The following is a 63,060-nucleotide window of genomic DNA, read 5'->3' on the forward strand; positions in this document are numbered from 1 at the left end:
TGGCAAGAACTATGTCACATACTACGGATCGAGCGGAAGCTCACTTCTCCTTACCATCCGCAGACCAACGGACAGACTGAAAGAGTCAACCAATGCATCGAGCAATATTTACGTTGTTACACTTCTTACCAACAGGATGATTGGGTGGATCTTCTCCCTCTGGCAGAATTTGCCTACAACAACGCAACCCACAGTACGACCAAGCAGAGTCCGTTCTACTTGAACTATGAGTTTCATCCCTCTATTCTTCCACCACGCATCCTTCCTTCAAATAACCCAGTAGCCTCAGACTATCTTACCCAAATAAAGGACTCTCTGGGTTTGCTTAATACTACCATTGCACACGCTCATAGTCAACAAAAGAAGTACTATGATCTTCGCAGAAGACCTTCTCCTCAGTACGCTATCGGGGACCTCGTTTGGCTCTCAACAAAAAATTTAAGACTGAAAATCCCTAGCAAAAAGCTTGGACCTCTGTTCTTGGGACCTTTCCCAATCAAGAAACTTATTGGAAAAGCTGCAGTACAGCTTACATTGCCAATAGACCTCAAAATACATCCCATTTTCCATGTGTCGCTACTGAAGCCCCATGTTCCTGACCAAGGAATAAGGCCTACTATCCCACCTCCTCCTCCTGTACAAGTTGAAGGTGGAGAAGAATATGAGATAAAAGAGATTCTGGATTCTCGTATCCACAGAGGAAGACTTCAGTACTTGGTTCGATGGAAGAACTATGGGCCCCAAGACGACACCTGGCTAAACACCTCTGACATACATGCCCCTAGATTAATCCGCAATTTTCATGCGAAGTACCCAGACAAACCAGCTCCAGAGTGTAATGTTCTGGTACCTTTGGGTACCCTAATTACTCTTTCATAAGTGTATGCGCCCACCATTCTCTTTTGGTAAGGTGCGCATACACCTTTAAGACTGATGCTGTCATCACTGAGCGCCGGACTGGATGGCTATTTAGATCGCCGGCTCTCACTCACATGTGTTCGTTCAAACTGCTTTGTGCCTTGATGCTAACCTGTCTTGAAGCTCTCATGCTTGCAAGCATACCTCGCTGTCGGAACCACGCTGCGCTGATCCCTGTATCCCGCTACCGGATCATCCGCTCTTGCCGAACCTCTCCTCTGCTACATTGCTATTAGTGATAAGTACCCCACAGGGGAAACCTCTATAACCTTTATACTAAAGCTTACACTATCTAGCTCTGCATACTAAGGACTATTACTACATCTGCATTATCTACGATTGCTAGCTCTTGAGCCTACTACCACCTGTTCTTGCACTGGGTTGATCTCTCTTGTATGTCCACCTGCTACTCTGTCATCTATTACCATACATGATTGCTAAACCTATCTGCATCCCATCTGCTACTATCTTACTTTCAAGAACATTTCCTTTCAAGTGTCTGTCATCTACCATCTCTACCCAACCTGTCTCTTCAGCCTATCATCACTGTGTTACTATATACATAAGTCACTCTAGGAAACATCTTATTGAGTGTGTGTATTTACTTGCTGAATTGAGATCATCCACACATGATGAGTCATTGAGAGTTGGGAATGGTGTCTCAGCGTTTCTCTACATGACTACTGAAGTGGAATATTTCTGCAGCTGAAAATCCACATCATACGTAAAACGCAGGAGCGTTACAGTCAGCACCTTTCTTACGTGTCCTTGGTGAATTTCTAAAGACGGGGAAAAGATCAAAATGTCGTCCAGGTAGACGATGACAAAGAGATCCAGAAAGTCCCTAAAAATGTCAATGACAAAATGCTGGAATGTGGCAGGGGCATTACATAGGCCAAAAGGCATCACCAGGTACTCAAAATGCCCGAATCGGGTACGAAATGCCGTCTTCCACTCATCCCCAGCTCGTATGCGGACCAGATTTTATGCCCCTCGGAGATCCAGCTTTGTAAAGATTGTGGCTGACCTGAGTCTTTGAAAAAGTTTGGGTACCAAAGGTAGGGGGTACCTGTTCTTGACCGTGACTTTGTTAAGTTTACGATAGTCGACACAAGGTCTGAGAGAATGATCCTTTTTTTCCACAAAAAAGATGCCTGCTCCAGCTGGAGAGGTTGATGGGCGAATGAACCCTTTCTTTAGGCTCTCATCAATGTAGTCCTTGAGAGCTACGAGTTCCAGTTCAGATAAGGGGAAGATTCGTCCGAAAGGCACCTCGGCCCCTGGGAGTAGCTCAATGGGGCAATCATAGGATCTATGAGGAGGGAGAGTTTCTGCTCCTTTTTTACTGAAAACGTCTGAAAAGTCCAGGTACGTGGTAGGGACAGATTTGCAAACCTCAGGGTCAGTATTCATATATAACAAGGCTGATGGGGAACATGGTGGTCCTGGCATGCAATGTTGTTTGCAGTAGGGTGATTTAAACTGGATCTCCTGTGTAACCCAATCAATGTGAGGGTTGTGTGCCTGCAGCCAAAGCATGCCAAGGATAATTGGGAACAAAGGTGAGGCTATGACATCCAAACGTAAAAGTTCCTGGTGGTTGGAAGTGGAGGTGACAGGTAAAGGGCTGGTCTCTTGGGAAACAAGTCCAGATTTGATGGTGGACCCATCTGCCAGATGAACAGAAAGCTTCCGGGCCTTGGACTGTAAGGGTATCCGGTGTACAGCGGCAAGGGATAAGTCTATGAAGCAGCTGCAGGCCCCGGAATCAATTATAGCCGGTACTTGAATAGTTCCTCCTGGAAGCTGTAACAGAACAGAGAGAACCAGATGAGAAGAACTGTTTGGCAGGGCTGAGGACCTGGGAGAAGAGATAGACAACCACTTACGGAGTTTGGCTGGGCAATTTCTCACATAGTGGCCTGGTTCCCCGCAGTAAAGGCACAGATTGTTCTGTCGCCTGCGTTGTCGTTCCTCGTTGGTAAGCGAAGGACGGAGTAGGCCAAGCTGCATGGGTTCAGGCACATCCTGAGCAGGTGCTGAGGGTTCAAAAGAAGCCGGGCCTGGTGAGTTAGCTACACGAGGCAACATCCACACAGGACGATATGGTCCGGCAGATCTCTCCGCCCTGCGTTCTCTCAATCTCCGATCAATCTGGATGGATAACTTTATGAGATCCTCCAGCAACTATGGGACCCCAACTCGGGCTAGCTCATCCTTTAGGGCTTCTGAAAGGCCCATGCGGAACTGGTAGCGGAGTGCCGCATCATTCCAATTTGTGTCTGTACTCCAACGCCTGAAATCGGAAACATATTCCTCGACCGCTCTGTGGCCTTGCTGGAGGGAATGGGGTGCGGCTCCTGCAGTGGTATTTCGCTGAGGGTCTTCATAGATCTGAGCCATGTTGCTGAAGAAAGAGGACAGGGTGTCCAGTGAAGAGGCTTTCTGCTCTAGAAGACGATGAGCCCATGCTTGGGGTTCCCCCTGGAGCAGGGAGATGACAAACCCAACTTTTGTGGTCTCCAAAGAGAAGGGGCGGGGCTGTAAGGCAAAATAAAGTTCGCAAGCGGTGCAGAAAGCCCTGAACTTGCTGCGATCACCCGAGAATCTTTCGGGGGTAGGTACTCTGGGTTCCGGGGGGAGCATCACAACTGTGGATGGTGCAGAGTTCCCAGCAAAAGGTGAGGACACAGCATTAGAAGCTGTGGATGCTGTTGACAGCGTCTGAACACGTTCCTCCAACCGTGTATAACCTTCCTGCAGGCTCTTGATGGCCTGTGTGAGGCCGGCCAGGTGTAGGCATAATTCATCCAGGGGAGAGGTTCCTCGCTCAGGCTCAGACAGGGCTGTCTCGTACTGTCACGTACCTGGTAGGTAGAGCCTGAATGTGCGGAGGAAGGCCTCTCTTACACCTCTGACTCAGAGCCCCTGATAGAGTGAACAGGAAGCGCAGAGTGCAGAGTCGCACGAGTGCCGGTGGACGTGCAGGCTGCAGGACTGCTGGTGGCGTAGAGTTCCAGATGGAGGCAGGTGTCCTGGAAGTAGTTGGATCAATGCAGCAGCTAGGGAGCCTCGAGGAATACTGGAAGGTAAGCAGAGTCAGACAAGCCGGGTCATACACAGAGAGATCAGATCAGGTACAAGTGGAAAGACTGGAGAATGGTCAAAGAACAAGCTGGGGTCGGTGCAGGCAGAGAACTAGAGTAGTCAAAGGCAAGCCGGGTCAAGATCTCAGGAGCAACACAGGTAACAGGAAGCAGGACTGGCACGGAACGCTGTAGACGAGACAGCACTAATCCTGGGAGCAGATCTAGCTTAAATAGGCCTCTTGATGCTTAACTGTCATCAGGTGCAAAGCACACTCAATTCACATGCTGGGGCTTTCACATTTGCAAAGGAAGTAGTGGAACCGCACTCAGGTAGATGAAAGCAATGGAAATACTTTTATTCTTCAAATCATAAGTAGACAGGCAGTGCAAGGAACAGGTAATCCAAGGTTAACGCGTTTCACGGCACATACAGCCGCTTACTCATAACCGTTATGAGTAAGCGGCTGTATGTGCCGTGAAACGCGTTAACCTTGGATTACCTGTTCCTTGCACTGCCTGTCTACTTATGATTTGAAGAATAAAAGTATTTCCATTGCTTTCATCTACCTGAGTGCGGTTCCACTACTTCCTTTGCATTTATCCGGATGACGGGTCTCACCAGCACCAGGTTGGACTGATACACCTGAGCGGCTCCTTTCTCCAATTATCCCGGGGCTTTCACATTTGTCAATTAGCTTTGGGAAATTCAAGGAGCAGGGCCTTGCCTGCGATTGCCAACTTGTCTCCTGGCAGGACCTTCCTGACAATGTCACTCAAGTAAGCTCCAAACAGGTGATCCCCCACAAGAGGGAGATCAGATAAGGCCTTCTTAGATGTCTAGTTTGCAGACCAGCATTTCAGGTAGACAATATGCCGAAGGACCACTGCTCATACAGACAGCCTAGAAATCAAAGGTGCCACATCCAAAGAGGCATCACAGACAAACTCTGCAAAGACAGGAGGCAGCTGTTTCCCCACCAGGTCCCAGCTTAAAAGCTTAGCCCACTCGGTCAGAGTATGCAACACCAGGGCAATAGTAATTACCGGCCTAATTGCCGAACCAGGCACAGTGCACATATGGCGGGCCAGAGCATCTGCCCTCCTATTAGCTGGACCTATAAAGGTCGGGGACTCCTCAACCGGGATGAAGGTAACCCAATTTGACCTGTTAACTGGCACCACTACAGGTGGGACCGTCCACCTTTAACACGGTAAATCCTCATAAGGATACCAGAAGCAAAAAACGCCTAGCAACCACTGCGTTTTGGACAACCCCATTGTTTTGTGACAAGTTGTCAAGGTAAGCAGAAAGAGGAAAACCTTTGCCACATTGGGCCTGTGGGTGCCAAAAAAAAAACGGTGCCTCCGAAGTGGCATCTGCCGCAACCTCCATTTTTTAAATTTCTCGCACTGACACAAACAGTGCATCCACCAGTGCCTATTTAAGCGCGACTAGAGGAGCAGAGGAATCATCCTCATTTTTTAAGCACTCAGGGTGCGTGGACTCCAGTAGGGTTGCTATATACTGAGCTCACCCCAAAAAGATAATAATCAGGGGAGGCCGCCAACTACAATCTGCAAGGGGATTCCGGCCAAGGGTCCACCTATGGACCACCTATTGGACCCCGCAAAAAAGTGGTCGCCCTCCATAGGGGACATAATAGGACATAGCCCCCTTAAAATGCGGACGCACAGGCAGGGTAAAGAAACTAAAAAAGCTGCGCTGAGTGATGGTGATAAATAAAGTGACTATCAAAGTATCAAAATATTAAATCATGAATTGACATAACAAATTAGGTGAAAAACATATGTGCATAAATTAAGTCCTTATAATGAAATAAAAAAGTCCCATTAAAGTGATGAGAAGTAGAAAAATGTATATATATAACGAATATAAACATGTTGTCCTCCACCGCAGTCCACCAATCACCCCAACATGCGATTAGGCTTACCAGATGGCAAATGGTATTGAGCCAAAAACAGCCACTAAATGTGGATCAATAAAATCGATTCCAATGGGATATCCACCCCAGGGAGGGACACAAGGACCAAGTAAGTCAAACAGGATACCAACAGACCATACAGAGCAGCGGGCACGACTCAAGGCAGTAATCCACTCACAGTCCCAAGGGTCCAAATGGCTCAAGTTTTCCACCATAAAGGAAAGGATAATACCCCATAGTGTGAATCAATAAAACAATTTATTCAAATAAAGGAACAACACTTACAATCTGAATGAAAATATGTGCTAAAATCAACGAAGCCGGCCAGCTTCTGACTCAGCCCGTCCTTTCGGGTTACGTTGGTGACGTCAGCACGCCGGACCTGACGCGTTTCGTCAGAGGTGACGAAACGCCTACCAAAAATACAAACTAAAAACAAAAAATATAAAACTATATAAAAACAAAAAGAGAATGTATGTCAACGGAGTTCACAAAAATCAATCATATGTACCAAAACATTTTTATTAGTAATAAATAAAAATTAAAAGTTATAAAATTGGCCAAAATTAATTCAAGAGTTGTCAATAAAGGTGTTGACATCAACATCTACATTCAAACCGAAGGGTGTGAATGTCTTAACCCTATGGATCCAAGACATCTCAAGCCTAGACAATCCTCTAACTACAGGGGTGTCAAACTCAACTTTATCCCGGGCCGCATTAGCATTATGGTTGCCCGCAAAGGGCCTGTTATATCTGTAAGATTAGATGTCCAGAGCACCTCACGCCCCCTTACACCCTTACACGGGATATCAAGAACCCCACCACCATCAGAAGTCAAGAGTCACCCACCCTTCCTTACATCAGTGCACCCCCTTACCTTGTGCTGCTGCCAGGAAGAAGATGCTGGTGGATCTGGGAAGAAGTGCAGGGTCTGGAGGAAGAACCAGAAGAGGGCTGGAGTCAGTTTCCAGAGTCTGCTGAATGCTGAGACCAGGGGAGGCAAAGGCAAGATGGTGTTGCAGCTGCACAGAGAAGTGAAGGATCTGCAGGAGGAGTTCTGCGCTCCTCTCTGCTGCAGACTGCTGAGAAGGGGGGGGGGGTGGGCAAAGATGAGCCTTTCTGCAGCTGCACAGAGGAGTGCTGGATCTGGCAAAGGAGTTCTGTCCTCTCTGCTGCCAACTACAGATGTCACAAGTTAGCCTGTAGTTTGTTTGTATCTCTTACCTCCTTGCTGCTATCTTCACATGTGGTGTTTGGCTGCCCTGTTCTCCTATGGGTGTCGCCTGCTCCACTGTGGGTTATATCATGTTCCTGTCTATTACTTCCTGGGTCACCTCCATGTGTGCTTCCCTATATATACACATGCTCAGTGCTCTGCTCCTTGCTTGAGCAACATCGCTGTTCCCTGAGCTCCCATCCCTGTAACCTTGGCTATTGTATCTGATCTCCTGTGTACCGACCCGGCTTAGTTTCTCTGTCTATGTACGTCTGCTGCCTGTCCTGACCTCAGCTTGTCTCTTGGATATCCTTGTAGTCTCCTGTTTACACTGCACACGCCAGCGGTCTCCACATCTTCAGCTGGGCCTACCTGGGGACCGCGACCTGGTTCCAGTCTGCTGCAAGTCCATCCCCACCACCAGGGGCCCTGGTGAAGAAGCAGGCTGGGACTTAGACTCCGCGCCCTGGGGAATCCTGAGCTGGGGAACTATAAGGGCTCACTACCACAGACCCATTGACAACAGAGACAAGGTGGGGGCAGAGACAAGGGGGTGGTGCAGCTGCAGGAAAGGTGCAAGGGCCACATGAAATGGTTTGGGGGGCCGCATTCGGCCCGCGGGCCTTGTGTTTGACACCTGTGAACTAGAGGTTCACCTCGCCAATGGGTACTAAGTTTATCAATACCCAACAGGCAGAGTACCCTCGCTAAAACAAGGCAGGCGCCCCACACAATAATGGCGGACAAACTGTCATTAAAAATGAAGCGACCCCACAGCGCCACCTGGTCCAAGGGAGTTGATGCCCCCCCCCCCCCGACGACGACCTCTGACTCAGTCGCATAGCCGCGGTCTAAATTTTTGAGGGTGCCCAGCCACCAGGACGCGAGCCCCAGCGGAGCCGACCACCCAGGAGCAGCAAAGGGGAAGGCAGATGCCCAAATGGGAGGCAGTGGCTTCAGCCATGCTCACAGGGGCCGCATCACGTAGTTTCTGAGTAGTAGGCCACAAAGCCATGGCCTAAATGATCTGGTCGCGTGAGGCACGTGAATACTAAACTATCCACTCCACCAGCCCAACAATCACTGCAGGGAGCCCAGAGGACATCCCTGCCCTAGTAACCAACCCCCAGGATGGCAGGGAACCCTGCTCACCCCTCCTGTTAAGCACCAGGAAAACCAAGTCAGCAGCCCGGTCAGCAGCAACTCCAACCAGCCCCCTTTATGAGCATGTGGCAACAGCCAGCTCATAACCTCAACCAGGGAGGAGGGGCCAAAAGACCCAAAGTGACCAAATTTAGAGTGGGGAAAGGAGGGGAACCAGGGGTCCGACCATCCCAGGGAGGGGCCCACGTCTACCCCAAAACCCTCCAGGGGTAGTGGGGGGACAGCTACTTACCATACCAGGAAAAGGGTGGGCACCGCTCCGGACAGTACACTGCTCTATTGTAATGTGGGTGCTTTGGCCAGGAGGAAACCCTGCAACTCAGGCTGAAGCCAGTTTGTATGCGTCCTTGCGAGACGTTTAACTCGCAGGCCAGCCCCTGTCCAGTGGGGCTATGTCGCGGCCGACATAGCGCGGAGCTGCGGCCTGCACGCACTCACTGGCTGGACTGGGGGAACCCTAAGGATCTATATTATTCAGTTCATCGCCCAGTCCGGCACTTGATTGTAGTTCTCACAGGAACAAAATTAGAAAAGAGGAAAAAAATGTCATTTAAAATGAAAAAATTGCCAGGACCAGAGATCCCAGCAAGGAACTAGGTTCTTACTCCTAACTAGGCAGAAATAAACTGAGTGCCTATAGCTGAGAGTGGGAGTATACCCCCCTGGGACTGCTACTTACCATACCGGGAACAGGGTGGGCACCGCTCCGGACAGACCACCTCTCCATCAGAATGGGGGAGGCTGTCAACCGGGAGGAACGCTGCGACTCAGGCAGAGGCCAGGTTGTATGCGCCCTTGTGAGACGTTTAATTTGCAGGCCAGCCCCCGTCCAGTGGAGCGATGTCGCGGCTGACGTAGCGTGGAGCTGCGGTCTGCACGCGCTCACTGGCCAGACTGGGGGGGACCCTCCGGATCTAGATTACCCAGTCTGTCGCCCAGTCCGGCAGTTAATTGGTATTTTGTTCCTGTGAAAATCTACAAAGAAAGGAAACAATTCCATTTAAAAGGAAACAAATTGCCAGGACCAGAGATCCCATCAAGGAACTAGGCCCTTACTCCTGACTAGGCAGAAAAAAAGTGCCTATAGGTGAAAGTGGGTGTATATTAGGGATCGACCGATTATTGGCACCACCAATATACCGGGGGCTGATATGCCATTTCCCCGATATATCGGAATTGGCCCCTGAGGTTACCGATATTGCGGGAAAGTGCCGTACCGGAGTGATGCCTGCAGCTAGAGGCATCACCCCGGTACTGGCGTCCATAGCCGACGGTCGGCTGTCCTGTAATGACAACCGATGCGGCTTAGAAGCCGTTCAGCTGTAATTACAAGGAGCGGGAGGGGACGTTCCCCCCCCCCCAAGGCTCACCCGGGTCTTCCGTCCCACTGGGAGACCCGGACATCCTACCTGTACCACCGCCGAAGAGAAGACCCGATCAAAGCCGCATTCGGCTCTGATCGGGTCTCCATGTAAAAAACCCGGAAGTGATGTCATGACATCACTTCCGGGGACTCTGCGCCAGATCAAAAAAACTGACAGCATTCAAAACTGCTTTTCAGTGCCGAGGAGGGGTTTGCGGCCCTTTAGACCCTCAGATCCCACCACTAGGAAAATGTTTTTACATGTCCGAAAATATCGGCAGATATCGTCCGATACCGATATCCAAAATATCGGTATCGGCATTCAGGGCCGCTTATAGGGGGGGACCACCAGCCCTCTTGTAGGGGGCCCGAGCACACAGGGGACCCACACAGAGAGGGGAATTAGCATAGGCGTGCGCACAGGGTGTGCCGGGTGTGCCTGGGCACACCCTAATCACCCTGTGTCTGTTAGTGTAGGGATGGCTGCCTCCCGAGATCTCCATCTTTGGCACTGAGGGTAGTGAAATACTTGGTGGAGAGGCAGCTGTGCTGTTGGCTCCAGCAGACAGTGAGGCTTGCCATGTGTGTGACACTGTCAGGTAATGTTACTGCTTGCAGGGAGAAAGACGAGCTGTCAAAACTCAGCGGTGATGTCGGGGATGGGCAGGACCAAACAGCTATCAAACACCAGCCAATGGGATGGGGTCTGGGCGGCTGCTTCATTTATGTGGCTCCGCCCCTTTCTTAAGCAGCCCAATCATTGGCTGGTGTTTGACAGCTGCCTGATCCCGCCCACCCCCGACATCACCGCTAAGTTTTGACAGCTGGTCTTTCTCCCTGCAAGCAGCTACATGACAGTGACTGTGTCACACACACAGTGGGGTACCAATAGGGGGGCGCACTGGGGGGTATCAGCCAGCGTCCTCGCGCTGAGAGATCCTGTATGGCAGTGTGAAGGCAGCTGCAGTGGCAGCTCCTTCAATCCATGCTGCAAGCGGGGGGCGGAGACGCGGCGGGATGAAGGGGGCGGAGCTGCGGCGGGAAGAAAGGGGCGGAGCCTCGGCGGGAAGGAGGGGGCGGAGCCTCGACGGGAAGAAGGGGGCGGAGCCTCGATGGGAAGAAGGTGAGTGCCCATTGCCCAAGTGTGTGTGCTCTGTGTTGGAGAGGAGGAGGATAGGGAAGCTGCATATAGAGGAATTCATCCTTCCCTATCCTTCCTGCAGCTGCTGAATAACTGATTGTCCTCCTCTCCCTCCTGCAGGAAAAATGGTGAAAGATCAATTCCTCTATATGCAGCTGCCCCATCCTTCTCCTATACAACTTCCTTTGCTGGCCCCCCAGTGCTCTCTTAACCCCCCCTCCAGTGTTCTTATCCCCCCCTCAGTGCTCTTAACCCCCCCCAGTGCACTAGACCCCCTGCTCTTTAGCCCCCCCCCCATGCTCTTCAGCTCTTCACAGTGCTTTTTATCTCCCTCCCCCTATGCTCCCTGTCCCCCCCCCCAGTGCTCTCCACCCCCCTGGTTTTCCCTGCCCGCCCCCCAAGTGCTCTCCACCCCCTGCACCTTCCAACCCCCCTACAATGCTTTGCAAACCCCCTCTTAATTCTCTCCTTTCCCCCCCGCCCACCTGCCCTTCACCTCCTCCAGTGCTCTCTGCTTCCCCTGTGCTCTCCGGCCCCCCTAGTGCTCTTCTATCTTCTATCATGTCCTCAGTCTCTGAGCATCTTCTGTATCATGTCTGCAGTCTCTGACCATCTCCTGTATCATGTCTGCAGTCTCTGACCATCTCCTGTATCATGTCTGCAGTCTCTTACCATCTCCTGTATCATGTCTGCGGTCTCTGACCATCTCCTGTATCATGTCTGCAGTCTCTGACCATCTCCTGTATCATGTCTGCAGTCTCTGACCATCTCCTGTATCACGTCTGCAGTCTCTGACCATCTATTGTATCACGTCTGCAGTCTCTGACCATCTATTGTATCATGTCTGCAGTCTCTGACCATCTACTGTATCATGTCTGCAGTCTCTGACCATCTCTTATATCATGTCTGCAGTCTCTGACCATCTCCTGTATCATGTCTGCAGTCTCTGACCATCTCCTGTATCATGTCTGCAGTCTCTGACCGTCTCATGCCAAGGTTCGCCATCACTGCTCTATATATATATATATATATATATATATACACGCACGTGTGTTTGAGCTTTGGGGTGCACACCCTAATGCAATAGGCTGCGCACGCCTATGGGAATTAGTGATGGACAACAAATACAGAAATCTTCCTCCAGCACCTGAATCTGATCTGTCCCTCTCCCTGCTATCAGCTTTTATCTGCTGAGAAAGAGACAGTCTCCTCTCACTAATCCCCCTCCCTTGTGTGCCCCCCTCCCAGCACTTATCTCTGCTCAGGAGTTTATTTGTAAATTGTAACTTTGTTTCTCTTTCTCTGATCACTGAGCTCCAACTGCCCAGCCTGTATATTTTTCTCATCTCATCTTCTTTTTTAGTTAACATTGTTTTTTTTTTTAGATTTAGCAGGAATTATGCGAGTTATGTTATATTTGTGTCTGATAATAGTGATTTTGTTGTAATTTTAGCTAAATATATCTTTAATATTTTCTTGGGGGGGGGCTGCCAGGTAGTCTGTACGGGGCCCTGTGATTTCTAACAGCAGCCCTGACGGTATTAAAAAAACGATATTGGTCGATCACTATAATTTTTTCCTGCGTAGTGTATTACTCCTGTAGGGGGCAGTATAACCCAATGGTTAAGAAGAATCAGAAGCTTTCCGTCAATGAATGAAAGAGCAGAAAATGGCCTGGCCATGATGGGGGTAAAACCTACTGGAGCTCAGGTGGTTAAGAGCCATTTAAAAGGTCGCAGCGGGCAGGCACAAAGGGGTTAACTACCTATAAAACCACCAATAACTGTATTGATTACACAGGCAGCCCACCCAGGTGTAACCATATAGGGTGACAGTGTCAGCTTCTAGCAGAAGTGTCCTTTTTCCACACACAGGTCATTTTGAAGTTCATGGAAAGTTTTGGTCACCCTGCAGAGAAGGGGGTCGGTGCTGTGACTGTATATGGGGGGGTCAGGGGAGAGCAGAACATGTGCAATGAGTGCTGTCAGCTGACTAGGGGGAGTAGTATCCGGAATGAGGCGGCAGGGGGCGGTGTGTAGACACGTGAGAGATACGATACGAGGTGACAATGAACGTGATGAATCTCACAAAGTCTCACCCCGCCCCCTGTCAGGGAACAGCTGCACACAAGGACAGCTCTCCAGCATGCTGGTGTCCCTCCTCCTCTCCAATCAGATGACGGCACACTCCTCCCGCCCCCATTCCCCGTCCAATGAGAAGAAGACAGACACCTGACGTGCCCCTGCATGACTCCAGCCGTTCCCTGTTCCCGCTTTCCATTCCCAGAGACAGACCGAGCTGTGCCGCTCTCCCGCACCATGGAGGCTTCTTCTTCCACTAGTTGACGTTTAGTTCCCCTCCTTCTGCTCTCCGCGTTCTTCTAGGTCTCCATCTCACCGTCCCGCAGCCGCCGGACCTCCTCCGTTACTTTCTATTCGGACAAATCACCGGACCGGACATGAAGATCGTTGTGGGCATTGGCGGGTAAGGAGGCCACGTGGGCGGACTACAGGGCTCAGCGGTGCGGGGGAGGGGTGAAGTTTAGTGTGAGAGACACACCAGCGGAATCCTCACCCGGGACATGTGCGCCCCATGTCTCCTGCCTTCCGCCATATGTCACCTCCCAGCCAATCACATCTCCGCTCCCATACACTCCGCTCCCATACACTCCGCTGTATTCCCAGATCACTGATCATAGATCCGTCCTCATAGACTTCATGGCTTCTTACTTGTCTGGATGTCTCCCAAATATTCCGTGTTTGGGGGGAACTAAAACTTCTCAGGAGTTCTCTGACAGGTGGAGGAGGTGACCTATAGAGCCCAACGGGGGGGGGGGGGGATCTGTTCTACATGTCAGACCTGGGGGGGGGGGGGATCTGTTCTACATGTCAGACCTGGGGGGGGGGGGGGATCTGTTCTACATGTCAGACCTGGGGGGGGGGGGGGATCTGTTCTACATGTCAGACCTGGGGGGGGGGGATCTGTTCTACATGTCAGACCTGGGGGGGGGGGGATCTGTTCTACATGTCAGACCTGGGGGGGGGGGGGATCTGTTCTACATGTCAGACCTGGGGGGGGGGGGGATCTGTTCTACATGTCAGACCTGGGGGGGGGGGGGGGTCTGTTCTACATGTCAGACCTGGGGGGGGGGGGTCTGTTCTACATGTCAGACCTGGGGGGGGGGGGGGTCTGTTCTACATGTCAGACCTGGGGGGGGGGGGGTCTGTTCTACATGTCAGACCTGGGGGGGGGGGGTCTGTTCTACATGTCAGACCTGGGGGGGGGGGTCTGTTCTACATGTCAGACCTGGGGGGGGGATCTGTTCTACATGTCGGACCTGGGGGGGGGGGGATCTGTTCTACATGTCGGACCTGGGGGGGGGGGGATCTGTTCTACATGTCAGGTCCATCCATCCAGGTAATGAATGGATTGTAACAACGTACGAATAGAAGTCTTATTTATTTCAGTAATGTTATACAAACATTGTACACTTGTCATATTTCATACAGTTACTATGTTATTATTAATACAAAGCGCATGCAATGCAAGCTCGGAGGGACGACCTTCTGCTGAACAACAGAAGCTGAATTGCCTCCTGCAATGTCTGGAGTTTTTGGATTACATTTGTATTAATTTGGGAACATTTTATTTTTTTCACAATACACAACAAATACCTTTTAAAAAAAAAAAAAAAAAATAGTAAGATTTGTTGTATAATTTTATTATAAAAAAAAGGCATGTTTGCACAATATTTTGCATAACCATATTTTTAAATATATAATTTATTAAAATTATTATTTAGCAAACAAATGTGTATAGTAAGAGATTCAGTTTAATAATTTGCTGAGATGAAGTCTTTTTTATCTATAAAATTCAAATTTTTTTTTTTTTTTTTTTTATATTCACAAAAAATATTAAAAAAACAATTTGCTAACATAAAATCTATTTTAAATCAGTCAAATGCATGGTTTAATAATAATAATTTATTTTATATATTACAAATACAGTATATTGTAATCCAAACTATGAGTGTATAACATTGCCTAATTTGTATATTTAAAATATTATAGTAATTGTTTTTGTAGTTATAATATAAAAATAAAATATAGGTAATGTTTTATATTAAAATAATTATAAAAATACAATATTTAAAAAAAAAAAGTATGTGTGTGTGTGTATATATATGTATATATGTATATATGTATATATGTATATATGTATATATGTATATATGTATATATGTATATATGTATATATGTATATATGTATATATATATATATATATATATATATATATATATATATATATATATATATATATATATATATATATGCATACATGCATACATGCATACATGCATGCATGCATGCATGCATGCATACATGCATGCATACATACATACATACATACATACAGAAAAGTGTATTCAAGTGAATGTCTAATCGTATCACTTGTATAATAAGCTGCCCGATCCTCCAATTCTTGGTGATACAATAAGAGGAAATGTCTTTTCTCAGAAAGTTTTTTTAAACAGAAAAATGGAGGGAATAGTATGTGACAAGGGACACACCTACTTGGCCAGAAAATTAATCAGAAATGTTTTCTCATCCGTATAAGGTCTTTAGATAAGAGCGAGAAGGGGGGGATTAACAAAGGGAAACATATCATATTTAGTGTAAATAATGTATTTTCCATGTGCCAAATCAAACATCATTACACAAGTTCTGTGTTGTACCAAATTACTTTAACTGCAGCGGCACGACTCTGTACTACTACGGGGGCGACTTGTGAAGTCCCGTGCACCGCGACTTTCGGCGCGACTTGCATGGACTTCATATAATGAATGTCTATGCAGGTCGCCCCGAAATAGTACAGGACCCTTTTTCTAAGTCGGAGCGACTTGTGTCGCTCCTATTAGAACGGCTCCTGTAGCAGTCAATGGACCGCGAGGGAGCGCGACTTGTCAGGCTGATAAGTCGCTGTAGTGTGAATGGAGCCTAAGAGTGATATGTGATCATTTATAATATTGTCCCATAACATGCTCAAAATTCAGCAAGTCCTTGCACCAAGGTTCTAAGTCAAAATCTGTCCTAAAGTGTACAAAATGACAAATACTGCAGTGAAGTGCGGTGGATGTACTCAGCACTACACTGATAGAAATGGACTTGTGTGACATTTGACAAACAGCCGTAAAGAAATTGGCGCATTTTTCCATGAGAGCCAATCAACCCCCCCCCCCCCCCAATAGATTTATATTTTACACAAATCTAGAAAAGCAACAGAAAATCTATATATATATTTTCTGCTGTTTTCTAGATCTGTGTAAAATATAAATCTATTGGGGGTGGGGGTGGGGGGGGGGATTGGCTCTCGTGGAAAAATGCGCCAATTTCTTTACCTACAGCTGTTTGTCAATTGTCAAATGTCACACAAGTCCATTTCTATCAGTGTAGTGCTGAGTACATCCACCGCACTTCACTGCAGTATTTGTCATTTTGTACACTTGAGGACAGATTTTGACTTAGAACCTTGGTGAAGGACTTGCTGAATTTTGAGCATGTTATGGAACAATATTATAAATGATCACAGATCACTCTTAAAGTAATTTTGGTACAACACCGAACTTGTGTAATGACGTTTGTTTGATTTGGCACATGGAAAATGCATTGATATTTACACTAAAGATATAGTTCCCTTAATTAACCCCCCCCCCCCTCTATTTATCTAAAGACCTTTATAGTGGTGAGAGAACATTTCAGTTTGATTTTCTGGCCAAGTAGGTGTGTCCCTTGTCACATACTATTCACATGTTTTCTATTCCCTCCATTTTCTTGTGGCTTCCCTCCATTTTTCTGTTTAAAATTTTCTGAGCAAAGCCATTTCCTCTTATTGTATCGCCAGGAAATGGAGGATCGGGCAGTTTATTATACAAGTGATGATATGATTGGTACAATGCACAATGTCATTCACCTGAATACGCTTTTCCTTTTCTGTTACCAAAATAGTGTCTGGTTGTTGTAGGACAGACGCTGAGGTCTGTGGTGGAACCGATCACAATATTGACATTGTAACTAAGTTACTCTTTGGCTTTGATTCTGAAATTGTGTTCTGTATCTGAGTGGAAGCAGGCTGCCACCGCATTCATGGCTTTCTTTTGCCTCTCTGGGTTTCTTGTATTGATAAGACCGATACATTTATAAAACACAACCAATATGTAAAGGCCAAATAAACATAAGTATGTCTGTATGGAAAGCGCCAACATAGTTTTTCAGATATTTGTCCCTAGCATGTTTGAAACCACTTAGGCTGGACTGACATTTCTGGGCTGTAGAAACGTGCATCCAGCAACACACACAATGTCCATGCCTTTTGCAGGTGTGTGATGGTGCCATTCATTTTTAATGACACCCCAACGCACTTTGCTAATGCGCTCCCAAATTGCATGGTAACCAAGTACTATACGTTTTTTTTTTTTTTTTTTTTGGTGTGACATGATTTAAAAAATAAAAATCTTTCTGTGCAATTTAATTTTTTGTGCATAGGGCAGCCCATTGAAATGAATGATTTGCTCTAAACGGGAAGCGTGATATAGTACACAAACCCGTAAAACGCACACCATGTGACCAGAGACTGACTTACTACATGCTGGAAGTCTGTTCCAAACATCAGCTACTTTGTCAGTAAAATAATACTTTCTAAGATTAATTTTGAACTTTCCTCCTGCAAGTTTGGGGTCGTGGCCTCATGTTTTTGACCTTGGCTTCATATTAAAACTACTGCCATACCGACTCTAAAACTATCAAACCGCGCAGCCACTGTTCGCATGTTCAGGCAGTCGTGGGCTTTGCTTGAATACAATAGCCAGCAGAGGAGATTTTCCCAACATTGTTTAGCCTGGATAGGGACATCAGTGTTTCCCTGTGCGCACAAGTGTGGCGTATTCTGTGTGTGCGCACAAGTGTGGCGTATTCTGTGTGTGCGCACAAGTGTGGCGTATTCTGTGTGTGCGCACAAGTGTGGCGTATTCTGTGTGTGCGCACAAGTGTGGCGTATTCTGTGTGTGCGCACAAGTGTGGCGTATTCTGTGTGTGCGCACAAGTGTGGCGTATTCTGTGTGCGCGCACAAGTGTGGCGTATTCCCTGCGCAGGAAACTCCCAGGTTTGGGGGAATACGTCTGCATGTGTGTGTAAATGGCAGTACAAAAAAAGCAGAAGTATAAGCACATGGAGCCATTCATCACCATGGGTGGCTTTATTCCCCACCTGCTGCTGTGCAGCCATAGGAAACTACAGCTTGCACCTTCAAACATTTGTGTGTGAAGATTTTATTAATATAAAAAAAAAGAATAGATTTTTTTAACTTTTCATTACGTGTAAGGCCACGTATTCCTTTTAGTTTAGTTGCCTCCCTTTGGACCCTCCCATTGCAGTGCTGAATACAGGGGGCAGTACTGTACTTGTATCGCGTATTTTTATCTCTCGTTTGATTTCCATTTGCAGCTGCTATTTGGCATTGAGAGCCTCTGCTTGGCTTACTGTAAATCGGTTTCCACGTGTTGTCAGACATTTTAAGCTAAATAGGTTTACCAGAGGCTCCCGACAATATTCTTTGCTGGAATTGCTTGTGTAAGAAAATGTATTTCTGCCCAGCAGCAAAAGGTCATTTCATCCATATACTGTATGTGTAAAACTCATCCAAGTATATTTGAGCTAGACTGCAGACATGTGAAGCGTTCAAAGGAAGACGGATTCCTCAACTGTGCCCAGCTTTATGTATTCTGGTATTTCAGAAAGTGTAATACAGTTAGTCGGGGTATTTTTCAGCCAGAATGCAGTTCTAGCACCCCCAGTATGTAATGGAAAGGTGTGCTGGAGGGTCTATTGATGCAGGCTGCTGGGTGCTCTGTTACTGCGGCGGATCTGTTTTACTGTTTTTCCTATCAAATTCCATACAAGTTACTTGGCACCACAAAATTATACTTTGTTCTGTATTGGTATTCTCTAAAAGGGGAAGTACTGGGAGGTGGGTAGGAGGTAGGGACACTGCTTGAGGGTGACTCCGAAGAGGAGTACCTGCACTTATTCTGGGGGGGGGGCTGCGTTAATGCTAATATGCACATAGCAGGGGGCCTGTCCTGTATCCTAGTAATATAGTCCAATTTGTTCAAAGGAGACATTTGGGGTAGTTATGAAAAAAAACATACATAGGTTTTTTGCCTTGATTCTGCTCGAGGAGTGATCACATGACCACTGATCGCTTAAAGTGACTCCGTTATGACTTTTACCTACATGTAAGTCTATAATAAGGCCTATAATGAGGCTTACCTGTAGGTACAATTAATATCTCCTAAACCTGCACGGTTTAGGAGATATTCAACCTGCATGCAGCCGCTGACGTCTGCGGCGCATGCACTCTGAAGGTCTGGCGGACCCTCAGTTCCTTGACGGAAAGTGAAGCGCATGCGCGGGAGTGACGTCATCCCGGCTCCGGCCACTCACAGCGCCGGAGCCGCCGAACCAGGAAGAGACCCTGATGGAGCATGTCGGCTCCCTCAGCGTTGTCCAGACGACCGTGCCGGAGCTTCGTTCTAAGGTAAGTATTTCATAATGAGCTAGTATGCGATGGTTTTTTTATTTTCTATTGACCACCATTGCCTCCCCCACTGATGCTTGGCTTTGTGTACTCTACTGGCCACAGAACAGCCCCCCCCCTAAAGTCTGAAGGTCTGTAAACTGGCCCTTTGTTTATAAAGTTTGGAACCCCCTATCTGTCATTGGAAAAAGCTTGTTTGGCACAATGAACCATGGTTCAAGATGGACTTGCCATAATGGTAACCTTGCTGAATAGTTTAATGTTTGGGATCACCTGGTAATCAGCAGGGCTGCGAAATGAAAATGTTATTTATGAAATGTGGTGAGCTCTTGTGTGACATTCAATTCCCACTTTCATGGTTTTGAACTGTAGTGTGTTTAGAATTTTGCCAAAATGATGATCTGTCATTCTTACAAGTAAAGAGTGATATGTTTGGTAAAAGTTTGTTGCAGTCACTGTCATGAAAGCCATGCTGGACAGATTCCTGAAGAGTCAACAGATGGATGTGTCTGATATATTGCTGGACAGATGGCCGAATTGGGTTACATGCACATGGGCGTTTTTGATGTATGCATGTTGCTGTTTACTGTACTGAACTTTGAGCCTTAGTTTAAAGGGTTAAGGATTTTTACCTTAAAGCATTCTCTACATGAAGGTAAAAAGCCTTCTATGCTGCAGGTTTCCCCACCTGCCTCTTATACTTGCCGGAGCCCCATCTTGATCCAGAGATGTGCATGAGAGCCATTGGCTCCCTCTATCAATCGCAGCCATTGAGGAGAGGGTGGGGGATGAGCCCTGTTCTGTATGTCAGTGGAGACAGTGCGGCTCAAGAGTGAGCCCCGCACAAGTGCCCCCTGATTACCAGGTAATCCCAAACATTAAACTATTCAGCAAGGTTACCATTATGGCAAGTCCATCTTGAACCATGGTTCATCGTTGTCGGGGGACCCAAGAAGAGGATTGCACAGTGCAGGTAAATTAGACCTTTTTGTTAAGGCAAAAACATTTTTTAAGGTTTAGTCACTTTAATACAGCATTAAGAGGTGTGTGTGTGTGTGTGTGTGTGTGTGTGTGTGTGTGTGTTTTGCAGCTTAAACATTCCCTTCCATGTTCTATGGCCTCATGTGCGTGCACACAGGCTTTTAGGAGCTGTAAATGGCATATGCATCTTAACTTCTTAAGGACAACCACCCGCAGCAGGCATCCCCTCCTGCGCGAACCGGCGTAGCTCTACGTCAATCGTGCAAATGCAGCTAGGGGGTGAGCGCGCAACGGCACACTCCCGCCCCCACTTGGCAGCGGGGACTCCGATACACGGGGCTGGCAGCTCTGATTACCGCCAGGCACCTGCGATCGCTCCCCGCTGAGAGAACGGTCAGATGTTTTAAACAGCTGTTCTTCTTTCTGGAATGATCACAGAGCGCCTGTGATCCTTCTATATAGGATCACAGGTCTTTATAATTTCAAAAGCCAAACCCCCATACAGTTAGAAACACTCCCCTAGGCTTACATTTAACCCCTTGATCAGTGTTAACCCCTTCCCTGCCAGTGTCATTATTACAGTAACTGCATATTTTTAGCACTCATTACTGTAGTAATGTCACTGGTTCCCCCCCCCCCCCCCCAAAAGTGTCAAATGTCAGTTAGGGGTCTGATCTGGCCGCAGCAATGTTGCAGTCCCACTAAAAATCGCAGATCGCCGCCATTACTAGTAAAAATAAATAAAAATGACAAATCTTTCCCGTAGTTAGTAGACGTGATAACTTTTGCGCAAACCAATCAAAATGCACTTCTTGGGATTTTTATTTTATTGTGAAGCAAACTACAAATAGGACAAAATAACAGAAAAAGTCAATGTGCATAACTATTCACCCCCTAAAGTCAATACTTTGTAGAGCCGCCTTTTGCATCCAAGTCGCTTTGGATAAGTCTCTATGAGCTTGCCACGTCTTTCCACTGGGGTTTTTGCCCATTCCTCCTTGCTAAACTGCTCCGGATCCTTCAAGTTGGATGGTTTGCGTTTTGTGAACAGAAATCTTTAAGTCTGACCACAGATTTTCTATTGGATTGAGGTCTGGGCTTTGACTAGGCCATTCCAACACATTTACATGTTTCCCCTTAAACCACTCAGTGTTGCTTTAGCAGTGTGTTTGGGGTCATTGCCCTGCTGGAAGGTGAACCTCCGTCCTAGTCTCAAATCACGCACAGAGTGGTACAGGTTTTGCTCAAGAAAATCCCTGTATTTAGCACCATCCATCTTTCCCTCAACTCTGACCAGTTTCCCAGTCCTGGCCGCTAAACAACATCCCCACCGCAAAATGCTGCCACCATGTTTCACTGTGGGGGTGGTGTTCTTTGTGTGATGTGTTGGGTTTGCTCCAGACATAGCGTTTTCTTTGCCCGAAAAGTTCAATTTTATTCTCATCAGACCAGAGCTCCTTCCTCCATACATTTTGGGAGTCTCCCACATGCCTTTTCACAAACTCGCAATGTGCCATTTTGTTTTTTTGCTGAAAGTAATGGCTTTCTTCTGGCCGCTCTGCCATAAAGCCCCCAACTCTATGGAGCGTACAGCTTATTGTCATCCTATATACAGATGCTCCAGTCTCTGCTGTGGAACTCTGCAGCTCCTCCAGGGTTACCTTGGGTCTCTGTGCTGCCTCTCTGATTAATGCCCTCCTTGCCCGGTCTGTGAGTTTTGGTGGGTGGCCGTCTCTTGGCAGGTTTGCTGTTGTGCCATCCTCTTTCCATTTGGTTATAATAGATTTGATGGCGCTCCTGGGGATCATCAAAGATTTGGATATTTTTTTTATAACCTAACCCTGACTTGTACTTCCCCCAACATCATTGTCCCTTACTTGTATGGAGACTTCCTTGGTCTTCATGGCAGTGTTTGGTTAGTGGTGCCTCTTGCTTAGGTGTTGCAGCCTCTGGGGCCTTTCAAAAAAAAGGTGTGTGTATATGTATATGCAATGGCAGATCATGTGACACTTAGATAGCACACAGGTGGACATCATTTCACTATTTATATGATTTCTGAAGGTAATTGGTTGCACCAGAGCTTTTTATGGGCTTCATAACAAAGGGGGTGAATACATACGCACATGCCAATTCTGTTTTCTATATCTAAATGGTTTTATGTATACATTTTTCTCATTTCACTTAGACTATTGTGTTCTGATCCATCACATAAAATTCAGATAAAAAAAATTTGAAATGAAGGCTGTAATGTAATAAAATGTCAAGGGGGGGGGGGGGTGAATACTTTTTTTCAATACACTTTAAATGTAGTAGCAATCTGTTTTTTTAAAAGAATATTTGCAGTATTGTTTTTTTAAGTGTTGACCTGTCTCTGCTTGATTTTAGTGTTACCAACGGTGGCAAGACCACTCTGACAAACCGATTGATAAAAACCCTTCCCAATTGCTGTGTCGTACATCAGGATGACTTTTTTAAGGTAATTTTTGTTTGTGTTTTTTGTTTTTTTTTTTCCTTTTAATATTCCTTAATACTTTGAGATGCTGTCTTGCTAGACCTCATATCATGGGGTAATATATTATCTTATTGACCCTTGCTGCTTTTGTGTGGTGTGTGTTTTTTTTTTTTTTTTTTTTTTTTTTTTTTTTTTAATCCGTCATGCTTAAGTCTTCCAGTAATGCTTACATGTGGGATTGGCCAATGTTTGCATATTTAATAGTTTTGGCTCGGTTCACACTTGTGCTATGTGGGAAGGCTGCGAATTTGCAGCCTGTTCCTGCATTGCAAACGCACCTCTGGCAGTTCACACTGCCATATGCGATACGCAGGGGGTGTCAATTAAATGTTAACGACACCCCCAGTTTGATCGCATATCGCAGTGCGATCTGACAGTTCGCACAGAATCGAATCGCACAAGTGTGAACACTGTGCGATCCGATCCTGATGCGGCTGAAAAGCCTCATGTGTGTGTTTGGTGCAGATACAGTGCGAGTTCAGCCATACAAAGTGTATGGCTGAACTCGCATCCGCACATGAGATCGCATGTAATGAAGAAGCAGTGCGCTCCGAATTGCATGCGATCTCGCAAACCGCTCAAGTGTGAACTGGCACTTAGGGTTAGTTTTGACAGGCTTTTGTTCACTTTTCTCCCCCTATATGTCCATGGGACTACAAAAGTAGCTCAAGCAGGGTTAATGCACCTACAATGAATTCTGCATATCTCAGAACCATCTGAAACTGATGTCAAAGAATGTTGCATTTGCCTGTCTGCCCTGGCCTGAATTCTGTGTTTTTTCCATTTGAGGTTAGGTGTAAACACACCTTAGGTTGTATGTTCTCAAAATTGCATTACTGGCAGATAGGTGCCCTATAAATTCAAGTTACAGAACTGTCTGCGTACACTTAGACATGACCCTTGTACATCTTTCTTTGTGGTCATCATTTCAGCCCCAGGACCAGATCAAGGTTGAAGATGGATTTAAACAGTATGATGGTAAGACCGTGATGTCCTCTGCTTCACTCAGATCACTGGTGAAGGTGGAGATAAATTCAACAAGCAATCAAACTTATGAGGTGACTAACTGTAACATAAATGTGATTTGTATTTTTATAGTGATCGATGCTTTGGATATAGATGCTATGATTGAAACTATTAGCGCTTGGAATAAGGACCCTGTGAAGTTTGAGAAATCTCACGGTATAAACAACACCATGGATGACGAGTCGTGTCAAGAGAAGGAGGAGCAAGAAAAATGTCACATCCTGATTGTGGAAGGATTTCTTTTATACACCCATGAGTAAGTGTTTCCACCTGTGCAAGAATGTTGTTCAAATACTGAATTATTAAATAAGCCCTATACAATATTAGCCACTGATTTTGGTGTATGGGCACTTAATGAAGGACATTTCAGGAGAATCGGTCGCAGTTGATAGCCAACCAGTTCATGAATAAATGATTGCCCAAAAAGATAAATGTGTACCCACAACTTTTTCTTGTTACCGATACCACCTTACATAGTACAAATGTCTCTTGTATTCGAAGGAGACGTTTTCCAGTAGGTAAGCCAACCACAATGGTGCTCCCGTTATTATAATGGAAGGTATAAGCACCTTTTTGGGCCATCTTTGACTCTCAGACATCTGATATGTCACTGACTAAAGCCTAGTACACATGATGAGAATATTAATAAGGATAATCAACCCATTTTTGTAGTTTGTTTTCTCTATCGTTCAGTGACAGACACCGCTCCTAATCTTAACCAATGGGTTGTACTGCCCCCACAGGCGTAGAGCACTAGGCAGAAAAAGGACTACGCCTGTGGGCAGTCCCAGGGGGTATACTCGCACTCAGTTTTGTTCTGCCTAGTCATGAGTAAGGCTCTAGTTCTTGCTGGGATCTTCGGTCCTGGAGTAATCTCCATTTACACTCAAATGAGCGTTTGGGTACAATCTTTCACCGTATCCAACCCGCTCCAACCGATGTAATACTTGTATCTCCAAACTTTATGCGGTAATTCAAGATGTATATACACACGAATCTCAGCACTGGTATATCATACACTCCTTTCCTTTTTGGGCGATATCCTCATTAAATCACGGTATGTTAATCATTCATTCCAATTGGGATATAAGAGAAACTCCCATAGTGTAGCTATTCAGGGTAACCTTTAATAAAAAAAAAAAAAAAAAAAAAAAATGCAAGTAACTTGACAGTTTAGCAAGGAATAATGCGTGGAACAACTACAGAGCCGCCGATGCGGTAAACTCCGATACTTCGGTCTCTGCCGTAGACCGGAAGTGACTTCAGTACGGCTTCTCCCGACGTGTTGCGTCACAAATCACGTGACTTCTTCAAGGGGTTCTTTTTACCCCTTGAAGTCGCGTGATTTGTGACGCACACGTACCCAAACGCTCATTTGAGTGTAAATGGAGGTGAGCGGCCATTACACCTAATGTTGGATTGTTAGCTCACCTACTGATGCACCTGGTTGTCACCGGAACCTCACCTTTTTAATCTTTTAAATGGGACATTTGAGCACTTTATTCACCGTAAGCACCCTTTTGAATCCTATTTTTTATGGACTATTTTTATGGACTTTTTAGCACCTTATTTATTCACGTTTTAGATTGGCACTTGTATACACTATATCTATCATATCGATTGAGACTTTTTGGATATATATTTATCATAATTTTCCTCACTTTATCTTCACATTTTGATTTGTTTTATTCTAAGAAGCTGAATCACTGCCCTATTTTCCAGTTATTATTATTCAATATTATATCACCATTTCTACATTTTACTATTTTATCACTTTTAATAATTGTTTTTCCATGCATTCTTTTTATCATCTGATTATACTACTGTTTTTCCTACACTGTGGATATTTATTGTGATCGGATTGCACTAGCCTTGTTATACTCCCATTTTAAAAGTGCTTTTACATTCTTAATTCTTATTTTTTACACTACGCTGCGGATAATTATTGTGACTTGATTTTAACATCACATCATCTATTCCTTTTTAATATCCATTTCTTCGAGTTCAACATATTTATATATATATATATATATTTATTGGGTGGTCCATCGCGTTTAAGGATCAGAGTGCTGATTCTCTTTCTGAAATTACTGTATGTGGCGACACTACTGAATTGGCTGCTCGATCCTTGGTGTTCCACTTTTTTTCTATATCTGCATTTTGTTTCATTTCTGAACGTCTTATACCCATTAGTAGCGCATAGGTTTACCCTTTCTAATATATGATAAATGCTCATTTAGGTCTTACCATTTGACAGGGCATGCATAACGGCTTGTTTTTGAAGAACTAATTGCTTAGCTTAATGTACAAATATTTATTTTCTTCTTTTTTCAGACCACTAATCGAAATGTTCACCCACCGCTATTTTATTACGATACCCTATGATGAATGCAAGAGGAGAAGGAGGTATGTAGTTGTCTATAAAATGTGCATTAGACTTTATTTTCAGATATTCATTTTATTAGGGGATCTCTATCTCCTAAAGACTAGTCATTGCCCCCTGTGTGTCAGGAGGGATGTGAAGGAATTAAGTTTTATTGCCAAAGCTTAATTGAAAAAGCTGAGGTTGTAAGCTGATTGGTTTCTATGCAGAAGTGAGCCGGTTTTTGTGCACTCCAGCTTTAGTAAATAAACTCCATAGTCTGTAATATAATAAAAAGCCTAACTGCTCTCCATTCCTATTTCATACATAGTATAGTTACACTTCAAATCCCCAAGAAGCTTGACTAATTGATACAACTTATTCCTTTTCCGCTTTTGGCTTTTCAAAGTTGGAACAGTTTTTTTTATATTGTTTTTGGCGTGGTAACAAAGTTTATTGCCTATGTTCAATTTAAATCTATCATACTACCAAAGACTCTTTAAAATAAAAAAATAGAAGGGGGGAAAAAATAGTAAATTTTTTTTATTCTTTTCTCAGCTGTAAATAACTTAACTTGTCATGTTGTCCTACATGAAGGTGGACATCTATGCCACTTTATTTTTTGATACATGTGTGCTGAAGCTTAGTCATTGCCCTCTGTGACAGCAGCTGTGTGTAGGAGTTGAATGAGGAGGATGGAAGACCCTTGTCTTGTTCGTTTACTGCTGTTACATAGTGTGTTTTTATTGAATCTTGCTTTTATCCATTATATAGTTGCAAGTATTTTTCATTATGCTGTGCCCATTATTATTTTTTTTTTTTTTTTTTTTGTAGTCAATAAATACATGCTTATGGGGTTATAAACCTATTCCAAATGCAGACATTAACAGAAGGATATTTGGGAGCCACCAATGCTGACCTCCTCCTTTTTGTAATGCCTACATGGCAGTGATCCCCTCAAATCTGAATCTGCAATTTTGTTCTAAGTTAGTATCTCAAACTATTAAATAGACTACTTTGACAGGACAGCCTCAAAATTGGCATAGTCTCAAGTGGCCGCCTGTACCTTTCCGTGAAATGACCGCATTAGAATGTTTTGTTTGTGCATGGAGTAGTTCTGATAAAGAAAACCTGGCAACGGTGCTGGTCTGGGATGGGGTTCTGTGGAAAAAGCATGGCTCTGGCAGCTGAAGTGTTAATGGCAGCAAGCGGTGCTGTGTGTTCTGTCACAGGAGACAGTTGTTCGCAGTGACAGGAGGGTGAGGCCCGATCGGTCAGTAATTTATAACCAACCCTCTGTGTACTGTGCTACTAGTGATTTCTGCAGGATTGTAATGCTGCAAAAGTCTGATAAAGAACATATCGGCTCCTTACCAGGGACTGGTGTATGCATCTGACTTTGTGTTCAGGCAGATTTGATCTTTTTGCATTTATATTATCGGATTATATCCGATTAATGTGCACATGCATCTGGTGTGTGATTTTATTTTTCATATTCTATTTTTCGTATTCTAAATGTTTCCTTTTTCTTCTTTTGAAACCATACCCCTGGACTGCGCTGCTACATTCCTTTTATTTTACCTACACACTCGTACTTGTGTGCTTCTGATTGGAACTGTGACAGTACATGTGTTGGCTCAGAGTATGAAGAGGGGCACTGAGCCACTGTTAGTCACTACTGTAGAGGAGAAAAGACATGGCGTTTGCTTGGTGTGCGGCACTCTGAAAGGCTACACATACAGTTGTCGTTCAAGCAGGAGCATCCATTTAAAGGACTGAGTCTCCATTGGTCCCAGCAGCACAGGGGACACAAATGTAACAGGAGTGTGGCAGCACTTCTGGGTGACAGCTTTGAAAAGTGAAATCTAAGTAAACCCAGCAAATTCATTTTTTTTTTTTTTGGTAACCGACTTTTATGAAAACAAAACTTTTAAAGCGGTAGTAAAAAAGAAAACCCTTCTGGGTTTGCAGACTCCAGACATTTGCCTGGCTGAGTCGTGATGACATTGCTCCTGCACTTGCGCACAGGAACCACGATCGGGGCACATTGCTCTGAAGGGTTGGCATTCTCTGACCCCCCCCACCTGCCTTTTATGAGAATCTCATGTTGTGTCCATCACTGGGCAAGCCTGATAAGTATAAGTTGAGGTAATTTTCAAGGGATGGGAAAGTGCTACTAATACTCCTTGCCCTTCATGCTGTCAGATCCTGCGAGGGGGGTGGGTAGCATTTGTGGTGAACAAAATTTAAATGGTTACCTTCGCACAGCAGCGTGAAATGTTCCCGATTGTTCTCTAGGGGTAGGACAATAATGGCCTTATTCCTTGGCCTACGTGCAGTATGCTTTAGAGAAAGCAACATAGATTTCTATGACGAGAGAGCAAAAAAATGTATATCTTGAGAGGTGTGTGTGTTCTCCTTGGATTGACTTTTCTGGTTTTACCAGCTGTTCTCTGTACGCAGTGTATCAGCTAGATCTCTGAACAAACTGTATCTTTCTTCTTGCGAAGTCATACCTCGTGATAATACAGTATAGTTGATTGCCTATCTTCAGACATTTTGTGCCAGAACTGGAGTCACTCGTGTTTCTCCTTATCACTATAGGAACAGTTAAAAGTGCCTGCTTGTCAAAGGGCAAGCTAGGATTCACAAAGGTTTATCTTACAGAGCAGCCCCTGCCACTGACGTCAGTGTGTGCACCTCTCTGAATTTTGTGCTTCTGTGAAATCTAGACAATTGAATGGAGTTGTATAGTGAGTCTTGTCTGGGTTGTGGCTTTGATGTGATGAACATAATGGAAACTTGTACTAAAAGGAAAACCAAGGCTCCCACCTTTTTCCAACTGTTAGTTGCTTTGCTTTACCAATACTTTTGTGATCATTGGTCTTAAGTATGCCAGTAAGGAATGCCCAAACTCATGACTTTTGTAATGCTTTGAAGGCAGGGGGTCAGCATGATGGGCAGAGTACTGCTATTTTCACCAATGGCAAGCTCCAAAAACCCCAGACTATTTATTTCCTTGTAGAAATGTCCTATAAATGTTGTTTATAGTATGAATGTCGGGTTATTTGTAATACTAGTCATTAAACCCTTAAATTACGATTGATCACCATTTTAGGGATTCATGAATAGTATTACAAATGACTGACAATATTCAGACAAGAAACCCATAGGACATTTCAAGAAGAACGAGAGGGGGGAAAAAAAAAAAACATTGGGTTATACTACCCTCTACAGGAGTAGGACACTAGGTAGAAAGTCTGCCTACCCCTATGGGCAGTCCCAGGGGGGTATACTCCCTCTCTCTGCTATAGGTACTCAGTTTTTCTTCTGCCTAGTCAGGAGTAGAGACCTCGTTCCTTGCTAGGATCTCTGGTCCTGGCAATTTTTTTATTTATTTATTTTTTTTTCTGGATTTTTTTTTTTTTTTTTTTTTTCTGTGAGATCTGCAATCGCATGGACAACAGGCTGGATAATCTAGATTTTAGTGGTCGCCCCCATCTGGCCGCGACATAGCCCCACCAGACAGGGGCTGGCCTGTGAGTTTAAACTTCTCGTGAGGTCGCATATGACCGGGTCTTGGCCCGTCGCAGTGTTCCTCCTGGTGACAGCCCCCCTATTTTGATGGAGAGGAGGTTCTGTCTGGAGATATGCCTGCCTAGTTCCTGGTATGGAGCTGTCTACCCACCCTCACCCTGGAGGGTTTTGGGGCGGACGTTGGCCCCTCCATGGGACAGTCTGACCCCTGGGTTCTAATCCTTCCCATTAGGCACCCACTCATCAGTCTGGTGGTCCCTATGGGCCACCTCGCCCCCCCACCTCCTTCACTAACACTGGGGCGGTGGGGTGGCCTGTTTCCGGCTTAGGGTGGCGGCAGGGAGCTGTGCGGGCCATGGGGACGGTGGGGTGTGCTGTAGGTGGGGCGCTGTACCTGGTCAGGGCCCGCCCTTCCTACATGTGACATTTTTTTTCGGAGGCGTAGGGAACCCTCCTTGGAGCCTCATGGGGCTGCAATTTTTCTTGTAGCCTGTGTGCTTAGGGGCAGCCATTTTTCAGTGGGTTGCCATTGAAAATAGCGGTGACCATGAAAGTGGAGCCCTCTGCCTCTGGTGCTGACTCCTGGATGTTTTTGTTTCCTGATCACTGGTGCAGTGCCTGGTTTCTGCAAGGGGGGGGGGGGGTTCCCTTAGCGGTAGTGTGTTTGTTTTTTTTTTTTTCTGTGGGGGACCTCTGGATCCCATCCATTAATCAGTGCACTGATGGCGGTTCTGGAGTCCTTGGTTTCCTGGGTGGAGGTGGCTTTTGGTTGGCGGCCTTGCAAAACTCCCCTCCCGCCTTCCTCTGCCTCATCCGTCTCATCAGATCCTGAATCAGATTCAGCCACTGTGGATATGGGTCACCCTGCTGGGTTTGTGACCATGCCTCCTGAATCCTCATAGTGAGGAGGATTCCTCCTCTTCTGCAACCACGTACGAAAAGGTGCTGGTGGACGCACTGATTGTAGCTGTGCGCGAGACCTTAATGCAGCTGAATCTGCGGCGGAGGCGCATGTTCCCTTTGGCAAAGCCATCGAGCGCAGAAAAGGTGTTCCCTTTCCCCTCCTATTTTGACAGAATTGTCACTGAATAGTGGGGATGACCAAAGTGTTCCCTTGGGGTCCCTAGGCGATACCCCCTATGAGGAGGTCCTTCTGTGGACTGTGCCACCGGTGGTGGACCCTCCAGTTTCCAGATTAAACAAGGCAACCATGATTCCGGTGGAAGAGTCCCCGGCCTTTAAGGACCCAGCTGACAGGAAGGCTGTGGCCTGCAATATGTACACCCTGGCAGGTTTGGTATTGCGGCCGATATTCACCATTGCCCTGGTGTCGCAGACTGACCGAATCTCCTAGGCTTTTGCACTGTGACCCGAAGGAGGGTGTAGCTCTTCCCCGCCTTTGCTGAGCTGGTCCAGGGGCTGCAGTTTCTGTGATGTCTCTTTTGGATGCCGCTCCTAGTGCCTAGTGGCTCGGCTCTCGGTAGTTGTCCTTCAGCATTTGAGCCAAAAGACACACCGGTTTGTGGACCAGACTTTTAAAAAGACCTTGACTGATCTCCCCTTTCAAGGACATCGCCTGTTTGGCACTACCCTGGATGACATCAATAAAGGTCTCATGGGGGAAAGAATACCTTTCTTCCGCAGGCTACGAGGGGCAAGGACCCTCATCGTAGATGTGGGTCCCCCTTGACTCGTAAGGAGTTTTTTTTTTTTTTTTTTTTTTTTCCTTCTTTTTGTCCCTCATGGTTGACTGACAAGTATCAGAGCCCTTCAGGGCCTCCTGGAGGATCCAAGTGAACTTGTTCTGGTAAGTCAAGAGCAGGCTTCTCCAGACCCACGGACAAGGCCCCTTCAGCATGAAGGTGCGCCCTCACCCGTATCTTGGGTGGGGGGATGTCTTCGCTGGTTCCCAGACCTGTGGACTCCCCTGGTACACGTCAGGTGGGTCCACAAGGTAATTTGGTCTAGCTACAAGATTGAGTTTTGTTCTTGCCCTCCAGGAACGGTTCTTCCCTTCCAACGCGCGACTGTCCCCTTACAGGCTGTTATTGGGGCAGTGCAAGACTTGTTGTTTTTTTTTTTTTTTTTTTTTTTTTTTTTTACTTTTAAAGGGGTTATGGTCCCAGTTCTGAATTTAGGAATGTTTTTGGGGGTTTTTACTCAAACCTGTTTACAGTCCCAGGAAGGAAGGCACGTCCAATTCTGGACCTCAAGGCACTAAACTGCTTTGTGCAGGTGCAGAAGTTCAGAATGGAGTCTGTTCGCACAGTGGTGGCTTCCCCGTATCGGCAATTTTTCTTGCCTCCATCGACATCAGGGACGCTTATCTTTACGTTCTAATGTGTAGTCTCCAGAGCGCTTCCTCTGTGTTGTCGTGGGAGAGGAGCATTATCAGTTTGTGGCGTTAACCTTTTGGTCTCGCTTCTGTTCCTCGGGTCTTCACGAAGTGTTGGCCCCAGTGCTAGCATTGTTGTGCCAATGGGGGATCGTGTTACTGGGCTACTTGGGAGGACCTCCTTCTGTGAGCAGGGATGGTCCAGTGCACATTAAATTGGACAATGCCATGGCTGTGGCTTATCTCAATCACCAGGGGGCACAAGAAGTGTCCTGGCAGCTCTGGAGGTAGCCGGCATTCTAAGGTGGGCAGAACAGTTTGTTCCAGCCCTCTCTGCCATACAACTTCCCGGGGTGGAAAACTGGCAGGTGGATTACCCCAGTCGGCAGGCGTTGGATCAAGGGGAGCGGTCCCTTCATCCGGAGGGGTTTCATCAGTTGTCTCCGGTGGGGCATCCCTGAGGTGGATCTGTTGGCATCCCGGCTCAACAGGAAGGTGCAGAGGTTTGTGGCTCAGTCACAGGATCATCTGGCAGACTAAATGGATGCATGGTGGCCCTGTGAGGTCAGTATCTTTTGACTTGCGCCTCCTCTCAAGCTTCTGCCAGGACTTCTACGGAGGATCGAGACAGAAGGAATTCCTGTCATCTTAGTGGCCCCGGACTTGCCTCGCCGTGCTTGGTACGCAGATCTGGTGCGCCTGGTCGCCGACGTTCCTTGGAAGCTTCCTCTCAGGGAGGATATGCTGTCCCAAGGACCAATCTTCCATCCTGCTTTAGTCGCTGGCTTTGATGGCTTGGCTGTTGAACGCCAGGAGCTGATGGATAGAGGTTTGTCTGAGTCGGTGATTCCAACGCTGTTAAAAGATAGGAAATCTAGGAAGATCTACCGTTGAATGTGGAAGACCTATATTGCATGGTGTGAGTCTCTTGGGGTTCAACCTCCGCTCCCCCTTTCTTTTTTTCTTCTCGGTAGCTCGGATCTTGACCTTCACCTTCCTTCAATGTGGGGTTGAACAGAAACTGGCCTGGAGTACTATCAAGGGTCAGGTATTGACTTTGGGGGTCTTCTTTCAACGGCCCTTGGCAGGGTGTCAGAATTGGTTGTGGTACCCTGTCGTTCACCTTACTTTGTGGTTCTTCGCCACTGTCCGTCATTCCTTCCTCAGTTTGGCTCTGATTTTCATTTGAATAAAGACCTTGTTACCTTCCTTGTGTCCTGGGCCAAAACATCCAAAGGAAATTGCATAGCATGCCATAGATGTGGTCCAGGCGAATTGGGGTGTATTGGCAGCTATGTTCTCTTTTTAAATAAAAAATAAATTAAATTAAAAAATCTGACTCACTATTTATGCTTATGGATGGGCCTCAAAAGCGTTGTCCGCTTCCTCTGCGACCATTTCTAGATGGATCAGACAGTGGTTCAGGCTTATTCCAATAAGGGTCGGTGCCTCCTTTTCCCTGTCAAGGCACACTCCACTCGGGTGCTCAGTGCCTCTTGGGCCTTCCGGCGTCGGTTGTCTGTGCACACTTTCACAAAGTTCTATATAGTGGATGTTGGCATCTGCGGATTCTTCTTTTGGCCGCAAGGTAGAGAACCTGGTCCTCTTTGAGGATGAATTGTTTGTTCCAGATAAACTCCAGTTTTGGTTGAGCTCCTGTTTACCTGGGTGGCTATAGTTTAGACCTGGGAATTTTTCGCTGTTCTCACCCCTCGTGTTTAACACTGTTTTGGGACGTCCCAATGGCTAAGATCAGAAGCTGTGTCTGTCAATGTAGGAAAGAGAATGGGGTCTTTTTTTTACCATAAAATCCATTTTTCTGATGTTCATTTGATGGACATGGCACCCACCCCTCTGGAGTTGTAATTCTCTTGACTCTGCTTGCAATAAAACGGGGTGACTAGCAGAGGGGGAATTACCCCCAGCCCCCGTGACTGCCCATAGGTGTGGTGGTTTTGTGTTTGGTTTTTTTTTTTTTTTTTTTTTTTTTTTTTTTTTTTTACCTGCCTAGTGTCCTACTCCTGCAGGGGGCAGTATAACCCAATGATATCAGGAGCTATGTCCGTCAATGAACATTGGAGAAACGGATTTTACGTTTAAGTCAAAAAATCCAATTTTTACTGATCTAAGAAAGTGTATACAATTAAACTAAAAAAAAAAAATAAATAAAAACACACTTTACACAAGTTGATAAGCACAGGTACTCATTGGAATACATAAAACTGGAGGCAGTACATGTCTGACCAAGAGACTGTGCAAAGGAATTATCTTTAATGGAAAACCTACATATGACAAGCTACTTCCCTCTGTGATCTGTTATCGGTGTGTGTGTGTGTGTGTGTCGAAAAATTGTTAACTTCTTGCTCCGTTCTTGGACAACAAGCAAGTGTGTCTAAAAATAGCAACGCTCTCGGGTCTGGTCTTTGTTTATTATGATGACTTCACCCTCACTAGATTTAATTGTCTGTTCAATGTTGTGTCAACAGCTCTAGAAATTACACCGTTCCAGATCCACCAGGACTTTTTGATTGCCATGTCTGGCCAATGTATGTGAAACACAAGCAGATAATGGAAGACCTGAATGTTGGTGTGGGTAAGTGTTCTGTACTATACAGGTCTCTGTACGGGCAACTTTTGCTGTTCATGTAATATACTTATTATTATTATTATTATTATTATTATTATAATATTTTTATTTATTTATTTTTTTTTTTAGAAAAACTTGATGGAACACACACACGGGAAGAATTATTTAACAGAGTATATGGAGATGTGCTAAATCTGATAAATTGCCAGGTAACTGTTTCTTGTAAGAATTTATTTTAGAATCCCATCTTTTTGAAAGTCGTATAATCCATTATGTATTTAAAGGAGAAGTTCAACTTTTTAGAACGGGTTTTTTTTATTTCCAAGGGTAGCCACGCCCACTCTATGCTTGAAGTAAATGCTCAGGTGTGCACCCACAAAGAAATCCATATAAATCCAAAACTGGTTTAGAGGCAGATGGCCTGAGCTTCATCATAATGTTAACCATAAAAACACTGCTGTTCTTACACATGTAAGGCCTGAGAGCCTCTAAACCAGTTTTGGAGTTGTATTTTATATACTTTTTTTTTTTTTTACAGGTTTAACCACTTCAATACAGGGCAGTTACACCCCCTTCCTGCCCAGGCCAATTTTCAGCTTTTAGCGCTGTTGCATTTTGAATGACAATTGCGCAGTCATGCTACACTGTACCTAAACCAAATGTATGTCTTTGTCTTTTTTTCCCACAAATAGAGCTTTCTTTTGTGGTATTTGATCACCGCAAGGTTTTTTTTTTTCTTTTTTTTCGTACACAAAATCCAAAACGTTTGGGGAAAAAAGTGTGGGGGTTTTTTTCCCCCTACACTGATGAGGCTGCACTGGTGGGCAGCACTGATGGCACTCTGGTGGGCAGCACTGATGGGGAGGGCACCACTGGCAGGCTCCCTGAGCCCTGATTGCCATCCCTGGTGGCTCTAGTACCCCCCCCCTGCGGATAGGCTCTCCTCATACTAACAAACTGAGGAAAGCCGATCAACAGCTCTTTACTATGTGACCAGCTGTGATTTAACACAGCTGGTTACATGGTAAAGAGCCTACTAACACGTAGGCTCTTTACCGAGATCGGGGATGTGGTGTGTCAGTGACACACAGCAGCACCAATTGCATTATCCTGCACGACGTCAAATGACTGTGGCTCAGGATAATACAGCCACCTTCCCGCCGTCATTTGCATATATGGCGGGCAGGAAGTGGTTAAACATAGTTTCTCTCTCGTCAAGAAAGGGTATCTTTATACTGCAATCTTGCTGTTACCAAATTTATTTTTATATTCCAGTGTAAACCTAGTTGAGAATTTGTGCTACATTTCAATAATTTGGGTGCAAGCACATTTCATTTTATGCTTTGTGTGCTTATACCCTAGCAACTAGAGGACCTCATTGACCTGTGTAGATAGATATATGTACACAGTTTGATGCCAATCATGCTAGTCTGTAAAATTGCCATGGCAACCTGTGTAAATTTTGTAAAACAAAAAGCACATTTGCTTTGGTATCATCTTGTATTGTATGCTCCATATAGAGAGGATTACATATTATTTTTTTATGTATGTGAGTGAGGGACCTTGGATTGTAAGCTCCTTGAGGGCAGGGACTGATGCTTTTAATCCTAAAATAAAGCAGATTTTGGTTGCTCAATTTTTATAAATTGCTTTTCAACCCGAAAGCTGATGTTATACCAGTGTTGGTCCCATGCTTATCTCTATAGGGGTATCCTCACCGAAAAAAGCTGCAGCTTGCTGAACACCAACTTAGTAAAAGGTTTTACCCAGAAGTACAAACTATTTTTTTGGAGGAGAAATTTGATTTTCTGTATTTGTTGATCTCTACACCAGCCATATTGCTTCCTATAGTGGTTCCACTTCAAAGCTGTTAAGTTACCTGATGTTGCGATTTGGGTTTATGTTCTAATGTCTGCCTTTTCTTTCTTTTACAGAGTTAACCTGCAATAAGAAGTGGCCTTACACCGGAGATGCAATTATGGATTTTAATTTATTTATTTTACACTCCCTCCATCAAGGTTTTTTGTCTTCTCCTTTTTTTATTGAAGAAAAACATTTTGGAACTACGTTTTTGAAAGAGAGCACTCCACCCGAATAAACACTTCTGTTTTAAAAATGGTTGTTTTTAATTACTTGCTACATCTTTGTAAAAAAGCCTAGACTTTTATTTTCTTTTTCTGTGATTCCAGTGCTTCCTGGTGAAGTGGCATGTGTTCTAAAGATTCTTCATGGCCTTTTGAAGAAAGGCATTGCTAAAGTTTTCTTTAGAGAAGCTATTTGCATTTGCATTATCCGCTTTACTCCATTATTGGTGTGTGGACCTTGCTTTGGTCATTGGATGACCAAATTCAATAGAATGGCAGTTCTAATTGTTATAATATGTCTGTCTGATTTGATCAGGGTAACTGTGGCAGGGGTGAAGTCATCCAGAAAAATGTTGCCCAAACCTGGCACTTAAGTGGTACATATTTGGCTTCCTCTCATTCAGTAAAGCATTTCTAGCAGTTTTGTGTATACACAGGGCACCTTCATTCTTGGTCAGCCACTTGCAAAAATGGGTGACACTTACTTCAGAGCTTTGGAACAGAAATTGTACTAAAAGATCCTGTACTACTGAGAAATATAGACTTTTATTGCAGTCGTTCTTTTAAAAATGTCTTCTCCCTGCCCTGGGCTACAATTTACAAACAACGAGGCACTCGCCTGATATGTGTAGGCAAATTGGGGATGGGGGCAGTCAGAGCTCCTAAAGCTAATTTAGTAGGCGGGGAATGTTGCATTTACTGCAGGTGAATCTTCCTGATACATGTATTTAAATCAGTGATTCATCTGCAGTAAATGTTTGGTGAATGTCGCATTCACTGCTTTGGAACTATGCCCCCATAACTTTTAGGATAAGTATGACAGCAAGTTAATTATTTTCAGGAGGGAGGCCACAGTGGCAGCTGCAGCTTTTCCTTGCTATGGGTTTGATTTAAAACTTATGCACAAACATGGGGGAGAGAGAGCCAAAAGAGTATACTCAAGCCAAAAGAGAATATATTCCGTACGCTGCTTCTCACTCTACCAGGCTGTGGTTTGCTGTACAGGAAAGCACAAAAGGCTGACAAGTAAAATTAAAAGTTGCATTAATTTGTTTATTTGCCCGGACTTCAGCTTTAAAGTATATATAAACCCAAACATTAAAAAATGTAGCTTACCAGTCCTTAGATATGGTGAATATGTTATTTCCCTTTTCAGGCCAATAACATTTTAGCAAGTACAGAAAACGTCTGTTCTTGCCAGGATGCAGTGCCCTTGTCGCTTCTGTGAGCTGACCATAAAAGCAATTCCCACCTCTTTTTTGTAAATGACCAATCCTATCAACACCAATATAATTGAGAGGAACAGGGAAGACGTGTCTGAAGTCCATTCATATCTCCTTCCATGGATACAGGGACATGAAGTGTAATGCCCCGTACACACGTGCAGATTGTCGGCCGAAAAGATTCGGCCGACGACCGATCGGCCGATTGTAGGCTTGTTAGTATGATTCTTCCGACAGCGCACTTTCGGCCGTACAGAATCTGTCGTGCAAGCATTAAATTTTTTGTTTGCCGACACCAGAACGGCCGATTGTTCGCCAGTCAGTACAGATTTCGGCCGACAGACAGCAGATTTGCAAGACTGGGCATGCTCAGAAAAGAAAAAACACAGGGAAAGTTAACCATCACATGACATCACTTCTGCAGTCGGCTGTTGTTGGCCGACAAAATTCGTGTGCAGTCTTTTGCATTTTTCAACAGACACGACAGACCTTGAACAAAAGACGGCCAATCGTTCGGCCGACAATCTGCACGTGTGTACGAGGCATTAGGTGCAGCTGACCATAAGGGGGGAAAATACCGGGGGGGAGGGGGGTGAGTGCAGCCCCACTGCATTTAAGGACCGGCCAGCTGCAATATATAACATTTTTTGGTGCACTCTAAGAAGTGGCCTAGGTTCAATGTTGGTACAATTCTACATTTAAACCACAAAGGGTTTTGGATTTATGAATCCATATGCATGGCATGGCTATCAGAGCAAGTAATTGTAATGCTTAAGTGCCACACTCTGTGTCAAAACAATGAATCTCCCTACTGACTTATGGCTCTCCTTGTGTCTAATGCTTGAGTTGTGAAAATTGGCTTGTCTACCGGATTCTCAAAAGTATGGAAGTTAAAGTGAACCTGTATGAAGTGGGTCATTTTGCTCTGTGTCCTAATGGGGATGGTTTCCTCATAGTTACTATTCAAATGTTGGATGGCTTGCAGAGCAGGAAGAGAAATCGCCTTGATGGGGACACAATCTTAAATTTAAAACCAGACAGTAGCTCTAAGCCTTTCCTGCTCCATCCATTTTGTAAAAAACTCAACTGGAGCTCTGCTTTCTTGAAACCACGTGGTTTCTGCTCTGTCAGAAAAGCTTCTCTTGCGGCCCACTTTTATTGTTTTTCAGTCTTCTGAACCAAACCCTTCCAAATGACAGGTCCACTGGTCAGTCATTTCGAGAGGGCAACAAAAGGGGCATTTTTTTGACTTGTAAAGGTAACCGTAAAAGTCCTACTTAAGAACTGATCCAAGAAGTTTAAAATTGATTACAGGTTTACTTATTTTCAAAAAATAAGACCTTGAATAATTTTGTTGGCCTTTATTTTTGCACTAACAAAGCATGTTGTCTGTCAAACTTTTTTTTTGCATTGATTTTATTTTTTTTATAAAACTTGCATGGCCATACTGTGTTTGGTTTTTTTTTTTTTTTTTATATATATATTTCTTTGTGAATCTATTTTATATTTATGCATGGGCATTGTGTGATGTGTATTAAAGTATAAAACTCTGACTATCAAAAACTCCTCAGACTGCCACATTTTCTTTAATGCATGTATCCATAATCCTGTATGAATGTGAACGTTTTATGTGCTGTGACTTCAAGGTATAAATCCTAAGTGACCACATTCTGTAGAAGTTAGAAATAGTTTGTGTTACACACACGATTTTATATGGAGTAGGGGAAGGGTTAAAAACCATGCTATCTTTTTCATTGGGTAGATTTTCCTACACTTTCTGTCCTGTAGACTCAAAAGAAAGTGAACATTTCTTTCCAATGTGAAGGAAATGGACATATCAAGGAAATGTCTGTTTTGACTATTTCCTGTTGTGCTGGCACCTTTTTTAAAATTCTGGATTTACCCTTAATCATTCCCAGTGCCATTGGTGATCAGGACAGTTTGAATCGCCCTAATGTCTGACTCCAAGGTCTTTATGGACCTTGCTTTTGTGCACTGGTCCAAATCATTTGGCGTGGAGTTTTTTTTTTTTCAGGGTTTGGGCGTGGCACCAGTGAAGGGAGCTCTTAAGGCATCAGCCTACCAAGACATTTTGGACAATTTCATGCCCCCACTGTGGCCCCTTCCTGTTTCAATATGACTGCGCAGCAGTGCACAGATCAAGGTCCATAAAGACCTGGATGAGCGAGTTTGCGGTGGTGGAACTTGACTGGCCTGCACAGAGTCCTGACCTCAACCAACCAGAGAAACCTTTGGGATAAATTAGAGCAGAGACTGTGAGCCAGGCCTTCTCGTCCACCTCAGCGCCTGACCTCATAAATGCCCTTCTGGAAGAATGCTCAAACATTTCCATAGATGCACTCCTAAACCTTGTGGACAGCCTTCCCAGAAGAGTTGAAGCTATTATAGCTGTAAAGGGTGGGCCAACTCCTTATTGAACCCTACAGATGAAGACTGGAATGCCATTAAAGTTCATAGGTGTGTAAAGGGATGCATCCCCAGTGTGTGTGTACAATATATATTTTTTTCTCTTACGTCCTCCGACAGTCGCCGCCTCTTCATATTCGTTACATATGGGGGTATTAGACTTTGCTCCGAAGGAGTAGCTAGGCAACAGAATGTTAACATTAAAGCTTTTAACATATCCCACCCTCAAGGGGTGGTCCCCTCAGTCAATACCCTCCTACTTCCTGCAACCATATCTCAGTTTTTTAATGTCTAGCTTGTCAGGAGTGGCTGGCTTTTTCTGTGCTGGGGCTTTCTGCCCCAGACTCTTTCTTCTTTTTGAAATTTTGTTTGAGTTTTCTCTCTACCTTTACTTAGCTGTTATTTTTGTCAGCATTAGTTAGTTCTTCTGATGAAGAGGATCATGCGGGCTGGGTCTCGGGCTGATCCCCCTGGTCGTGGGTCAGTGGCTTCCCAGCCTGCCATCGAGCGTTCAGCCAGGTAACGCTCCTGGCACAGTGAACGACCCATCCCTGTTCGGTGCAGGGATGATTGGTGAGGTGGCTACCTCACTGGACGCTGTGCGGTTTCTTAACCCCCATTTTGTGCGTCTTGAATTGCGACTCTCCCTGCCTCATGTGCAGCGGCTTGTTCGCCTGTGCGGGTCCCCCACGCCATTGTGAGGTAAGTGTATCTATGTGGGGGCCTGTCTGTCTGGGGGGGTGTCAGTCTGGGACTGTGTAACCTGCCTCTATTCACACTGCTTGTCTCCCTATCTCTCGGCTGCATGCTGTGGGCTGCAAGGGGGGGGGGGGGGAGCTGTGTGACACTGTGTGTGTCAGTCTGATCAGTGTGTGAAGCTGTGTGCTGTGGGGCATGTTTTTTTGGCATGTTTGGGCATATACAGCGATCGCTGCGGCGATCTGACATGTATTCTTATACAGGGATGTCATGTGTGCATTACTGCACTGTGGAGCGGCGGTTTCGGCGCCAAACGGCGCCATTTTGCCTACACTCGCTCCGGCCGCATGTTTTACATGCATGGCGGCCATTTTCTTGTAGCCTCCATAGGCTTTCATAGAGCGCCCTGGCAGCATCACTTCCTCTTTCCAGGAACACCGATCGAGGCAGCAGCGGCGAGGGTCTCCTCGGGTTTTATCCTTCTGTTCTTGCTATCCATTGCCTGTGTTCAGTTTGCATATTCCCTGTGGGGGTCTCATTGTGCTTGAGTGTGGTGCGGTGGGCTGCGCTTGCCGCGCTTGCTTAAAGGGGCAGTTAACCCTTTATTGTACAGCATTACAGGGGCAATGGATTCTCAGGAGGGCAAATTTCCTACCGCCTTGGTGGAAAGCCAGGGGACCGCTGTTTCCCCCTCAGGGGGGGATTTAGCCACTATTGTGGCTGGCCTTGCTGCTCAGGTACAGATGCTGGTGGCTGCTCAATCTACTAAAAGGCCCAGAGTTGCTCTTTCCTCTGATTCTGAGGGTGAAGGTGATGGGGCTGTTATGGCGGGGGCCTCCTTATCGGGGTCCCGCTCCTCCCTAGATCTAGTGGGGTCCGAGGTGGAGGCTGAGGTTGAGGGGGTTGATAATTCTCCCCCTGGCTCGCCTGAAGAGCTTGCAATCATGGATGAGTTGATTGCTTCCATAAAGCAAACGCTGCGTTTGCAGGATGAAGTGTGTCCCCCCCCGCCGCCTTGGCGGCTTATGGGACGCAGAGAAATTGCAGGACGCCGCAGGTTTTTCCCTGCAATGATGATTTTCAGCGCGCTGTTAAGGAACAATGGCGCAATCTGCGCAAACCTTTTGCTGTACCAAGTAGATTCAAGCTACGTTATCCTTTCTCCCCTTCCACTGATGAAAGGTGGTGTGTGCCTCCCCCAGTGGATCACGCAATTGCGGTTTTAAACAAAGCCACTGCGATTCCTGCAGAGGATTCCCCTGTGTTCCGTGATGCCACGGATAGGAGATTGGAGTCTCTTGCCCGTCATACTTATTCTGTTACGGGTTCTATGCTTAAGGCTCTGTTTGCTTCTCTCATGGCGGCCCAGGCGATCGCAAGTTGGACGCAGATGCTTAGGCGCGTCCTAGTGGCCGATTCGGCCTCGCCGGCGACCCTGGATATGGTGGATCAAATCCACCAGGGTGTCATGTATCTGTGTGATGCGGACCTGGACCTGGTTCCGTTGGCTGCACGTGTGCACAGCGTGGCGGTGTTGTCTCGCTGCCTGGTTTGGTTAAAATGTTGGTCGGTGGACCAGTCCTCACGTAAGACCTTAGCCAATCTACCTTATGATGGGTCTCGCCTTTTTGGGGAGTCCTTGGATGTGTTGATTAAGGGGCTCACCGGGGGTAAGAGCACTCTCTTGCCCCATTTCCCCAAGGCTAAGGGGGCTTCTGGGAAGAAGCATGCTAATTTTCGGCCCCCTCAGGGGTCCTTTCGTGCCTTCCGGCCGCACTACAAGGGCAAGCCGTTCAAAGGTCAAGGCTCTCAGAAGAAGCCCTGGTCTGGGAAACAGAAGTCCGGCCAATCCGGATCTGCAGCCCATAACAGTTCGGCCTGAAGGGGCGCCCTCACCCAGTTTTGGGGTGGGGGGACGCTTGCTCGGTTTTCTTCAGCCCTGGTTGGCCCGTGTGCGGGACAGATGGGTTCAGGAAATCGTTCGGTCTGGTTACAAGATCGAGTTTCTCTCTCGGCCGGAGAGCAGATTTTTTCCCTCAAATCTTCAACTGTCTCCAGAGCGTTTGCGGGACCTGCACCTGGCGGTGCGGGACCTGAGGGCTCAGGGAGTGGTGGTTCCGGTGCCTCATCGGGACAGATTTCGGGGGTTTTATTCCAATCTGTTCACCGTGCCCAGAAAGGAGGGCAAGGTTCGTCCAATTCTGGACTTGAAGGCTCTGAACCGCTCTGTGCGGGTTCGCAAGTTCCGCATGGAATCCCTGCGGTCGGTGGTGGCTGCCCTGGTTCCGGGGGAATTCATGGCCTCCATCGATTTGAAGGATGTGAAGGATGCGTATCTTCACATCCCCATTTTCGAGGGTCACCAGAGGTTCCTTCAATTTGCCATTGCGGAGGATCACTACCAGTTCGTGGCGTTGCCTTTTGGTCTCGCCTCGGCTCCGCGGGTCTTCACCAAGGTGCTTGCACCGGTTCTGGCATTATTGAGGGCCCAGGGCATTTCTGTCCTGGGGTATCTGGACGACATTCTGGTTCGGTCTGCGACCAGCCAGGGTCTGGAGAAGGACCTGTCTGTCACGATGCAAACTCTACAGGAGTTTGGTTGGACGATAAATTTTCCAAAGTCGACACTGAGTCCGTCGGTTCGTCTTCCCTACCTGGGAATGATTCTGGACTCGGTGCAGGCGAAGGTCTTCCTGCCGGAAGACAAACTCAGAACTCTTCAGGAGGAAGTCAGGTCCCTCAGGGACGTTCCGCACTCGTCTCTGCGGACGTGCATGAGATGTCTGGGATTGATGGTCTCGGCCTTCGAGGCGATTCCCTTCGCCCAGTTTCACACGCGGGGTCTCCAAGCAGAGATCCTGTCCAGGTGGGACGGGCGGCCTCAATCTCTGGATCTTCAAATCTCGTTGAGTCATCGCACCAGAAGAAACCTTCTGTGGTGGCTCCAGTCCCCGTTGGTGTCCGGGGGCAAGTCGTTTCGTCCTGTCTCGTGGACGGTGATCACCACGGATGCCAGCCTGTCGGGCTGGGGTGGTGTTCTGGGCGTTCTGTCCGCCCAGGGAACTTGGTCGGAGGGGGAGTCTTCCCTTCCGATCAACATTCTGGAATTGCGTGCGATAAGTCTCTGTCTTCATCGCTGGACGGACCGGCTGCAGGGCTGCCCGGTTCGGGTGCAGACGGACAATGCCACGGCGGTGGCCTACATCAACCACCAAGGGGGCACCAAGAGTGCCCGAGCGGCTCGAGAAGTGGCCGACATTCTGTCTTGGGCCGAGACTCATGTCCCGGCGATAACGGCGGTTCACATTCCGGGGGTGGAGAACTGGCAGGCGGACTATCTGAGTCGCCAGACCCTGGATCAGGGGGAATGGTCTCTCCACCCGGCTGTCTTCCAGATGTTGTGCGCGAAGTGGGGTCTTCCAGATGTGGACCTATTCGCGTCTCGTCTCAACAACAAGGTTCGTGGCAAGGACGCGCGACCCTCGGGCAGACGCGTCGGACGCGTTAGTGGCCCCGTGGCATCAGTACAGGCTGATGTATGCGTTTCCACCGATTCAGTTGCTGTCCAGGTTCCTTCGCAGGTTACACTCGGAACGCAGCACAGTGATTCTGGTGGCACCGGACTGGCCTCGCCGGTCCTGGTACGCAGACCTCGTGAATCTGGCGGTCGACGCCCCGTGGCGTCTGCCTCTTCGAGACGATCTACTGTCTCAAGGACCGATATACCATCCTGCTTTACAGTCGCTGGCTTTGACGGCCTGGCTGTTGAGACCGAGGTCCTGAAGGAGAAGGGTCTCTCTCCGGAGGTCGTTCATACCTTGATCAACGCGAGGAAGTCTTCCTCGGGGAAGGTTTATTACCGTACTTGAAAGGCCTATTTTGCCTGGTGTGAGTCCAGGGGGTTTTCACCCCGCACGTACTCGGTTTCCCGTGTGCTGTCTTTCCTTCAAACGGGAGTTGATCAGCGTTTGGCGCTGGCTACGATAAAGGGTCAGGTGTCTGCACTGGCCGTTCTGTTTCAACGTCCCGTGGCTTCCAACTCCTTGGTTGGCACCTTTGTTCAGGGTGTGCGGCATCTGGTTCCTCCTAGGAGGGATCCCTTGCCCCCTTGGGACTTGAATCTCGTTCTGTCTGTATTGCAACGTGCTCCTTTTGAACAGATCAGGGAGATCTCGTTGTCTATGTTGTCCAAAAAGGTCGCCTTTTTGGTGGCGATCACTTCGGCTCGCAGAGTGTCGGAGCTGGCAGCTTTGTCCTGCAAGTCTCCGTACCTGGTTGTTCATTTGGATAAGGTGGTCTTGCGACCTAATCCTTCTTTTCTTCCGAAACGATTTTCGGAATTCCATCTTAATGAGGATATTGTCTTACCTTCGCTGTGCGCGAAGCCTAAACATCCAAAGGAGGTGAGATTGCATTCTCTGGATGTTGTTCGGGCGATTAGGGTTTACCTTAAATTGACTGAGTCTTTTCGAAAGACGGACTCCTTGTTTGTTCTTCCAGAGGGTCCTCGGAAGGGCATGGCGGCTTCGGCCTCTACCATTGCCAAATGGATCAGGCAGACCATTGAACAGGCCTATGCCTTGCAGGGGAAGGTTCCCCCTGTGCCTGTGAAGGCGCACTCTACTAGATCTTTGAGTAAGTCTTGGGCCTGTCGTCATGGGGCTTCTGTAGCCCAGGTGTGTAAGGCGGCGACCTGGTCGACCGTACACACGTTCACAAGATTCTACAAAGTAGATGTTCAGGCATCGGCGGATGCTTCCTTTGGCCGCAAGGTTCTTAGTGCGGCAATTTCCTAGGGTCCCTTGTTGGGGACCTCTGGCTGTTGGGATAAGTTTTTTACTTTCCCTGGTTTTTTGTCTTTTCCTGGGTTGTTGCTCCTGTTGAGCACTTGTTTTTTCCTGTTGCCCAGCTGGTTTCCTTCCTTTGGTAAGGTTCCTTTCTTTGATGCGGAGACTGCGTTGCCTTTTCGGCGCGGATGCGTTTCCCACCCCTCATGTTTGCACTGCTTTGGGACGTCCCCATATGTGACGAATATGAAGAGGCGGCGACTGTCGGAGGACGTAATAGAAAACGGAATTTTTGTAAAATCTTACCTGTAAAATTCCTTTCTCTGAGTCCTCCGACAGTCGCCGCCCCCGCCCCTCTTTTGGGGTTTGGTTGTATACTCTACTGCTATTCCACTAAAACTGAGATATGGTTGCAGGAAGTAGGAGGGTATTGACTGAGGGGACCACCCCTTGAGGGTGGGATATGTTAAAAGCTTTAATGTTAACATTCTGTTGCCTAGCTACTCCTTCGGAGCAAAGTCTAATACCCCCATATGTAACGAATATGAAGAGGCGGCGACTGTCGGAGGACTCAGAGAAAGGAATTTTACAGGTAAGATTTTACAAAAATTCCGTTATTCTCTGCAAGGAAAGAGATACAATAGATCTGTGCTCCCAGCACAAAGACAGATATGCAAATATACAGTGCCACAGGAGAAAAAAGGCCCAGTCTGGTGAGGCCCCCCTATGTTAAGTTGGCGTGAAGGGGTTAAAGGGGAACTGAACTTGTGCTTTCAAGTTTGGAGACCCCTGTTTTATATTTCAGCATAACAGTTCTTAGGGAAACTAATGCAGGCTTCACATCTTTTTTGGCTTGTTTTCTTCAATTTTGTTTCTGTTGATCCAGCCAGTAAGTCTGTTTTTCAACAGAACAAGCTCTCATCTCCAGGGATGAGACAAGCCATTTAACACTGACAGGTGCTTGAAATGATCAGCTTTTATTTACCGTGTATATAAGCTGAGTTTTTCAGCACATTTTCTTGTGCTGAAAATGTCCCCGGCCGGCCTGACGTGCTCCTGAGGCACCTTCGATTTTTTTTAAAAATGGCGCTGCCATGCTCTTCCTGGAAATAGCGGAATGTATACGAGCTTTCCCGAGTGGCGAAGCCGAATGTGGAATGACGTGTTGGCACCATTTTTAAATCGAAGGCGCCTCTGGAACAGGTAAGTGAGACTCCTCCATAGCTGCACAAATATATCATCCAAGCATTCACTCCGAAGGGGAAGACTGGCGTGCTGCTCTCCTCAGGCAGGGAACTCCAAACGGATGCATAAAAGAAAGGAAAAGGAGGTGCAAACACCTAGTGCATTACCCGTGGTGCTGTTTAAAATAATTTAATAAAATGCTAAATGCATACTCACAAACCTGAAGAATTAAAATCGTATTGCAAATTCCCGTCACCCGTGTGTTGGACCATGTCCTGGAAATTGTGACCCCTAACGCGTTTCGGGAGTCAAGCTCCCTTCCTCAGAGCTCGAAGGGAGCTTGACTCCCGAAACGTGTTAGCGGTCGCAATTTCCAGGACATGGTCCAACACACGGATGAAGGGAATTTGCAATACGATTTTAATTCTTCATGTTTGTGAGTATGCATTCAGCATTTTAATAAATTATTTTAAACCGCACCACGGGTAATGCACTAGGTGTTTGCGCCTCCTTTTCCTTTCTTTTATTCCTCCATAGCCGCACTCTACCTGCCACGATGCAGGCATACTACAAGAGATGCAGTGCTGCGGGCACTGCATTCTCCTGGACCATGCCCGCAGCCCCTTTTTTTTTTTTTTTTTTTTTTTTTTTTTTTTTGGGGTCTTGTGGTGGTCCAGTAGCTGCTGCATTTCCCACCCTTGGCTTATACTCGAGTAAGTCAATTTTCCCATTTTAAAAATGAAGGGCGTTGGCTTATACTTGAGTATTTACGGTATGTATAACCTTTATCCCCAAAAAGGGGGGGATTTGCAATAACTTCTTATAAATAGGTACTAGAAGTCCTTAGACAGGAGCCTTGGCCAAATAGACACGTCAACAAGAGAAGGCACAAATTATACTTTCAACCTTGAGATTTAGGGGGAAGGTGTTTTTTTTTTTTTTATATATACTAGGAATCCCATAAGCTATCCTTTGGGGTGTGAGAGCCCTTGCCACCTAAACATACCAAAGGGATATCTAAATAACCCCTGAGACTGGTGAAAACCCCAAGAGAACTAGCTTGACGGAAGATGGTAGTAGGGTGAGCAAAAGTTACTCCACAAATCTAGGCAGGAATTAGGTTATACTGATCAACCAGAAGATTAAAAGAATAAGCAGGGACCCCTCCACGTAAACATCTAAGGCACACCTGCAGCAGGATCCCAACATGTCCTGCCTGTTGGCAATCCAGACTAGTACGGCCATCCAACAAAGGATGCTTTCTGCCATGCAGGAGATGAGGAACCCCCACCCTGCAGTCTGGAGCCCTCAAGCTGAGGAAATCCAAATGGTGATGCATTGTTTCTAAAGAAGATAATGCAGTCAGAAGTAGCATACCCAGCATTGTATAGGAGCCAGGCCGCTTGTCCTGTCACAGGAAGAACTCCCAAACTTTCCTCTAGGTGAAAGTCCTGCAACACTTAAGCGGTAGTAAAGCCTGCTTTGTTATTTTTACATACAGGTGAGCCTCTAATAAGGCTTACCTTTAGGTGAAATAATTATCTCCTAAATGTGCACCATTTAGGAGATATTCACCCTGCATGCAGCCACTGACATCACCGGCGCAAGTGCTCTGAAGGTCTGGTATACTTTGCCGGAACTGAGGGGTCTTGCGTGGGAGTAACATCATCGTGGCTCCAAACACTCACAGTGCTGGAGCCTGCAAACCTGAAAGAAAGGCCATCCGAAGATGTCAGCCCTCCCAGGGGTGACCGGACACTGCTGGAAGGGCATTGTTTCAAGGTAAGTATTTTATAATGTGCTAGTATGTGATGCATACCAGTAAAATATGCTATTGTACAGCCCACTCACAAGTCCACTCACAAGTCTTCACCAATGGGTATTGACCTTTGCTCCGCAGGAGGGAGTAGCTAGGCAACAAGAATTGTTAATAACAAAAGCTTTTAGCATAGACACACCCCTAGGGGCTGTCCCCTCAGTCAATACCTCCCTGCAACAGCATTCCCAACTCAGTTTGATCTTGCCTAGCTTAGGAGTAGCAGGCTTTCCTATGCTGGGGCTTCAGTCTCAGCCTTCTACCCTTTTTGATTTTATTTCAAGTATTTTTCTTTTCTTTACTAGCTGTTATTTTGTCCGCTTTAGTTTAGGGTTCTTCGGATGAAGATGTTCATGCGGAGCTGGGTCTGGGACTGGCCGCCCTGGATCTCAGGGCTGAGTGCCAGATGGATCCCCAGCCTGCCATCGAGCGTTCAGCTTAGGTTCGCCCTGGCACATTGACCGACCCATCCCTGTTCGCTGCAGGGATGCTGCCTGTGAGGTGGCTACCTCACTGGACGCTGGACGCCATGCTGCGGTCTATGGCTGCAGTCCACAAGCGTCCTGGCTGCAGCACTCCCTGTCTGCCTTGATAGCGGTTTGTCGCTGGAGACGGCTCCCCACGCCATCTGGTACGGTAAGCACCTTCTGTGTGGGTGTCAGTCTGTGGCTGTGTAGAACCCCCTATGTCTGTGTAAATGCGGGCTCCCTGTCAGATCCCTGTATGGCTGCATTGCCTGTGGGCTGCGAGGGGGGGCCATCCTGCTTTGCTGTGAGTTATGCTCTGGGTGCAGATTTAGGTACAGACATGTGTTGTGCGGCGGCCGCTGCTGCGATCCGCCAATTTTTTTGCATATATGCTGTGGCCGGCCCTGTCCCTGTACAGCGCCGTGGTTTGGCGCCATTCACCGCCATTTTGGCGGGCCGTGCTCGTTCGAGCACATGTCGGCGCCATTTTCCTGTAGCCTCATCCCTCAGCCGAGCGGCCATGTTTGCGGAGCCTCATAGGCTATATCAGTCAGCCAGCTATTGCATCACTTCCTCTTTCTCTGGGAACAGCGATCGGTGGCAGCAGCCTGTTGTGCTCTCTCCAGGTTTTTACCTTCTTTGTCCTGTCATTCCTTGCTCAGTGTTTTCTATCCCTGCGGGATCGGTGCATACAGTAGTGTACGGTGGGCAGTGCTCGCCGTGGTGTTAAAGGGCCAGTACCTTTTTTTTCCTTTTCATTGCTGGGGCATGGATTCTCAGGATAGCAAGTTTCCCCCCGCCCTGGTGGGGGACCAGGGGGCTGATCTGGCCGCAGTGGTGGCGCCCTTGGTTTCTCAGGTGCAGATGCTGATGGCTGATCGATCCGCAAAAAGGGCCAGGTTATCCATTTCCTCTGATTCAGAGGGCGATGTGGCTGGCGTACCCTTCTCGGGGTCCCGCTCATCTTTGGACCTTATGGGGTCCGAGGGGGAAGCAGAGGTGGAGGGGGTTGATGTTTCTCCCCCTGGCTCGCCTGAAGAGCTTGCACTCATGAATGAGCTGATTGCCTCCATTAAAGATACCTTGCACCTAGAGGATGAGCCTACTCCTCCTGCTAGGGTGTCCTCTTTTGGAACGCAGAGAACTCGAAAATCAGCGCAGGTTTTTCCCTGTCCTGCGGAATTTCATCATACTGTTAATGAGCAGTGGCGCAATTTAAAGAAGCCCTTTACTGTGCCAAGTAAGTTTAAACTGCTTTATCCATTTGCACCCTCCACCGACGAGCGTTGGTGTGTGGCGCCTCAGGTGGATCACGCGGTGGCCATTTTGAACAAGGCTACTGCGGTTCCTTCTGAGGATTCCCCGGTTTTCCGGGACCCTACAGACAGGAGGCTGGAGTCTCTTGCCCGTCATGCCTATATGGATGCTGGTTCTATGCTGAAGCCTATTTTTGCTTCCATTATGGCGGCACAGGCTGTTGCAGATTGGACGAAGATGCTCAGGCGCACCCTGGTGGCTGATTCGGCTCCGCCTGCCACGTTGGCTATGGTGGATCAGATCCATCAGGGTGTCATGTACTTGTGTGATGCGGACTTCAATTTAGCTCCCTTGGCTGCGCGCCTGTCCAGCGTGGCGATACTGAACCGTCGTCTGATATGGCTAATATCAGCTGATATGGCTGATAAGTTGGTCGGTCGACCAATCTTCTCGGAAGACGCTGGCGGATTTTCCCTACGCGGGATCTCGCCTTTTTGGCGAGGCTTTGGATACTCTGATAAAAGGGGTTACGGGGGGCAAGAGTACTCTCTTACCCCAGTCCCACAAGCATAAGTCCTTCCGTGGTAAACGGAATTCCTCGTTTAGGCCCTCTCAGGGGTCTTTTCGTGCCTTTAGGTCACAATCCAAGGACAAGCCCTTCAAAGGCCAAGGCTCCCAGAAGAAGCCGTGGGCAGGTAAGCAGAAGTCCGGCCAGTCCGGTTCGACTTCCCATACCACTTCCGCCTGGAGGGGCGCCCTCACCCGTTTCTGGGGTGGTGGGACGTCTGCACGGTTTCCTACAACCTTGGCTGACCCACATTCGGGACAGATGGGTTCAGGAAATCGTTCGATCTGGTTACAAGATCGAATTTCTCTCTCGGCCGGCGGGCAGATTTTTCCCCTCAAATCTTCAGCTGTCTCCGGAGCGCTTGCAGGATCTGCACCTGGCGGTGTGGGACCTGCGGGCCCAAGGGGTGGTTGTTCCGGTGCCTCATCGGGACAGATTTCGGGGGTTTTACTCCAATCTGTTCACTGTGCCCAGAAAGGAGGGCAAGGTGCGTCCGATTCTGGACTTGAAAGCTCTGAACCGCTTTGTGCGGGTTCGCAAGTTCCGCATGGAATCCCTGCGCTCAGTGGTGGCTGCCCTGAGTCCGGGGGAATTCATGGCCTCCATCGATCTAAATGGATGCGTACCTACACATCCCCATTTTAGAGGGTCACCAGAGGTACCTTCGATTCGCCATTGCGGAGGATCACTACCACTTCGTGGCGTTACCTTTCGTTCTCGCTTCGGCTCCGCGGGTTTTTACCAAGGTGCTGGCGCCGGTTCTGGCCCTGTTATGAGCACAGGGCACTGCTGTCTTGGGGTATCTGGACGATATCCTGCTGAGGTCGAACGCCAGTCAGAGCCTGGTGACCGACCTGTCCACCACGATGCGGACACTGCAGGAGTTCGGTTGGACCATAAACATTCCGAAGTCGACTCTGTGTCCTTCGGTTTGTCTTCCCTACCTGGGAATGATTCTGGACTCTGTCCAAGCGAAGGTCTTCCTACTAGAAGACAGGCTTCGGACACTTCAGGACGAGGTCAGGTCCCTCAGGGACAACCGGCACTCGTCTCTCAGGACATGCATGAGATGTCTAGGTTTAATGGTCTCAGCTTTCGAGGCGATCCCCTTTGCCCAGTTTCACACGCGGGGTCTTCAAGCGGAGATTCTTGCCGAGTGGGACGGGTGGCCGCAATCCCTGGATCAGCGGATCGCGTTGAGCCGAAGCACCAGAAGGGATCTTCTGTGGTGGCTCCAGTCCCCGGCGGTGTCGGGGGGCAAGTCTTTTCGTCCATTATTGTGGAAGGTGATCACCACGGATGCCAGCCTGTCGGGCTGGGGTGGTGTTCTTGGTCGGAGGAGGAGTCCTCCCTTCCGATCAACATTCTGGAATTGAGGGCGATAAAGCTTTGCCTTCTGCGATGGACGGACCGGCTTCGGGGCCGTTCTCAGTGCGGCAGTTTCTTAGGAACCCTTGTTTTTTTGGGCCCTTGGTTATTGGGTTGTTTTACCCCTGGGTTACTTGTTTTCCTGGGTTGTTGCTCCTGTTGAGCATGTTTTTCCTGTTGCCCAGTTGGTTCTCTTACATGGTAAGGTTCCTTTCTCTGATGTGGGTACTGCGTTGCCTTTTCTACGGTTGCGTCTCCCACCCCTCATGTCTACACTGCTTTGGGACATCCCATTGGTGAAGACTTGTGAGTGGGCGGCGACTGTCGGAGGACGTAAGAGAAAACAGAATTTTTGTAAAATCTTACCATAAAATTCCTTTCTCTGAGTCCTCCGACAGTCGCCGCCCCCCGCCCCTCTTTTGGGGTTTTTGTGTACTCTTACTGCTATGCTACCAAACTGAGTTGGGAATGCTGGTGCAGGGAGGTATTGACTGAGGGGACAGCCCATAGGGGTGTGTCTATGCTAAAAGCTTTTGTTATTAACAATTCTTGTTGCCTAGCTACTCCCTCCTGCGGAGAAAAGGTCAATACCCATTGGTGAAGACTTGTGAGTGGGTGGCGACTGTCAGAGGACTCAGAGAAAGGAATTTTACGGTAAGATTTTACAAAAATTCTGTTTTTTTTTTTTTTTTTTTTAATTATGCAGCGGTTTGCTACTGCTTTAAGTGATGTCCAACTAAGATAAAGGTCAGGTAACAAACACAGTGAGAGGGGACTGTGTGTTCTGGGAAACAACCACAATCACCATCTGGATGTCTAACCCTGATTCTAGGCCCTCAAACAGAGAGTGACACTGAAATGTCAACAAGCGAAGGAAAGAATGTTAGAAGGGTATTCCATTAAAACCCTGCAAGCCCTAAAAGGGGAAGTAAGGGACCAATGACCCACAGGAAGTGAAACTTCTTTAGTGATGAACAGTTAATGCTACACACCTGGGAAACCTATCCCGTCGAAGCTTGCAGATGTTTGGCTGCAAGAGTCTGAAAAGCTGATGCTCTCAGGGAACAAGTGGTTGAGGGATCTTGCTTGAGGGAATCTACCTATTCAGACAGATTGATAAAGAAAAGTTACCTCCAACACAGGAAAGAGGACTAAACTAGTTAATTCAAACTATGATTTCAGGAGGGACTCTTGTCAGGGAAATCGTGAACGATTAACGTGCCTTCGCCATGTTTACTAGTATTACTGTTAAGTTGGCTCACTGGTTCATCTTCAGTAAGAACAGACCAGGTTAACATGCACTACAATAATAAGATTTGAAACCCCTTGAGTAAAAGCAGCTTGGAAGTCCTGAGTGATCATGGGGGGGTCCCTGTGGGCATGGGGGAGGCCTTTGACTTACCTGATGGAGCAGAGGAAGACTGATTATAACCCTATGAAAATAGAGGTTTCAGGTTCTGGATTTCGGAAGTCTGTTCCTTCTGGGCATAACGAGTCAACAACCCCAGATCCATACTAGAAAAGTATGAGCTGATGTCACCTGTGGCAGCAGACTGTTCTCTGTGTATCTTATGCCTCGTTTCCACTGAGCGGAATGTTTCGGGTCGGTACAGTTTGGAAGGGTTAGAATGGTCCGGGTGAGTATTCAAGTGAGCGTTTCGACTGCAAGTCGGGCCACCAGGGGCCATGCGGGGTTTACACGAAATAAGGTGTTTGTTTTGTGCTTTCGTTCGACGTGAGCATTGATGGTTTCCTGTCCGCCAATCAGTGGAATCTACCTTGTGACGCCAGTAGCTCCGCCCTAACCATACCATTTCCTATGGCCCTACATCTGAAGGAGGACCAGGAATGGTGCGGTTTGGTTCGGTTGTATGGGCCACTTTCATAATAGAAACACTCAAATTAGCGTACCGACCCGAACCGATCCGCTCAGTGGAAATGAGGCATTAGTGAAGACATGTTGTATCTGCAGAAAGAAATGCAGCCAGGCTTGTGAGGCAAAACCTTGCGTACTCACACATCCAGGCAGCAGGTACTGATGAAGCAATGTCAGGAAAGGAGCTGTGCATGTGTGGAACACTCCACCCAGCCGATGATGTCAGCACTTGATTTCCTCAACTTAAATCCTTACTGCGGGAGACTTGAAAAGGTATCCAGTGGTGCAAACAGTCTCACCGACCTTACTGTGTCTTCAGAGACAGGGCCACAGTTATGGACCTGAAAAGAACTCCATGGCTAACCAACAGTACACTAAGGTCTGGAAAGCACCACGGTGCTGAGCCCACTGCCAGAAGTCACATTTCAGGATGGCCCTTGCAGGCATCCGGTACAGTACAGCCTCCAAAGCTAGTGCTGAGTACATTCCAATCCTGAATAGCGGTTATGTGGTAAGGAATCTCTACTGAAGTTATTCAAGAAAATATATTTCATGCTCTAGCCTTTTTTTTTTTAGCATAAAAGACATCCAAACTCCTGGGACACTAGCAAAAAAAAAAGAAAAACTGGGACTTGATGGGTAGAGGAAGGGTTATAGAGAGGCTGGTTTACAATTTTTCTGTTTACCAGTGTTGCAACCCACTGAAGGCAGCAGTATAATGTATTTGCTGGGGAAGGACTCTAATGCCTCGTTTCCACTGAGCGGAACGGTTCGGGTCGGTACAGTTTGGGAGGGTTAGAATGGTCCGGTCTATTCAGGTGAGCGTTTCCACTGCAAGTCGGACCACCAGGGACCATGCGGGGTTTACACCAAATTAGGTGTTTGTTTTGCTCTTTCATTTGACGTAAGCATTGAAGTTTTCCTGTCCGCCAATCAGTGGAATCTATCGTGTGATGCCAGTAGCTCCGCCCTAACCATACCGTACCATTTCCTATGGCCCTACATCTGAAGCAGGACCAGGAATGGTGCGGTTTGGTTCGGTTGTATGGGCCACTTTCATAATGGAAACACCCAAAATAGCGTACCGTACAGAACCGATCCGCTCAGTGGAAACGAGGCATAATTGTACAAGGTCCATCCGAGGTCATTAACTGGTTACTTAATAGTTTCATTGTAAAATCTTTCTGGAGAGCAGCGTCTTATGTCTCAGTTATGGAGATAGAATTTGTGTTTTGGCCCAATTTCCCTAGCAGCCATAAACTATACTTATGCTGGCCTCCATCCACTTCTGTGACAGGCTTTGGAAGCTATGCTAGGAATCCATTGTGTTTGTAGTCCTATCATTAAACCCTGTTAGTAATAAAAGAGCTCATGAATATATGCTGCACACAATCAAAAAATACTTCAGGATCAAGTTGAATGTGGAATGAAATTTCTTCTTAGAGGAGGGATAGAAATTTTTTGTCTGATATTTCCTATCCCTTTTGGCACCAGGACAAAGTGTTTTTATTGCCGTTTGTGTTGCTATTAGGATTAAGATGTCTCCTCACTTTTATCCTATCTGACGCAAGTTACCGAGACAGGAAGTGAGATCATATATGCCCAATGGTAGCCTGCAGAATAAAAACCCGCCCTGGAAATAATTTCATACCAGCCCCAGTGACATAGCGTGGGTTGTCAGCACCCAAGGCAAGTAATTTGCGCCCCCTAACTCACGGACATTTCTTTCCCTTTTAACTCTCTCTATGCTAATTTTATTTTCCATCTCTCTCTGTCTTTCTTTTCCCTCTCTCTTCCATGTATTCTCTCTTTTTATTCCTTCTCTTTCTCCTTGATGGGGGGGGGGGGGGGGGGGGGGGGGAGATGAGTGGCAGTGCTGGTTGGGAGGGGGATCCGTGCCAGTGCTAGTGGAGGATGAAGGAGGAATGACACCTAAAAGAATACTATAACCTGATATATAACTAGTTAATGGTACATATCAATATTCCCTTATATAGTAAATTATTATAACTAAAAGATTATGCCAGAACTGCACCTGTATCTATCTACCAAAAGGATTTATCCCTTTCTATATTATCTGTCTATGTAGTCTCTACTAACCTTTGCCGGCATATCTTTCCATTCCATATATCCAGACTTCAGGGCCCTGGAAGTAACTCACTCACACCCAAGAGCATAGTGAATGGGTTACTCAATTTTAATTTCAGTCTTTGGGTCTTATGTACAGTATACAAAATAGGAAATATTTCCTGTCTATACCCATCATATGCATGATTCTATTTTTATTATATGTAAAATAACAGGAAAAAGTCCTTTACCATATTTGTCAGCAAGAGACCTTTTAAAATATGTCTTTACGTAAAAGGAAACAGATGTACAGTATCTCACAAAAGTGAGTACACCCCCCACATTTTTGTAAATATTTTATTATATCTTTTCATGCGACAACACTGAAGAAATGTCACTTTGCTACAATGTAAAGTAGTGAGTGTACAGCTTGTTTAACAGTGTACATTTGCTGTCCCCTCAAAATAACTCAACACACAGCCATTAATGTCTAAACCGCTGGAAACAAAAGCGAGTACACCCCTAAGTGCAAATGTCCAAACTGGGCTCAATTAGCCATTTTCCTTCCCCCGGTGTCATGTGACTCGTTAGTGTTACAAGGTCTCAAGTGTGAGTAGGGAGCGGGTGTGTTAAATTTGTAGTATCTGAAAAAAAAAAAAAAAGAAAAGAATTGTTGCTCTATTTAAAGATGGCCTAGGCTATAAGAAGATTGCTAAGACCCTGAAACTGAGCTGCAGCATCGGACCAAGACCATACAGTGGTTTAACAGGACAGATTCCCCTGAAAACAGGCCTCGCCATGGTTGACCAAAGAAGTTGAGTACACGTGCTCAGCGTCATATCCAGAGTTTGTCTTTGGGAAATAGACATATGAGTTCTGCCAGCATTGCAGCAAATGTTGAAGGGGTGGGGTGGGGTCAGCCTGTCAGTGCTCAGACCATACGCTGCACACTGCATCAAATTGGTCTGCATGGCTGTCATCCCAGAAGGAAGCCTCTTCTAAAGATGATGCACAAGAAAGCCAGCAAACAGTTTGCTGAAGACAAGCAGACTAAGGACATGGATTACTGGAACCATGTCCTGTGGTCTGAGGAGACCAAGATAAACTTATTTGGTTCAGATGGTGTCAAGCATGTGTGGCGGCAACCAGATGAAGAGCACAAAGACCAGTGTGTCTTGCCTACAGTCAAGCATGGTGGTGGGAGTGTCGTAGTCTGGGGCTGCATGAGTGCTGCCAGCACTGGGGAGCTACAGTTCATTGACGGAACCATGAATGCCAACATGTACTGTGACATACTAAAGCAGAGCATGATTCCCTCCCTTCGGAGACTAGGTCGCAGGGCAGTATTCCAACATGATAATGACCCAAACACACCTCCAGGAGGACCACTGCCTTGCTAAAGAAGCTGAGGGTAAAAGTGATGGACTGGCCAATCATGTTTCCAGACCTAAACCCTATTGAGCAACTATGGGGCATCCTCAAATGGAATGTGGAAGAGCGCAAGGTCTCTAACATCCACCAGCTCCGTGATGTCTTCATGGAGGAGTGGAAGCGGACTCCAGTGGCAACCTGTAAAGGTCTGGTGAACTCCATGCCCAAGAGGGCTAAGACAGTGCTGAAAACATTTTTTGGTGGCCACACAAAATATTGACGCTTTGGGCCCAATTTGGACATTTTCACTTAGGGGCGTACTCACTTTTGTTGCCAGCGGTTTAGACATTAATGGCTGTGTGTTGAGTTATTTTGAGGGGACAGTAAATTTACACTGTTATACAAGCTGTGCACTCGCTACTTAACATTGTAGCATAGTGTAATTTCTTTAGTTTTGTCACATGAAAAGATATAATAAAATATTTAAAAAAAATTTAGGGGTGTACTCACTTTTGTGAGATACTGTATATACAACAGGAAAGCAAACTCAAGAACATTTTTCAGAATAGAAAAATATCCTGCAAATAAAAATGTTCTCACAATTCAGATAACAATGGGAGGAAATTTACATCCTCAACAGCAAAAATGTCTAAGTTGCAAAGAGAGAGATTTGCAGTAAAATGTCAAAAGGACACAGTTTTAAATTAGAGGGGCAAAGGTTTAAAAGTAATATGAGGAAGTATTACTTTACTGAGAGAGTAGTGGATGCATGGAATAACCTTCCTGCAGAAGTGGTAGCTGCAAATACAGTGAAGGAGTTTAAGCATGCATGGGATAGGCATAAGGCTATCCTTCATATAAGATAGGGCCAGGGACTATTCATAGGATTCAGATATATTGGGCAGACTAGATGGGCCAAATGGTTCTTATCTGCCGACACATTCTATGTTTCTATGTAAATTAAAGTAAAACTCCAACACTCAATTAGGCATGACTATATAACATTTAAATAAAGCATAATACTAACAACACCTATGCTGAAATCAGTAGATAGGGTCTCCTCCAGCCCCTCCCACTTCACGTTCCTCACCAGTCACCTGACCGCTAGTCTCCGCCCCCTCAGCCATACCGAGAACTGAATGGGCGGCCGTGGCATACAGGGACAGCCCTGCTGGGCAGCCATGAAAATGATGGGAGAGCGGCGCGGGCTCTAGGAACATCCCAGCTGGGTGGCCATGAAGAGGCTGGGAGTGTGGCCCAGGCTCTAGGGACAGACCTGCTGGGTGACCGCAAAGAGGCTGGGAATTTGGCCCAGGCTCCAGGGACATCCTCGCCTCCTGTTCACAGCAAATTTGTGGCTTCTCTCTGGGCTGTTCTTTTTCTAGCTCCTAGCCGACAGCGGCCCCAAGGCAGGCAGTCCACTGGGAAATTTCCCACTATCCCCGTAGGCCAGTCCGGACCTGGTAACCTGGACATAAATATATTAATAGAGTAGGGACTGAATGGGATGTTAACCGGGTTTTTTTCTGCTGCCTTTGCCCATGTTGATGTCGGATGAGATGGGAGCTCAGGAAAAACCTTCCCAGGGGTAATACAGATAGCAATGAAGACAACTTGGTGGAAGGAGTTTAGAACTTCAGTCATGCTTTTACTTGCTTATAGTTACTATATCTGCTACTAGCATTTTCTGATGTGATTCTAAAGGTGCCTATCTGAATCTACTCCAACCTTGGCTACAGTATTCTCACCAAACTTATTAAACATCTATGCAAATAGAAAAGCATACCGAAATGGGCAGAATGATAGGACAGTTCTTCCACTTGTAAAGGACTGCTGGCATTGGACTGAGGAGGAAGCCAGGGATTATACAGGAGCATAGAGAGGGTAAAAATGTATATTTCATTAAAAACATTGGAGTGGAGGGACGGGGGGCTAGTATATTAGTACATTCGCATATTATAATGTGCTAGTATATTAGTACATTACAGCAGACTTACCTGTTGAACGGTGCCAGCGCTACGGTGGGATTGATCCAGCTGGTGTCCCGGTGCTTTCATCTTCGACCTTCCAGGTTCCGTGCCTTCAGCGGTTTCATAGGCCAGGTAGCGATGACATCACATCGTTGTGGCACAGAACAGGGCCGTAAATGTTGACTGAGCTGCATTTCTGTGGCTCGGTGTACATAATGATTGACAGGCAGGGGGACACCGATAGGGTCTCTTTTGTCATAAAGACCCTGCCTGTCACCAAATGTTTGAAAAAAATGGATTTTTGTAAAATCTTACCGTAAAATCCTTTTCTCTTAGCTCATTGACAGACGTAGTCCTCGGTGATACACCACCTTCGGGTTATGTTGCCTCCACAGGAGCAGGACTAGACAGGAAATTAAAAAGCTCTGGCCACACCCTAGGGGCAGTCCCAGAGGGTATATCCTCTCTCTCTCTGCATCAGCAAATCAGTTATGTGAAAAAGCAGTCTTTAGAGATTTAACCCAACCCAACTCAAAAAAACAGAGGGGCGGGGACTAAGTCTGTCAATGAGCTAAGAGAAAAGGATTTTACGGTAAGATTTTACAAAAATCCATTTTTCTCTAGCGCTCATTGACAGACGTAGTCCTCGGTGATACACCACCTTCGGGACGTCCCAGAGCAGTATCACAACTGAGGGGTGGGAAAATGAAATCAAATCCCAATCTAGAAGGCCCAACCGGTGCCAACTAGAAGTTTACAATGCTCATCCTTAATGATGAGACTCAACAAAAAAGAGAAAAAAATTTTTTTTTTTTTTTCCAAACAGAAAAAAACCCTCGAGGTAGACCACCGGTCTCCTCAAATTGCGGCCTGCAAAACCTTGCGGCCAAATGAGGCATCCGCCGATGCCGTCACATCAATTTTATAGAATTTTGTAAAGGTATGTACCGACGACCAGGTGGCCGCCTTACATACCTGGACCACTGACGCCTGATGGCGAAAGGCCCAGGAAGTACTGAGCGCTCGAGTGGAGTGCGCCCTAACAGGGAACGGAGGACTCTGACCCTTAATAGAATAAGCCTGTACCACCGTTTGTCTAATCCATTTGGCAATGGTCGCGGCAGATGCAGGCAAACCCTTTCTGGGGCCATCCGTGATCACAAAAAGTGAATCCGTCTTACGGAATGATTCCGTAGCTTTCAGGTATACCCTGATTGCCCGAACCACATCTAAGGAATGCAACGCATGTTCCCGATGATGCTTGGGCTGAGGACACAAGGAAGGTAGTACAATATCTTCATTCAGATGAAAATCTGAAACCACCTTAGGAAGAAAAGATGGCTTAGGATGAAGTACTACCTTATCCCTATGAATCACTAGGTATGGGGACTGGCATGATAATGCAGCCAGTTCTGACACCCTGCGAGCAGAAGTAATAGCCACCAAGAAGGCCACCTTCTGGGATAAAGTAAGCAAGGGAATCTCCCTGATGTTTTCAAAGGGAGGTTTCTGTAGAACCGACAAAACCAAATTAAGATCCCAGGGCAGTAAGGGCGCGCGGACTGGAGGAGCCAGGTGCCGCACCCCCTGGATGAAATTCCGCACCAAGGACTTGGTAGCTAAAGGTTTCTGAAAGAAGATTGCTAATGCTGAAACTTGACCCTTGATGGTGCTCAAGGCTAGCTTCTGCTCAACCCCTTGTTGCAAAAAGGCCAATATTCGAGACACCGAATAGGTACGTGGAGGAAATCCTAAAGATTCGCACCACGCAATATAAGTCTTCCATGTGTGATAATAGACCTTGCTGGAAGTCGCTTTCCTTGCTTTAATAAGGGTAGGAATGACTGAAGTAGACAAACCTCTGTCCTTCAGTACTTGGGTCTCAATGGCCAGGCCATTAAACCCAGCGACTGTAAAGCATGATGGTAAATTGGTCCTTGAGACCACAGACACTCCCTGAGACGAAGTTCCCACGGAACGTCTGCGACTAGCCTGTCCAAGTCGGCCAGGCCGGCTTGAGGAGGCCAGCCTAGAATTTCTAGGACCACTGGCGCTGATAGAATCTGAACCAGGCGTCCCTAGAGGTATCTGGCCCCGACCATCCGAGAAAGTCTGGTCGTTTTCTGTTCCCACACATTTATCAGATACCTGATTGTTATCAGGAAGGGTGATCTTTTCTGGTTGAACCTCAGGGACCGAAGTCACCCGACTAGAGGCTGCTTGGCCTATCTGGTCAACCAGATCCGATTCCTGTGAGGTATAGGGACTAATCTTAGGAAAAGGTAAAGGAAAAGATCTATTCAGGGAACGGTAACTACCGCTTCCTGTAGTACTTAAATGTTGGAAGGGAAGAATCGCACCGGTAGTAGTGGTTGATGCTCGATCTAATGTCCTGAATACCGGTGAAAACGTCCCCCCACCCTGAAACCGGGTGGGGGCGCACCTTCAGGCTGTGTACTCCTTGGCTTCGGGTTTGGCTGGGTTGGTCCTCTGCTTGTCCGACCAGCCCTTTTTGAACCCTCCTGGAGGAGTCTTGCCTTTCCCGCTAGTACCAGCCGGGCGCCCTTTATGGGCGGTAAAGAAAGGTCCTCGCTTGTTGCGAGGTCCCTTAGCTTTAGCAGCCTGTGGCAAAAAAGTGCTCTTGCCCCCAGTGGCATCCTTAATGATTTCATCTAGGTTGGCCCCAAATAGACGATTCCCCTGAAAAGGGAGATTTGTCAAGGTCTTCTTGGAACCTAGGTCAGCTGACCAGCATTTTAACCACAGCACACGTCTGAGGATCACCGCTGACATAGATGCATGCCCTAATAAGGGAGTAGTGTCCAAGGCTGCGTCACAGGCTGGACTCTGCTTCCATCTTTCGATCCACCGGATCCTTAAAGGACGAAGTGTCCTCCACTGGGATAACCGTGGCTTTATTCAGCCTGGAAATAGGTGGATCCACCACTGGTGGTACCGTCCATTTCTTAATGATGGATTCCTCAAACGGATAGCGTCTAGCAATACGCTTGGAAATAGTAAAGGTACGTTTAGAATGCTCCCATTCTCCTTTAATCTTATTACCGAAACACTTGGGTACAGGAAAAACCTTCACCGTTTTGATGGGCTTATTAGTACCAAAAGGA

General features: G+C 46.6%; 1 protein-coding gene across 1 annotated transcript; it reads left to right on the plus strand.

Annotated features, from left to right (window-relative positions):
• The first annotated feature begins 13,077 nt into the window (after window positions 1-13,077).
• On the plus strand, window positions 13,078-36,888 carry LOC309554015 (nicotinamide riboside kinase 2-like). The gene is made up of 8 exons (XM_082255535.1): window positions 13,078-13,320; window positions 22,797-22,887; window positions 23,856-23,901; window positions 24,022-24,205; window positions 26,284-26,355; window positions 34,670-34,776; window positions 34,900-34,979; window positions 36,705-36,888. The coding sequence occupies exons 1-8, from the start codon at window positions 13,295-13,297 to the stop codon at window positions 36,708-36,710; spliced, it is 612 nt and encodes a 203-aa protein (XP_082111661.1). The 5' UTR covers window positions 13,078-13,294; the 3' UTR covers window positions 36,711-36,888.
• The last annotated feature ends 26,172 nt before the right edge of the window (window positions 36,889-63,060 follow it).

This window comes from Pelophylax lessonae (genome assembly GCF_965119305.1).
Source record: "Pelophylax lessonae genome assembly, chromosome: 4".
Taxonomy (NCBI): domain Eukaryota; kingdom Metazoa; phylum Chordata; class Amphibia; order Anura; family Ranidae; genus Pelophylax; species Pelophylax lessonae.

Coding starts and splice junctions, on each gene's coding strand:
- LOC309554015 (XM_082255535.1), top strand. CDS start 13,295: ATGAAGATCGTTGTGGGCATTGGCGG. Junction 24,206..26,283: donor TTTCTTTTATACACCCATGA/GTAAGTGTTTCC, acceptor TTCTTTTTTCAG/ACCACTAATCGAAATGTTCA. Junction 34,777..34,899: donor AGACCTGAATGTTGGTGTGG/GTAAGTGTTCTG, acceptor TTTTTTTTTTAG/AAAAACTTGATGGAACACAC.